Here is a 70120-nt window from a genome sequence, read left to right on the forward strand (position 1 = left end):
TCTGCTTCATTGTTAGACGCGTTTGGGAACGTCATCCGCAAGACATATTTCAGCTTGTCGCCTTCAGGTGATACCAATATCACGCCTGCTCCAGCGCCTTCTAGCCTTTTGGACCCGTCGAAGTTCATAGTCCAGGTTCTCGACAAATCTGGAGGTCCCGTGTTTTGTAGCTCCATCCACTCTGCGATAAAATCCGGTAGGACCTGCGATTTTATTGCCTTTCTTTTTTCATATGTGATGTCCCGAGGGGAAAGTTCTATTCCCCAAAGGGAGACACGACCTGTAGCTTCTGGGTTGTTTAATATATTTGACAGAGGAGCTTCATTGACCACTATTATCGGGTACGCCGAAAAATAGTGTCGCAATTTTCTTGCTGTCGTAAATACTCCATACGCTAGTTTACGAGTACTGAGGGTACCGTTGTTTTGAAGGCGATAGTACTTCACTGATGAAATATACTGGCCTCTGAACTCCATGGAGCTTTCCTTCTTCCTCTCTTTCGACTACCAAAGCCGTGCTGACCACTTGGGGTGTGGCTGCAATATATAGTAGTAGAGGTTCTTTCTCTTTAGGCGCTACCAAAATTGGTGGTGTCGAAATGGTGCGCTTGAGGTTCTCGAAGGCCCTATCTGTTTCCTCGTTCCATTGAAATTTCTCCCCTTGTTTGATCAATGCGTAGAATGGCAGCGCCTTTTCTCCTAGCCTGGCGACGAATCTTCTTAAAGCTGCGACTCGCCCTGTCAGCTGTTGTATTTCATTCAACTTTGTTGGCTTCCTCATAGTTACGATGGCCTGTATTTTTTCGGGATAGCTTCGATCCCTCTTGCTGATACTAAGAATCCAAGAAGTTCTCCCGCAGGAACGCCAAAGGAGCACTTTGTCGGGTTCAATTTGAGGCAAAACTTGTCAAGGTTGTCGAAGGTTTCCTTCAAATCTTCGATCAGTGTTGACCCCTTTTTTGATGTTATCACGACATCGTCGATGTAGACTTGTACATTTTTCCCAATCTGTGTTGCAAGGCACTTCTGCATCATCCGCTGATATGTTGCTCCCGCGTTTTTCAAACCAAAGGGCATTGTTTTGTAGCAGAACACGCCGTAAGGTGTTATGAACGCTGTTTTGGCCTCATCATCTTCTTTTAGTCTGATCTGGTTATAACCAGAGTATGCGTCCAAGAAGGAAAGACGTTCACATCCTGCCGTGGAGTCGATGATTTGATCGATCCTTGGGAGGGGAAAGTGATCCTTAGGACAGTGTTTGTTGAGACATGTAAAGTCGACGCACATGCGAAGGACTTTCGTGTGTTTCTTCGGCACCATCACTGGGTTAGCTACCCATGTGGCTTCTGTAGATATCTCTTTGATAAAACTAGCATCCTTGAGTCGATCTATTTCTGATAGCATAGCTTTGCGGTTTGGTTCCGAAAAACGCCGCAAGGGTTGTTTGATTGGTCTCGCGAGAGGATCCAAGTTGAGGTGGTGCTCGGAAAGTTCCCTGGGTACTCCTGGCATGTCAGCTGGACACCATGCAAAGATTTTCCAGTGCTCACGGAGGAACTCGACGAGCGCGCTTTCCTATGCGAGATCCATATTTGTTGCAATGGACGTCGTTTTCTTCGGGTCCGTCGGGTGGATTTGCACTTCTTTTGAATCCTTCGTTGTGTTAATGGCTGGTTCCCTGAGCGGCCTCCCTGTGTCTGGCAAAACATCATAGTCAGTTTGCCTTGGCGCCATATATTCTGCTTGCATCCCGAAGGTTTCTGACAGTTGATGAAAGTCTCTGTCGCATTTGTCAGCTAACGCAAAGCTTCCTTTGACTGTGATTGGTCCTTTGGGTCCAGGCAACCTCCACAATAAATACGTATAATGAGGTTCCGCCATAAACCTAGCATACGCTGGTCGTCCGAACAAAGCATGATATTGCGACGGGAAATCCACAACTTCAAACTCCAATTTCTCTATCCTGTAATTTTCTCGGGTCCCAAACTGAACGTCCAGATTAATCTTGCCCAACGGATAACTTGGTTTCTCTGGCGTGATCCCGTGAAAACGTGTGTCAGTTGGCGCTAGATTTTCTAAGGATATGTTCATCTTCCTTAGTGTATCTGCGTACATAAGGTTTAAGCTGCTGCCGCCATCTATGAAAACTCTCGATACGTCGAAGCCAGCAATTACTGCGGGTAAAATAAGTGCGGATTGCCCAGGTCGAGGAACCTGCTGCGGATGATCTGCAATTGTGAAGCCGATATCCTGTCCCGACCAATTTAGGTACTCGACTGTTGGTGGAGGCATCTTTTCTGCCATGAATACTTGCCGCGAAATTACTTTCTGCGCCCTGTTAGATGGCCTAGCTTTCTGAATCATCAAGACTGCGCCATTAGAATTAGGATCAACATACGGAGGTGGTTGTGGTGCTGCCGCTATTCTGAGCTGGTGCCGATTCTCGTCTGTAACCGCGGGAGGAGGTGGGAGATGTATCTCGCTCCTGGGTCCCTGGTGATTTCTATTCATTGCTTGGGCATTTGCAATTCCTGCGGCTCGCAACATTGCCTGAAAGTTGCGGCAGTCTTTTTGGAGATGTCCTGACTGTCTCTTTCCGTTGCTATCGAGAAAAAGTGCATCTGACACGGTCCGTTCATCATCTCCTCGGGGGACACATAGGGTCTTTGAAACCTTGGTCCATTATTTTGCCTGAGACCGCGAGAATCACTTCTATTGTCGCCTTGTTGTTCATTACTTCTTTGGTAGTTATCTCGACTATTTCCTCCAGGATTTCCTCGGAAGCCAGCTGATATGTGGCCGGGAGCGTCATTGTTGTAGAACTGGCGGGAAAATCGCCTTCTATTTTGAAAATTTCGACTGCGGTCCTCTTCTGGCGACCTGTGTCGCTTGTTATATATTGGGTCTTCTCCATCTGCCCACTTGTTGGCTATCTCCATCAGTGCTGATATTGTCTTGGGGTTGGTTCTCCCTAAATCCTCGACGAAATCTCCCCGTCGGATTCCTGCCACGAACGCATCTATTGCTCTCTCGTCAGATATATCTTCTGCCGAGTTTTTAATAATGTTCCACCTCTGTATATATTTTCTCATCGACTCGTCGTGTTTCTGTCGGCACGCCCTCAACTCTTCCAATGACGCAGGTTTCTTGCAGGTGGATCGGAAGTTTTTTACGAAAATATCTTCAAAACTATCCCAGCTGTCGATGGAACCTGGGGAAGTTTCTTTATCCAAGATCTCACCGCACCACTCGGGTGGACTTGGATGCTTTGCATGGCTGTTGCTCTGGTTCCTCCTACCAGCTTCACCATCTCGAGATAATCAACGAGCCAATCCTCGGGATCCTGCAAACCGTCGAATTTTTTGAAATTCTCGGGTAACTTAAACCCTTTTGGTACTCGGGTTTTTCGGACTCGTCTCGTAAAGCACGGAAGCCCGCACAGGTCTTCATCGACAACTTCTGGTGAATGCCGATGTTCTCTTCTTTCTTGCCGCGCTCTGTCTACCCTTGCTTGAGCCGCCGTATCTCTTGCTTCACTTGTTCTTGGTGGATCTTGCACTGCAGCAGTATGTCTTGGACTATTTTGTCTTGCAGTTCCTTCGGGAGGTGTACCTGTGAATGTTGTTCCCATGACTCCAACTCCAGTCATTGCCATATTGAATGATGCTTCTCTCGGGTCTCCGGGGGGTGGTATGGACGCGAGGATGTAAGCTTGCATTGCCATGTATCCTGCTTCTGGCGTTTTCGGGATGATATTTCCCCTTGTATCAATCGACATGAAAGACATGTCGAGATTTTGAATTATGTTGCCTCTCTCTGCTTCAGGTATATTTTGCAGCCGATATATTGCCCTTCTCCGAGCCTCTCTGTGACTATCTCCCGAAGTTCCTGATTGTTGACTGAGCTCTGCTCGACGCCTGCTTGACGCGGATGCTGCCTCTTTCCTTCTATTTAAGGATGTTGTTTCTTTTTCCAACTCCCTACTCACACGAGCAAGTTTATATTGATAGGCTTGTAATTCCTGGGCAGTAGCGGTTGTGGTCATTGGTTCTGAACCGTCTATGGCTTTTGCAGCCCTATCCCACGCTGCTTGCGGGAGTTGGACTCTTACGCGAGGTGAGGTACCGACATATTTGGTGCCTAAGCCTCTTCTGAGATCAGCGGGATCGACGTATGGGTTTCCCAAATCATCGAAAGCCTCTGACGTCTCTGGTTCTGCTCGGCTTGCCTCTTCAATTGCGTACACTTGATGATATTTTAAGTATTGGTTTTTGTCGGGATTGGTGACACCATCATCAAGATTGGTGAGGACCTTTCCGATGGCAGCAGATTTGTCGATGAAGTTGAAGTTGTTGATGCTGTCGGAATCGCTGCTTATAACGGAGTCCGCAGACGACTCGAAAGATGTGTTGCTGATGATCTTGGTGAGCTTTCCGCTTGCCTTGGTGTCGATGAAGCGTGTCGATGAAAACTTCTCGTTACTCGACGAAAAGTCAGAATCGTCCGCTGAAAATTCCGACGAGATCGGAACTTCGAGACGGTAGGATCCTTCCTTATTGACGCCAAATCGGAATTCTCCAAACATCATGACGATGGGCTCCTCCGGATAGGCACATGCATCCATACGGGAGGGCGGGTGAGGAATAAAATCGACTAGATCAGTTTTTTCCTGTTTACCTCGATCCATTGCATTGCTAGCCACCGACGAAGTCGACGATTCTGGACGTGCCATCGAGATCAGCTCCTTGCAACCTCTAAATCCCACAGATGGCGCCAATTGAAAAGGGATTAACTTGTCAATGCCTACGGATTGTAGACTAGGGTTTTGTTAGATGTAGAGGGCAAGTAGATCTCGAAGGTTTCAGCTGAAAAGTACTCGACGATGTAAAAACTAGGGTTTGAGAAACAATGATTCGATGATCTCTTTGTCCCTCGACCCCCCCCTTATATAGGAGATGGTGTCGAGGGATTCATATCGTACAGGTTACAGAGTTCGGGTAGGTTTCTAACTCCTCCCGCAAGATTACAAATATTACTTCCCATTACAACTCTAGCTTTCCTTAACAATATCTTGGGCTTCCGAATCTTCTTATTCTTCGAGTAGCGGGCCTTCAGTAAACCCCGGGTACTATCTTCGGCAGGCCCATTAGGGATGCCTATGTCAACAGGCGCGCACACGAGCAGGTACATGCGCGCACACGAGCGAGTACAGGTATAGTAGCGCAGACGAGACAGGTACAGTTGCGCACACGAGTAAGTACATTCGTGTACACGAGCGAGTGCAGCTACAGTCGCGCACACGAAGAAGTACTAGTACAAAAGCACAGGTACAGTAGCGCACACGAGTAAGTACAGTTACTGAGTAAAGGGAAAAACTGCATCAAATACAGTAAAAACAGAAGTACTTATCAGTTGAAGCACGAGTACAGTTAGGTACACACCACGAGTACAATCATACTGGTATTGGAAGTACGAAAAAAAAGTATCTCAAAACCTATCAACATGGGATCTAGTTTTGAAGATCTTGACGCGAGGATCTCAAAAGTGAAAACGGTTCGTAATTTGGACTTACGGTTCGCAAGATATTTCATTTTGAAAAAACGAATCTACAAAAATAAAGGGAAAACTGGACCATCCCCTATCCTTCTCTCTCCTCTCCTATCCCACTTTGCTTCCCCTTGCGACACTTGGCGAGCAGGGAGACCACTTCCCACCAAAATTCTGGCACCACAACGCGCCACATGTCACATGCAGAGAGACTTTTGGACCTTCGCGAAGACCGGCCTTTTTTTTAGAGTTTTCGAAAGTGAGTCCCACTAGTGATCTGCAAATGGACCGTCCCCCATGGACAGGTCTGTTTCGGCGCAGTTCCAGCCCAACTTTGGGCTGACTTTGCAGTTTGACGGATATGGCATGGATGGTTCGCGTGTCCTTCCATGGCCCGCAAGTCAGTGGTGCTATGGAAGTTAATTTCATTTTCTTGATAGGCAATGCATGGTAAATACAATTAAGCTAAACCTAAACTGCACGCCACCTCCGGCATAGCTAGTCTGGCCCTTGTTGGGTTGAGGAACCGCTAGAGCTTACCGTCCCTCGTCGTCGTTGCTCCTTGCACGCCATGACGCGATGGCTTCGTTGGCCAGCCGCATCATCTAGGTGGTGATCCCCTTCCGCCTCATGATGCGAGCGACGGTGATGGCTCCCCGTTGCATCACCCGCATCAAGGCTGCTGCTTTCGCCTTATCAGACGCTTCAATTTTGGCGGTTCTAGCCGCCTGCCGCCCCTCCAACGCCACCGTGTTCTCCCGCAACCGCTCTCCCTCCCCTGCATTCGCCTGCATGACAATGAAGGTAGCACGTTGGTGGGTGGCGGCGGTCTCTTCTGCCTCCATAGAGGACTCGAGGGCATCATGCTGGCGAGCTTCCTCTTCTACCGCTTGGCGAACCTATAGATCTGGCTAGGCGCGCCGCCTTCCTCCATGAACTGGCGGGTGTTTTCCTGCATGGGCCACAGTTTGGCGGGACATCTTGACAGTGCACCTGTTGATGTCCTCCTTGGTTGCCTCCTAGGTGGGCTGGCGTGAAGCGACCTGCAAGGACTCTAGGAGGGCAGCGTGCTCACTGCTCATCGGTGCCCGAACGGCGTCCTTCTCGCCCCCTTCAATATCCCAGTACTCTGTGCCCTGGTTGCCACTTGTCGTCGGGTTGAGAGGGTAACGCTCAACCGCGGCTTAGCTAATCTCGGCCCAGGTGAGATGGCGGCGAGTCATGGTTGTGGTTGTGTTGCTTGGGTGAGACCACGACATCTCAGTTTATAGTTGTGGTGGCCTGGATGGAAAAGATGGGCACAGGAGGGAAATAGGGCACACGGGCGGGAGAACGCGCCAGGATGATGTACCATGGGCGAGAAACGGTGGAGGCCACCATTAAATGACGGTTAGCAATGTTGTACACCATTAACCCACTTTTGAAGTTGTATGGCGGACCACTAGCCCCACAAATGATGCGGCTTGTTGGGTGTGCTGCCACCGTAAACGAACACGAGCCTACGGGGGGTCCACGGTCCACCATAAAGACCGAAACAAAACTATTCGGTGTCTGAAGTGCAGGCTACCGTTGAAGATTCCCTTATTTTGAGTGTTTCGCCTCCGCGACATCTAACGACATCTCAAGTGGCCGAATCATTGACACCATTTGTGTCCGTTTCGGTCCGTTTGGTTTGGGCCACAGAAAAAACAAAAATGGTTGTCTGGTGATGTCTACGGGAGCTTCTATTCTTGTAGACAGTGTTGGGCCTCCAAGAGCAGAGGTTTGTAGAACAACAGCAAGTTTCCCTTAAGTGGATCACCCAAGGTTTATCGAACTCAGGGAGGAAGAGGTCAAAGATATCCCTCTCATGCAACCCTGCAACCACAAAGCAAGAAGTCTCTTGTGTCCCCAACACACCTAATAGGTGCACTAGTTCGGCGAAGAGATAGTGAAATACAAGTGGTATGAATGAATATGAGCGAGTAGTAACGGCGCCAGAAAAGTGCTTGCTGGCGTGCGGTTGATGGTAGTAATATTGCGAGAAGTAAAGATGCGGTAAAACAAGTAAACAAGCGAGCGATAGCGATATTTAGGAACAAGGCCTAGGGATCGGACTTTCACTAGTGGACACTCTCAACATTGATCAGATAACAGAATAAATAAATAGATGCTAGACTCTACACCCTCTTGTTGGATGATGAACACCACTAACTGTGTAGGATTACACGAACCCTCAATGCCGGAGTTAACAAGCTCCACAAAATTCAATGTTCATGTTTAAATAACCTTAGAGTGCATAACAGATCAACATAACCAAACCAAGTACTAACATAGCATGCACACTTGTCACCTTCACACTACGAAAGGAGGAATAGATCACATCAATACTATCATAGCAATAGTTAACTTCATAATCTACAAGAGATCACAATCATAGCCTACGCCAAGTACTACACGATGCACACACTGTCACCATTACACCGTGCAGGAGGAATAAACTACTTTAATAACATCACTAGAGTAGCACACAGATAAATTGTGATACAAAACACATTGCAATCATAAAGAGATATAAATAAGCACTTCACTATGCCATTCATAACAGTAAATAAGTATTCTGTGAAATATAGCCTAAGAGACCCACACGGTGCACACACTGTCACCTTTACACACGTGGGACAAGGAGTCTCCGGAGATCACATAAGTAAAACCCACTTGACTAGCACAATGACATCTAGATTACAAGCATCATCATATGAATCTCAATCATGTAGGGCAGCTCATGAGATTATTGTATTGAAGTACATAGGAGAGAGATTAACCACATAGCTACTGGTACAACCCCGAGCCTCGATGGAGAACTACTCCCTCCTCATGGGAGACAGCAGCGTTGATGAAGATGGCGGTGGTGTCGATGGAGGAGCCTTCCGGGGCACTTCCCCGTCCCGGCGGCGTGCCGGAACAGAGACTCATGTCCCCTAGATCTTGGCTTCGCGATGGCGGCGGCTCTGGAAGGTTTCTCGTACCGTGGCTTTTCCGTATCGAAGTTTTAGGTCAGGGACCTTTTTATAGGCGAAGAGGCGGAGTCGGAGGGGCGACGAGGCGGTGACACACTAGGGGCGCGCCCCCTAGGCCGCGCCGCCCTATCATCCGGGGGCCAGTGGCCCCCCTCGGCGACTCTCGGGTGTTCGGAAGCTTCGTGGAAAAATAGGATGCTCGGGCCTTGATTTCGTCCGATTCCGAGAATATTTCCTTACTAGGATTTCGGAACCAAAAACAGCAGAAAACAGGAACTGGCCCTTCGGCATCTCGTCAATAGGTTAGTTCCGGAAAACGCATAATAATGACATAAAGTATGCATAAAACATGTAGATATCATCGATAATGTGGCATGGAACATAAGAAATTATCGATACGTCGGAGACGTATCAGCATCCCCAAGCTTAGTTTACGCTCGTCCCGAGCAGGTAAACGATAACAAAGATAATTTACGGAGTGACATGCCATCATAACCTTGATCATACTATTGTAAACACATGTAATGAATGCAGCGATCAAAACAATGGTAATGACATGAGTAAACAACTGAATCATAAAGCAAAGACTTTTCATGAATAGTACTTTCAAGACAAGCATCAATAAGTCTTGCATAAGAGTTAACTCATAAAGCAATAAATCAAAGTAAAGGTATTGAAGCAACACAAAGGAAGATTAAGTTTCAGCGGTTGCTTTCAACTTGTAACATGTATATCTCATGGATAATTGTCAACATAGAGTAATATAACAAGTGCAATATGCAAGTATGTAGGAATCAATGCACAGTTCACAAGTGTTTGCTTCTTGAGGTGGAGAGAGATAGGTGAACTGACTCAACATTAAAAGTAAAAGAAAGGCCCTTCGCAGAGGGAAGCATTGATTGCTATATTTGTGCTAGAACTTTGGTTTTGAAAACATAAAGAGAGCATAAAAGTAAAATTTTGAGAGGTGTTTGTTGTTGTCAACGAATGGTAGTGGGCACTCTAACTACCTCATCAACCAGACTTTCAAGAGCGGCTCCCATGAAGGACGTTATCTCTACCAGCAAGGTAGATCATCCCTCTTCTCTTTTGTTTACACATGTACTTTAGTTTAGTCTGTCTTTATTTATGGATGACACTCCTCCCAACCTTTTGCTTACACAAGCCATGGCTAACCGAATCCTCGGGTGCCTTCCAACAATCACATACCATGAAGGAGTATCTATTTGCAAAATTAAGTTGCTTACTGATGAATCAGAGCAAAACATGTGAAGAGAATTATTAATGCAAGTTAATTAATCGGGGTTGGGAACCCCATTGCCAGCTCTTTTTGCAAAATTATTGGATAAGCGGATGAAGCCACTAGTCCATTATGAAAGTCTCGTCGAAGTAAATGACAAGATCGAAAGATAAAACACCACATACTTCCTCATGAGCTATAAAACATTGACACAAATCAGAGGTGATAAATTTTGAATTATTTAAAGGTAGCACTCAAGCAATTTACTTTGGAATGGCGGAGAAATACCATGTAGTAGGTAGGTATGGTGGACACAAATGGCATAGTGGTTGGCTCAAGGATTTTGGATGCATGAGAAGTATTCCCTCTCGATACAAGATTTAGGCTAGCAAGCTTATTTGAAACAAACACAAGGATGAACCGGTGCAGCAAAACTCACATAAAATACATATTGTAAACATTATAAGACTCTACACCGTCTTCCTTGTTGTTCAAAACTCAATACTAGAAATTATCTAGACTTTAGAGAGACCAAATATGCAAACCAAATTTTAGCAAGCTCTAGGTGTTTCTTCATTAATAGGTGCAAAGTATATGATGCAAGAGCTTAAACATGAGCACAACAATTGCCAAGTATCAAATTATTCAAGACATTTTAAAATTACTACATGTAGCATTTCCCGATTCCAACCATATAACAATTTAACGAAGAAGATTCAACCTTCGCCATGAATACTATGAGTAAAGCCTAAGGACATACTTGTCCATATGCAACAGCGGAGCGTGTCTCTCTCCCACACAAGCATTTATTCAAACAAAAACTCAAACAAAAGCACACAGACGCTCCAAGTAAAGTACATAAGATGTGATGGAATAAAAATATAGTTTCAGGGGAGGAACCTGATAATGTTGTCGATGAAGAAGGGGATGCCTTGGGCATCCCCAAGCTTAGACGCTTGAGTCTTCTTAAAATATGCAGGGGTGAACCATCGGGGCATCCCCAAGCTTAGAGCTTTCACTCTTCTTGATCATGGTATATCATCCTCCTCTCTTGACCCTTGAAAACTTCCTCCACACCAAACTCAAAACAAACTCATTAGAGGGTTAGTGAATAATCAAAAACTCACATGTTCAGAGGTGGCACAATCATTCTTAACACTCCTGGACATTGCTCAAAGCTACTGGAAGGTAATGGAACAAAGAAATCCACCCAACACAGCGAAAGAAGCAATGCGAAATAAAAGGCAGAATCTGTCAAAACAGAACAGTCCGTAAAGACGAATTTTATTGAGGCACCAGAATTGCTCAGATGAAAATGCCCAAATTTAATGAAAGTTGCGTACATATCTGAGGATCACTCACGTAAATTGGCATAATTTTCTGAGTTACCTACAGAGAATTAGACCCAGATTCGTGACAACAAGAAATCTGTTTCTGCGCAGTAATCCAAATCTAGTATGAACCTTACTATTAAAGACTTTACTTGGCACAACAATGCAACAAAATTAAGATAAGGAGAGGTTGCTACAGTAGTAACAACTTCCAAGACACAAATATAAAATAGAGGTACTGTAGCAAAATAAACACATGGTTTATCTCCCAAGAAGTTCTTTCTTTATAGCCATTAAGATGGGCTCAACAGTTTTAATGATGCACTCGCAAGAAATAGTAGTTGAAGCAAAAGATAGCATCAAGAAGCAAATTCAAAACACATTTAAGACTAACATGCTTCCTATGAAAAGGAATCTTGTAAATAAACAAGTTCATGAAGAGCAAAGTAACAAGTATAGGAAGATAGAACAAGTGTAGCTTCAAAAATTTCAGCACATAGAGAGGCATTTTAGTAACATGAAAATTTCTACAACCATATTTTCCTCTCTCATAATAACTTTCAGTAGTATCATGAGCAAACTCAACAATATAACTATCACATAAAGCATTCTTATCATGAGTCTCATGCATAAAATTATTACTCTCCACATAAGCATTATCAATTTTATTAGTTGTAGTGGGAGGAAATTCAACAAAGTAGCTATCATTATTATTCTTATAATCAAATATAAGAGGCATATTGTAATCATAATCAAATTTATCCTCCATAACAGGCGGTACTAAAAGACCAATATCATTATAATCATCATAAATAGGAGGCAAAGTATCATCAAAGTAAATTTCCTCCTCAATGCTTGGTGGACTAAAAATATCAAGCTCATCAAAGCCAGCTTCCCCAAGCTTAGAATTTTCCATATCATTAGCAACAATGGTGTTCAAAGCGTTCATACTAATATGTTCCATAGGTTTTTTAATTTTCGCATCAAACCATCCATGTCTTAAATCAGGAAATAGAATAAGAAGCTCATTGTTGTCCATTATGCCAAACTAGTGTAAACAAGAAACAAAAAGATGCAATTGCAGGATCTAAAGGAAATAGCTTCGAGCACACACACAACGGCGCCAGAAAAATACTTTACCTGGGACCGGAGTATGAGAGCCTTTTACCTTTCCTCCCCGGCAACGGCGCCAGAAAATAGCTTAGTTGCCGGGGTCCGGTGTGTGTGTGTCGTTTACCTTTCCTCTCCGGCAACGGCGCCAGAAAATAGCTTGATGTCTACGGGAGCTTCTATTCTTGTAGACAGTGTTGGGCCTCCAAGAGCGGAGGTTTGTAGAACAGCAGCAAGTTTCCCTTAAGTGGATCACCCAAGGTTTATCGAACTCGGGGAGGAAGAGGTCAAAGATATCCCTCTCATGCAACCCTGCAACCACAAAGCAAGAAGTCTCTTGTGTCCCCAACACACCTAATAGGTGCACTAGTTCGGCGAAGAGATAGTGAAATACAAGTGGTATGAATGAATATGAGCGAGTAGTAACGGCGCCGTAAAAGTGCTTGTCTGGCGTGCGATTGATGGTAGTAATATTGCAGGAAGTAAAGATGCGGTAAAACAAGTAAACAAGCGACGATAGCGATATTTAGGAACAAGGCCTAGGGATCAGACTTTCACTAGTGGACACTCTCAACATTGATCAGATAACAGAATAAATAAATAGATGCTAGACTCTAAACCCTCTTGTTGGATGATGAACACCACTAACTGTGTAGGATTACACGAACCCTCAATGCCGGAGTTAACAAGCTCCACAAAATTCAATGTTCATGTTTAAATAACCTTAGAGTGCATAACAGATCAACATAACCAAACCAAGTACTAACATAGCATGCACACTCGTCACCTTCACACTACGAAAGGAGGAATAGATCACATCAATACTATCATAGCAATAGTTAACTTCATAATCTACAAGAGATCACAATCATAGCCTACGCCAAGTACTACACGATGCACACACTTGTCACCATTACACCGTGCGGGAGGAATAAACTACTTTAATAACATCACTAGAGTAGCACACAGATAAATTGTGATACAAAACACATTGCAATCATAAAGAGATATAAATAAGCACTTCACTATGCCATTCATAACAGTAAATAAGTATTCAGTGAAATATAGCCTAAGAGACCCACACGGTGCACACATCGTCACCTTTACACACGTGGGACAAGGAGTCTCCGGAGATCACATAAGTAAAACCCACTTGACTAGCACAATGACATCTAGATTACAAGCATCATCATATGAATCTCAATCATGTAGGGCAGCTCATGAGATTATTGTATTGAAGTACATAGGAGAGAGATTAACCACATAGCTACCGGTACAGCCCCGAGCCTCGATGGAGAACTACTCCCTCCTCATGGGAGACAGCAGCGTTGATGAAGATGGCGGTGGTGTCGATGGAGGAGCCTTCCGGGGCACTTCCCCGTCCCGGCGGCGTGCCGGAACGGACTCCTGTCCCCGGATCTTGGCTTCGCGATGGCGGCGGCTCGGAAGGTTTCTCGTACCGTGGCTTTTCCGTATCGAAGTTTTAGGTCGGGGACCTTTTTATAGGCGAAGAGGCGGAGTCGGAGGGGCGACGAGGCGGTGACACACTAGGGGCGCCCCCTAGGCCGCGCCGCCCTATCATCCGGGGGCCCGAGTGGCCCCCTCCGGCGACTCTCGGGTGTTCCGGAAGCTTCGTGGAAAAATAGGATGCTCGGGCCTTGATTTCGTCCGATTCCGAGAATATTTCCTTACTAGGATTTCTGGAACCAAAAACAGCAGAAAACATGAACTGGCCCTTCGGCATCTCGTCAATAGGTTAGTTCCGGAAAACGCATAATAATGACATAAAGTATGCATAAAACATGTAGATATCATCAATAATGTGGCATTGAACATAAGAAATTATCGATACGTCGGAGACGTATCATCTGGCCACATGTGTCCATTTAGGTTGGGGTTCTGCCCCGACGGCCTGACGCATTTAGTCCACTTGGTTGGTATGTATTTTTTTCATATTTCATCTAAATATGCAATATATGAGGTAAATAGGTGATGCATGTAAAATGCATACATGAACTTTATCCTTTATCATATTGAATTCCCACATATTTGCAATATATATGATGATAATACCATGCTTTACATTGATTTGTGGGGATTTATTAATGATCCCCTTTATTTCGTTTATAACCCTACAGAGCAGGAAAACCCTGTTTTGCGTATTTTTCACTTTCAGAGACCTATACGGAGTCAAATTGATCTGAGATTTTTGGAGCATCATTTTTTCATCGGGAGGAACATCACGGGCCCTGGAAGCTCACCTGGAGAGGCCCGAGGGCCAAAAGAGACTAGGTGTCACGACCAAGAAACCTGGCCGCGTCACCCACCCTCTTTCAGCCGTTGATCGCTTGATTGCCCTGATTTTTTCGCGAACCGACGTATTTTGCCCTAAAAACCACTATATATGACCCCGAAGAGTTCTCGGGAGTAGAGCACCGCAAAAAGATAGAAAAACCAAAACGGAGGATGCTACAGAGAAGATTGGAGAGGGAAACTCTGCCGGCATCACCGCCGGATTGATCTCTACCTTCTCCAACGTCTTCATCATCATCACCATGACCAAGAGGGAGTAGTCCACCTCTGGACTACGGATTTGTGGCAGTAGCTTGAGCTATTTCTCTCATGTTCTTCATAGTACTTAGTGACATATGAGCTTCCTATCATGATTATGGTCATATTTATAATACATATGTGGTGGATCCTTGTTCTATGATATTGTTTTATGACATCTGATCTTATTATATTGTGATATGTATTGATAGATGCATATTATGTACCCCGTTCTTAAGTTTATGTTCTGATCCAACATCTATGCAAGAGCGTGTGTGGGGTGATGTGTGTGTCAGATGGAGTAGCATGGTTTTAGTGATTGGATAGTGAGAATATGTTCAGGATCTATTATGACTTTGCATTTTTTCTCCACCTCACTAGGGATAAAGTGAATGCATGTGCTATGTTCATCATGTGACAACAATGATGACCTTGTTTGTTCAAGGTAGTATATTTGATATTCAAACTTCATGTAAAAGTACTTATTGCTATGCTTTGTTAATTCTTAATACAAGATTGATGAAGTTTCTTTCTTGCGGAGTATAAGAGAGATGTGTTGCATCATCTCTATGTTAGGACATGATGCCTATATTAATTTTGTTCTTACATATAATATCATTTGTACCTTCATATCTCATTGATGAATTGTTTTTTGTCCACCACAACTTTAAGAGAGAATAGTTAATTGAACCCATGAACTCCGGTTCACTTTTTATCATCAGAAACACCTTTATATTGCGTTTACATTATTTTCTATTTGCTGCACTATTTTAATCCGAAAATACAAAATATTTACTTTTCTTATTTGCATCCAAAACATCAAAAACAATCAATCTCTTTATAGTTTTTACTTAGTTATTTTATCTAGTTTAGTTTCTATTTATTTTATTACTACTTGTGTTATTTACTTACGCGAAAACTTGTGCTTGATAACCACACGGTGGAGTTGGAGACACAAGGCATTTACTTTACTTGCAGGGTTGCTTGAAGAAGAGAGAAGAGTACACTCTTACATCTAGTTCCCCGAAAGTTCGATATAAACCCTCGAGTCACCCTTGTGGGAAGATACTCCCTTGATATAACACTCTGCACTTGGAGTGCCAAGGTATCAAGATCTTTTTAACGTTACTAGTATCCATCATCAATAGGCAATAGAAACTAATTAAGAGTATACCCAAAAAATGCCACTTTAGGGGATTAAGTTGTTCACACAAATAGTGCCGAATCCATGTGCAAAAGGATGCAAGTTCCAATGCCAATATGAAAAGTACGATTGAGATAGATATGCGCGATCAAGCATCGCGTTGGAGGATGATGGCTTGCTTCTTATCGAACCAAGCCCTTTGGTCCGCATCCATGACGCTCAAGTCGGTGAGCATGATCCGACTCTCCTTCGCGAGCAACTTTGCCTTGACGGCAAGCTTTTGGAGTTGTAAAGCTTGGTTGGTGAGGTTGATGACGGTGGCACATGTGTGGACTTTTTTTTCTCTCGGCACCGCTTCTCCCCCTCTTGACAACAACCTCCTCCTTCTTAGCCATCATTGTCTTCAACGTCTCACTCAATGCAAGCGCCGACGCATCGTGCTTGAGATCGGCCTAGGTGGCCTTGTAGCCAGTAGCGGTGCCAGACCATCAAGCTTGTGATGTCATTTTGAATATGTGATGTCTAATACATGTGTGTTTGCTGATTTTTTTTTTGCATAATTTATACTTGTATACAAAAGCTTTGCCAAAAACATGTGCGGTCAATTGATCACACAACTCTCTATGTGACTTCGCCACTGCTTGTGGCCCCTTGGTCGAGACGAAATGGCATTGTTTCCCGGGCTTCCTCCTCCCCATCTAGGGCCACCACCAAATGGCATTGTTTTATCATTCTTGATGCTCATATTGTAGGCCTTGTAGCCAAGCCTCCACTTTGGAGCATTCTTGACCGTCCTCCAACAATGGACCATGTGGTAGCCTTTCTTCCAAGTGGCCTAGAAGTAGTTCAAGACACGAGGCACCTACAAAAATATGCAATGCAGTAGACGTTTTCGATATGCATAACCATGTACATTGTCGGAATGATAAAAGGCCAATGCCTTACCACATTACATATGCTAAGGCCGCTCACCGGGCACGATATGATGGTATCGACCGCGACGCAAAACTTGTTAGTCTCTTGTAGGATGCACGACCACCTCTCTGGATTGAAAGTTGGCAGATCTTACTATGAATTCAGAAGGGAGCATGTAGTAGGCGCTCACGAAAATCTTGGGCAACCTTCCTCCAATACACATTGCCTTTTTTGCTCGGCGCCGCATATATGATCTTGGCTAGTTTGCGGCCAAGCTTGGCACACCACGAGGTCCTCCTTGCCGGTGTACTCGGTGGTCCTTTGGCTCACTTCATTCTTCTTTCCATCGCCAGCGCACTCGTCCTCGATCTCACCTTCCTCGAAGAAAAAGCCCCCCGCCCTCGCCATCATCAAGCACGTCTACGTCTTAGTCTATTGGTTGGCCAAATTGGGAAAACAGTGGCGCCCTTCGATGTCGTACACCTGCATCCTTTCCTCTGTTCCAGGGCCATCATTCGGGATGAAGGCGCCACCATTGAGCATGGCTTGCACGTAGGTCTTGTGTCCTCGACAAGGTAGGTCTAGTGACATTGGTCGTCGCAAGGCAATGTGAATGATAATAGACATGCGTGCGCGGGAACGCGCGGATGCGCTTGGTGCTGCACCGGCGATTTGGATCACAAATGCGCTAAAATGGATAGACCGATCACTTTACGCCGGTTCGCTAAAAGGATGACACAAATACGCTAAAAGGGATGGACCGGTCACTTTACACCGGTCCGCTAAAAGGTTGAAATTAAGTTACCCATTTTCTATACAGACGGACCGGCATGTTTGATTCTTTCTTGGAGATCGGAAATTCAATTCGGCTCCCGGGTGCGTATGCTCCCTCTACCAAAAAATCATATTTTGAAATATCGAAAAATTTGGACAAAAAATTCTACATGTACATCTCCATAATATACGTGCGTTCGTCAAGTTTCATGAAAAACCAATATTTTGTGTGGTCTATATAAAAAGGAGAAAGTTTATCTTGTGAAAAGCATTATTTTTAGCACTGAATTTTGTCTTTTTTTACACACGTCACATGATAAGTCAATTTTTTATGAAACGACTTTGTGAGCATGTAGCACGTGAAGATGTACGTGCGAACTTTTAATTTTAATTTTTTAATTTTTTTAGAATATATATAAAATGCATTTCAAAATATAGGGAGCATACGCACCCATATTCCAAAACACCGCTCCCCTTGAGATGCCCTAACTTTTTGGGAGGGAGCCGGCGAGCATGTGTGGTGGTGTACATTTTATTTCTTTGGAGCAACTTGCAGCATTCGGCGGCGCTTCTTCTGCTTCCAAAAACCCCAACCCCCGAGTCCCGTCCCCCAGGCGGAGACAAAGCCGGCGGTGGTACGAGGCGGTGGTAGGGCGGCCGAGCCCGTCGCCGGCGGCCATGGACAACTCGGACTTCAGAGTCCGGCTCAGCTCCGAAAGATATCTTCGGTCCGCGCTTCCGTACGGCGGGCTTCCAGGCAAGGACTCGCCGCAGATGGCCTTCTTCGACGCGGCCTCCGAGGGCGACCTTCCCCGCCTCAGAGGTAAGCGAGCTCTCCATCGCTCCCATTCCGCGCGCCGTCCCCCTCCCTCCCTCCTTCCGATGCGGCCCTGCATTTTCTAGGGTTTTGGTTTGGGGGAATAGTGGGGGTCTGCGCGTGCGTGTCTACGCTCTTTCCGCTCGTAATAATGTCGAGCCGTGCCTGTGTCTCACTCTCACTTCCGAGTTTCTCGGTGCTGCGCTGAAGAGTTGGCCAGCGGCAGGGACGCGGAGGGGAAGGCGTGGCTTGCCGATGTGTGTCTCGCAGGTGGGGGCCCGTTTCAGACGGCGGCGCGCTTGGGGAAGCTGGATGCTGTCAAATGCATGGTGGAGGAGCTAGGCTTCGACGTCGATGCTGGTAGCCAAGACGGTATGTATGTGTGCGGTTTCTCTGTCAAGAGGCTATATTTTGCAATATGTGTTTGTTACCCCTTCTGCACCATCTTCCAACTTGTGCATATTTCAGTAGATTCAGTAAACCAATTTCATATATACTTTGAGCGGTGCAGCATGCCATGATTCAACTTTTGATGCCCACTTACCAGGGTATTTGTTGACCCTGATTTGTGGTCTTCTCACTAGTCACTACCTTGGTTATCCATAATATAAGTAGTACAAACTTGTCGCTATGGACTACGCAGATGAGATATGAGTATATTGGTAGCGTTTTCATGTAAATTCGTTATCTTAGATGAGAGAGATATGCCAGTGATTGCACACTAGTTACTTATTTTCAATGTTACTGGCAGGTATAACTGCTTTGGTTGCTGCTACAATGGATGAAAGGACGGAAGTTATGAGGTATCTTCTCGACCATGGGGCTGATCCGAATAAGCAATACAGTGCAGGCTTCGCTGCTCTTCACTGTGCTGCAACAAAAGGTCTCTTTTCCGCATTAACCAAGCTTTCTGTCTGTGGACTTGCCTTTGCTAAGTGGCTGCACATTGCGTTCAAAGCCCTCATTGAGATCATGTTCAGTCTGGTTCAGATAATTAGCAATCTAGTATTCCTGCTATTTTTAATTCCATTTTTGTGGCATATTAAACGAATTCTCAATCACGTAAATCTGTAGCTTGCGGTCATCTAGCATATGCTGGCATCTACATTGTTTCAGTTCTGTTTGGTTTCCCTATTAATAGTCAGTTCTTACTATGTTTGTGTCTCCTTTATAACAAAATGATAACAAATTATGTGCTGTTGATATGTCTCTTAAATAGTTTCACTAAAATAATTATGACACAATTGATTCATGCTTCGCCTCTAGCTCAGCCAGGCAAGTGGTGCTTCTCAATAACCTTTAACAATATCTTCTTTTGTTGTGTGAGAAATGCGTATTTTTCATGGTAGCATTATCTTCTGCTTTTTGTGCACCTTGTCCAGGACGCGCTGAAGCAGCCCAACTTTTGCTATCATCTGGAGCTAGTGTTGATATAGCTTCTTGTGATGGGACACCACTACATTTTGCTGCTGCTCGTGGGAAGATTGGTGTCATGAAAGTTCTACTGGAACACCATGCAGATGTAATAACTAAATTCCATGCTTTTGTATCCGAGTTTTATATGCTAGTATGCTACTCCCTCCGTCTAAAAATAGGTGTCTCACTTTTGTCTAGGTATGGATGTATCTAGATGTATTTTAGTTTAAGATACATCCGTATCTAGATAAAGTTGAGACACCTATTTTTAGACTGAGGGAATACCTTAATAGAATGCAAATCATCAACATTTAGTATGTTGGATTGCTGTTCCACGCCCTGGTCTCAGCCCTTCATTGTGGCTGTAGATATTTATCTCCTATATTTCTAATTTATATATCGTTCAAAATCATATGCAGAGTAGTTAGCTGGAATGGGCAATTCAAATGGCTTGTCAGCAGGCCATAGTGCCATACATCATTCTTTTCTACTATGTACCATTGCTTATTTTTTTCCTTGCCGTGTGATCTTCAGTTCTTCGTTATGTCCTAAAAGATATTGATGTCAAATTTACAGCTTTAGGATACCCTTGTCCTCATGCAGAGGCAGGATAGATTCCTGCTTTAACGTATGTGTTTCTTATTTGATTTGTCACTCGACAGCATAATGTTATTCTGTCTCGTCCTATTAGTGTCATAAGTACTTAAGTAGTGGTTGGCTTGAAAGAATTGTCTTTGCAGCAGAGGCTTAGCAATATTTACAAAATACGTGTTGCCAACCGTCATGAGCCTGTCCTATAATAGTTCTATCTTCCCACCTCCAAGTAAAAGGAGAATCATGAGAACAGAAACATTTTGTGTCTTTGTGTTATAATTTCTCTCCGTATTTTGTTTGAGCATTTAATTTCTTCATATATCAAAAGTCAATATTTTCACTGAGAATATTCTGTCATAAAAAATGTAGCCAAACAAGGTTTCAGAAATTGGAGGTACTCCTCTCTCTGAAACACTTTGTGCCACTGACAAAGGACTACCTGAATCCATTTCATTGAAGTGTGTGAAGCTGCTTGTGGAGGTCTGGTAACTATCCACCTTGACTTCATCTTACTGCACATAATTTTCTTATGATATTAATCAATTGCATTAATTTTATAGTCCATAAGTTTTTGTATCATGCATATCTACAGGCAGGCGCAGATGTAAATCCTACTAAGACCGCAACTCCTTTGGTGATAGCAGCCACTTATGGCTTAACTGACTGTGTCAAGTACCTGCTGAAGGCTGGTGCTGACCCAAATATCCCACGGAGTTGTGTGAGTTTCTCTTGATTTTGTCTTCCAGTGCTTGTAATTTTGTTAGCCACTGGTATTATCTAGGGGACTAGGGACATATCTTCCATGAACACCTATTTCCTACTTCGGTTCTAACATGCAAATCTATCCCCGAGGTATCCAATATACAGTCAAGGAATAATTTACTGTCCCATGATCAAATGAACGATAGTCCTCCCAGATTTTTATTTGTCACTGAGCAAGATCGTGCCATTCCCTCCAGTCCTTGACTGTTGAACATTTGGTCTGGTATACTTCAATTTTTTTGTTTATACTGCATAGTGCTTAAGGCTACTAGTATCAGGCACTGAAAGTTGACATGATATAGAGTTTAGATGATCATCTCACTTTACGCAATTATTTCTTAACAAAAATGTTTTTGACTTTTGATTGAGCGAAGCTGAATTTTTGAGACACAACAACTCAAATGAAATTTTGAGGTGGGTGTTAGTATAACTTCATCAATTTATGTGCCCAATTTCATTTTTCTATTTATTTCCTTTATATATAATTTTGATTTTGTTAATACTACGGAAATTCTTTACTAGGTTTAAATTCGTTTTTTAATCCCTGATAGCTACAGTATATAATAACTTCTGTTGCTGAATCATGTGGTTGCTATTTGTTTCTTCTGTTACATGGCAGTGTGGTACCAAGCCAATACAACTCGCTGCAATCAGTGGAAGCCGGAAGCTTGTGGAGTTACTGTTTCCTTTAACTTCTCCCATTCGATCTTTACCAAACTGGACTGTTGAAGATATCATGGCCCACACCGACTCAAAGCCCTTGAAGCCCACGGTATGAATCAAACTCTTAGAATTTGAATAACCCTATATTGAGTTATTTTTGTCCTTCAACTCTTCAACTGTGATGGCATAAACTTTTGCATCTCTAATCATGTGAATCTTTGTACATGAGAGTATGTGACTAGGAGTGAAGGGCCTACTTTTAAGGATATGGTGTAGCAATTTTATGGTTTTTGTCACTATGCAGATTTTTTATTTTGTTTTTTGGGGTTCTTGGTCCTTAAGCCACAGTTCAGTCACACAGCCCTCACAATGGAAGCAAAAACATTGCTTACAAAATCCAGTAGCATTATTGTCCCTATATTATGAAAATACATAATACACTAGAAAATATGATCTCCTGGATCCAAATATCTTGACCTCAACCAAGTTACGAAAAGAGAGGAAATTAGATTCCGCTTCAGCCACTTATTCCATCTTGGAGGAAGGTCTGACCTTTAACCATTCTAAGTAAAAAATAAACAGCATTCTCTTCAATCTATTGTTTATTAGGGTGGATTTGTTATTTGGGAAATGCGTGTGTCCATGTTTTTGAGCAACCCTAAATTAATTAAGTCCTCGGAGAAAATTTGTGAGACCACCTTGAATTTCTTGACAAACATGTTCTGTTCTAGCCATATTTTTACCTGCAATCACAAGATATAAGACAATGTATGAGGTTGCTTATTACCTGCAAAGCTGCTCACGTTTGTGGAATTGCATGCTCTAGCCAGTTCAACCATAAGACCGATCTGATGGAAGCGACTAAGCAATTATATTCAATACCTCCTCTCGCGTCTAGGCTGGTGGGCCTTTTTTTAGAACTCTCATGGGCCTTAGACGTGAATTGTTTGATTTTTTTAGAGAGGCCGCAATTTTTTTTATATTGCGTTGGCTAGGATTTGAACCCAGGACATTGTAGGTCTGATACCATGTGGAATTGCATCTACAGCATCAATTATATATGTGTAGTACTTTACGATATTGCACCATGTATTTTCCGATATTGCATTTTGGAACAAATAACAGAAACATGTCATTTCAATTATCTGCAACTTGGTTAATTTTAAACAAACAGTACATCCTTATGAGATATTCCATTGTTATATAAATTTTAACCATCGAACTCCATCTCTCTTTTGGCAAAAAAGTTCTATTATCTTCAGTGACTATTGTACATTTTGTGTCAGTAATTTTACTTGGCTTAACTTGTCTCTGCGATTTAGGTTAAACCTGTTAAAAATACAAAACTTCAGTTGAAAAAGTATGGTGAGGAAGCTGTCAAGAGAAAGGACTATCATGGCGCGTCAATGTTCTACACCGAGGTTAGTGGTGATGTGAGGAATATTGTACTAGTTATGATACTCTTAAGGTCTTTACAAGATGCATATGCATGGAACTTTACAGTGCACCTTTCCTTGTCGCTATACAGAAATAGGCATCTGCTTAAAAAGTGTCTGGAATTGGAGTTTCTCTTTCAAATAATATGTCCATTGATGGAATCAAGAGTAGTTGTTTCACCGTTTCAGGCAGTGACAGAGATTAGTTAGGACCAATATGGGGCACCCCCCCCCCCCCCAGCCAAAAAAAACTTTAGATTGACACCTGATATTTAACACTATTTGGATAAAATTTGACAAGGTTAGCCCCTCAACTCTGTTTAAAGCTTATTTAGCCCCCTCTCATACTTTGTTGAAGCTCCACCACTGTTTCCAAGCAAACATATTTCTGGTTATAAGCCAAATAACTATGAAGTGTGAAGTACTGAAGTGCAATTATAGTTGGATCCACCAAGTATCATGGAAACCTGCAACAGCCGTGACTGCTGGGAACGTTTAAAATCAGGTTCATTAGCCCTCTAGAAAAAAAAGCGTATAATGATTTGAGAAACCATGGTGAACAGTCTCATTGTCATTGCTGGTAAAGAGTTGACAGGCATCGACATATGGAACCAGTGATGTCTTGTTAACTTTGGTAAATGTTTCTCTTGTCAGGCATATATAAGCAGCCTTTACAAGTTATCTAAGATTATACAGTCTTGCTCTTTTGCCAAAAACTTGTCTGCTTATGATTTGTCAATCACCATTTTGATGTAGGCAATTGAGCTAGATCCTAGTGACGCGACGCTGTATTCAAATAGGAGTCTTTGCCATCTGGAAATGAGTAAAGCAGAGAAGGCTCTGCATGATGCTAACACTTGCATAAGATTGCGCCCTGAATGGATAAAAGGATACTACAGGAAAGGAGCTGCTCTCATGTTGCTCAAGGTCAGCTAAATTGCAGCTTACTCACCTTGCAATTGGTTACATGACACCTTCCCTAATATGTACTGTGTTCTGCCTAACTTTCCATCTATAGGACTACAAAAAAGCTTGTGATGCATTCATGGCTGGACTGCAGCTGGATCCTGGAAGTGCCGAGATGGAGAAAGCGTTCCGGTAAGCTATCCTAAATCATGCTTCATTTTTTATGAACTCCAGCAATGGAACTTTTCTGTGTTTCGTTGTCACTTGTATTTGTAGCGTTTGGTTTATTTACTTTTTACAGTAAGATGCATTCAGGGGCGAAAAAGACGGAACAAATGATGCTCCACGTTTGTTCATGCATATTTGCAGTCTGTTCAAACAGGGCACTAATAATTCTGTTCACGTTTGCAGGGGGGCAGTTGAGGCTATGAAGGCAGATCACTTTGCTAGAAAAGGCTTCAAGCCATCCGGTTAGAGGAAATCTGTTGATTGCACTAACCGTTTTGTATACATCCTGATGCTAGGAATCTGGGGATTAGCCTATATCCTCTCTGGAACCGTACTAGTAAAATGGCCAATGCGCATCACTATGGGTCTATGGCTCTTGTTTGCCTGTCAATGGCCTGGCATTGCAGAACGCCGGATTTCCTTGTAAACCCTACGTGTAGCGGAAGTGGATGTTTCCTTTCCTGCGACCAGTAAAAGATGACCACCATGTTTTTCATCTGGATCTGGATGAGTATTATTCCTGTGTCTGTGCGACCTGTTTTTGGATCCATTCTTTGGGACAAGATTCTATTCTCCATTGTTACCCTGGGTGTCAGTGAACTGATTCTGCTCCGTGGCAATGGTAGTCACAGAGCTTCTCATAGCGAGGCGGTGCTCTTTGCATTGCTGGGAATGGTAAAACAGTTGACCTCAATCGTTCCCCAGATTTAGTCTGGCATCATCAGAAAAAATGACCTGGATTTAGACCTCAATCGTACCAGAGTACTTTAAGTATAATTTGTGAAAACTGGGGACAAGGTCTGGTGCTTTGTGCAAACTATAGACTGGTATCATCAACAAAAATGACTTTTAACCATAATACCATATAGCTGAGGAAGTATGCTCCAGGAAAGCAAGATAACATGGTCCAGTTGTGCTGAATTTCAGTGCAAATCTTTATCACCATTCACCAGTTACCAGGTTTGTTTGCTGGTGATGGTGCCAGCCAAACTACAGATAATCTAGTGACGAATTAGTAAGCGTGCCAATTCCCATAAAGCCATTAACCAGTTTCTCCAACCGGGCTCACACCCCTTTCCATGAATTGCTCAACAGAAATAATTGTGTTACAAAGCAAGTTCAGAAGAAGGAAAATGAACGGGACAAAAACATGCTACCACCTAGTAAGAGCATGTCTAACAGATCCCTTAAAAGGGGCAAATCCGTATAATAACCGCCGATATACGGGGTATAGCTCTACCCGGCCGTCTAGCACGCCCCGTAAAAACGGCCCCCGCATCGATTTTTGCTGTTTTCGATTACGGGGCGGGTCGTCGCCCCCTACTTGTGCGGGGTGGAAGCGGGGATAGAGGGCCAAACCGGTATCGCCCACTCCACTGCGCGCGAAGGGTTTCGCTGAAGCCAACCGCCGCCGCCGCCGCCCGATCTCCTCCGCCGCGCCCTTCCCGGCCGGATCCCGCTGCCATGGATCGTCCGCAAGAGCCGCCTACCGCCGGCGATGCATCTCCTTCGGCCGCGGTGGTCGATGTCCCCGTCGGAGGTCCGCCGAACGCGGCGTCGTGTCGGCCATGATCTCCGCCACCATCCCGTCGAAGAGGAAGAGGATTCTGAAGCAATTCTTCGAAGCTCCTGCGGCGGCCGCAGCTTCGCCGGCCGAAGCCCCGCCGGCTGCCAAGAAGGCGGGCAGGATGAAGACCAAGGCGGCCGGGCCGAGGGGCGCCGCGCCGGCCAAGGTGCGGACAAAGGCAATCGGCCGCATCGGCCTCGCGCCTCCACCGCCCTCCAAGGCCACACCCTCTCCTCCCTCCGTTCCGTCCGATGCGCCGCCCGCGCCGCCGCCACCCACCATGGACGTAGACAAGGTGTTCGATCTTGAGTCCACAACATCCTACATGGACATGCTCAACAATTCCGCGGTGAATTTGGACACCGGTATCGATGCATTCGCGGGAGTGCAACGTCGAAGAGATTGATGACGAGGAGGAGGACGAGGGTGACGAGGAGGAGGTGGTTGAGGTTGATCCGGCTGCCGCCGGTTCTTCGTCGACGCCGAAGCCACGCACGGCGAACTACAGCGAGATCGAAGACGCCATCTTGGCCCGTGCTTGGAGCAAGGTGGGGATGGATGCGTGCACCGGAGTGGACCAAGGTGGCAAGCGCTATTGGCAGCGCATTGAGGATCTGTACCACCAGCTGAAGCCTCGCACGAAGAGCATGGCGGACTGATCCTACCGCTCCCTTGAAGGCCGATGGAACATCATCAAACCGGCTTGTTCTCGTTGGAGTGCTGCCATGGATCAAGTGGCCGACAACCCCCTAGTGGATGCGTGCCGGAGGACTATGTAAGTTTTCCTTGTGTTGATGATGTGGAAACATCACATGCTATCCATATTATGTGTTGATGATGTGGAAACATCACATACTATTGTTGTGCAGCCCAAGTATGCTCAAGCACGGTACAAGGACATGGCCGGCTCCAAGAACAAGGAATTTCAATTTCATCATTGCTTTTCCATCCTTCAACATCTTCCTAAGTGGAAGTTGAGGGACAACGAGCCAAAGTGCAAGAAGGAGGCACTGCTCACCATGGATGATGAAGCGGAGGACATGAGTGGGAGAAACGCCGGCAAGCCCAAGGGCAACAAGAAGGCCAAGGAGAGGGTCAAGGTAGAAGACGAAGCAGCTAGCTTCCGGGAGAAGTTGGATCAAGTCATGAAGTCCAAGGAGGCATTGACGATGAAGACGTTGGAGACCAAGCTCCTCATCACCGAGAAGAAGGAGGTGAAGCTTGCCAAGGTGCAAGCAAGGCGGGAAGATGCCAAGTTGAAGGCCGAGCTTGACATGAAGATGATCGCACTCAAAGAAGCCAAGGCCATGAAGGAGCTCTTGTCGAGGAGAGGGATATCATGATGGTGCGCACCGACGGCATGGACGAGGATCTGCTGGCGTGGTGGAACGAGACCAAGGCGGACATCATTGCGAGGAAGAAGGCTGCGCGTCAAGCTCGTGCTCAAGGTGAGTCTCCGGCGAGTGGTGGCGCCGGTGGCGATGGACTCGTTGATGGTTGATCACATTTGGGAACTTCCGTAGCTTGAACATTGCCTATGATCGCGTTGTGATGTCATAATCACATATTTTGGATGTGCTATGTTTGATCTGAAATTGTTGTGCAAATTGCTGTCTAAAACCCTGTTTTGAGGGGCCGAAAACTCGGACGAGCTAGCAGAACCCGTATCCCCACCCCGTAAAACAGAATATTCTGTTTTACGGACGGATTCCGCTAGCTCGTCCAAGTGGGTTCTGCTAGCTCGTCCGAGTTTTCGGCCTGTGAAAACATGATTTGATACAGGGCCCTCTACTCGTGTTTTAAGGGGCGAAAAAATACGGGGCCTGTTAGACATGCTCTAACCCGACTTAGTTCAAAGTTCAACAGTACAAGAACTGGCTTCAGCAAAACAAACATAACAGCTAAAGCAAGCAAGTAGCCTTCAAACGATCTTTGAATCATCCACCAGTGAGGACACCGGGTCGAGGGGCTGAAGCTCTAGTAGCATCACTTCTCACCAGATCTCTCGTCGCCTGCATCAGCTGGTCAGATCCAGCAAGTATAGCCTCTTTCTCATCTTCTTGTACAACCCTGCCCAATATTTAAGGAAAGCATCAATTGTAAAGATGATAGACACATGAGATTTCAACTTCTACTTTTCGAAAGTCACTCTGTTTCTTGTACTCCAAATAGACAAGCACACTGCTCATAGCAGCAGGGTATAGAATCTCCCCCCCCCCCCCCCGCGGGCCAGAAAGCAAAAAATCAAGACATAGTTTGCGTCTTAAGAACAACTCCAATTACCCCAGACCACTTTGTCTGAAGCACAATGAAAAAAAAAATGGTCCCTAGTTTCCAATTGATCACAAAAAGAACATTTCGGGTTACCCGGCCAACTCCTCTTTCTCATATTGTCCCTAGTTAGAATTGCATTTTGCATCATTTTCCATTAAAAAATCTGAATCTTAAGAGGGATCTTTGCTTTCCAGATCCACTTATAATTTGGACCAAACGAATCACTCTGTAGGATATATATCCTTTACTTGCATAATTGCTTTCCAACAAGGAGAATCACTAAACCTTGTTTAAACCAAAGGCAATCGTTTTATTTCTTAAATATTTCGCTTTCACAATTCTTTGCCACAACCTTTCTTGAGTATCCCACTTCCACCACCTTTTAATTAATAAGCTCAGGTTTTGTTTTCTTAAATCCCTGACCCCAAGCCACCTTTCTTTTTTGATTTACAAATCCTTTTCCATTTCACCATATTATTTACAAAGCCATTAAGCAGCTATTCTTCCAGCATCTTAAACAGTTTGACTGACCTCACATCACATGTTGTAAATCTTCAGAACAAAAATAAGGATTCATCAAATAGCGCGCCCTAGTGATACACTGATACTTGAACTGAATCGGCATCACACCAATTAATAAGCTCGTCAATCGCCCTAACTGTTCGTCCAGCATCCTAAACAGTTTGAACCTTGCATCACATCGCATGCTGTAAAATCTTCAGAATGAAAAAAAAAGGATTCGTCAAATAGCCGCCTTAGTGACGTGATGCACTGATACTTGAACTTAATTGGCATCACAGACTAATTGATACTCTCACTCAAGCTCCAACAAAAAGAGCTAGCTGTTGTTCCAGCATCCTAAACAGTTTGGCTGTACCTCACAATAGTTGTTGTAAAATCTTCAGAAGGAAAAAAAGGATTCATCAAATAAGGCGTCCTAGTAATACAACTGATACTTGAACTAAATCGGCGTCGCAGACTTACTGATAGGGGGCAGAGCCCAATGGACCGGCTCTGATGCACAGGAATGACCTTCAGCAATCAGATCGAGAATGTATGCTTCGGTAAAGTACGATAACACGGTCCAGCTGGTCTGAATTTCAGTCCGAATTTCTACATCATCAGTTACCAGGTCAGTTTGTTGGTAGTGCTGTTAAGCCGAACTAGAGATATTCTAGCACCAATCAATAAGCCTTTCAATTGCCAGATGCCATTAGCTAGCTGTTCGTCCAGCATCCTAAACAATTTGACTGAACCCTTATTTTTTTGCGAATAAGAGCTTTATAGATTGATCGACAATATTATAATCATTCCGATAGAACTAGTTTTACTGAACCTCGCATCACATCACATGCTGTAAGATCTTCAGAAGAGAGAAAAAAGGGAATTCATCAAATAGGGCGCCCTACTGACATGGTGCACTGATACTTGAACTGAATTGGCATCGCAGACTAACTGATACTCTTACTCAAGCTCCAACAAAAAGAGGAAGGCTGTTCTTCCAGCACCCTAAACAGTTTTTGCCTGAACCTCACACTTGTTGTTGTAAAATCTTGAGAAGGAAAAAAGGATTCATCAAATAAGGCGTCCTAGTAATACAACAGATACTTGAACTGAATCGGCATCGCAGACTAACTGATACTCTCACTCGAGCTCTGACAAAAAGAGCTTCTCTTGCTAACTATAACAGGAACATGGGCAGTCCCATGAAGACCAGACCAAAAAACACTTACTACCAGCGAAACCAGTTCATGTCTCTGACGGTGGAGGGTTCGTGCGCTGGGGAGAGCCGGCGATAACCCTTGGGACTCTTCCTTGATAGGTGTTTGCTAAGAAGACGGCGCGCCACCGTAGTCCCTGGAATCCTGGGAGAACTCGTCGTTGTACATCTCCTCGATCATGGGCTTCCACAGCCGGACCCGTGCGTTGATGAACCAGTTGGATATCTGCAAGTACGTTGATCGTGATTCAGAAGAGAAAAAGAGAATAACAATGTATAGTACTGTACAATATTAGGCCATTAGCACGGTCTTCAGTTTGTAAGCATAAGAGTGCGGCGCTCACCTGTCTTCTGCTTAAGCCTGTGCTCACGGCCAGCCTGAGCTTCTCGTTGTCGCTGGGGTACCTGCTTCACGTTACAGACTTGAGTGTTAAGTGTTTTAGTCATCCAGGTTGAAGACGGAAGCAGGTCACCACTCGCTCCAGCATTATTGCAGCACAGTTAAAAAAGACAATGTTTTAGACATTAGCACAGTCTTCAGTTTCAGCATGTAACTCTTTTTTGGAGAATGCAATTTCAGCATGTAACTCTGACCACTAATTTTCTACCGTGATATATGTATAAAACCAAGTACAACATTCTTTTGAGACTAATCAAGTAAAAACATTCTTCTGTTTCAGTGTGTAACTCTGACCAATCAAGTAAAAACATTCTTTTGAGACAAATCTAATTACATCATTTGAAGTGTCCAATCTGAATGATATTAGTGGTCAGTTTCAGAAGCTGAATATCGTAAGCAAGAAGTCATGGAGAGCATCGCAGTGGAAGGCACGGATCGGCTAGTGTTGAACAGCGAGTACTTACGGATCTAGGAAGTGGTCGAAGAGCCAGGCCCGGAGCACGGCCACGGACTCCTCCGGCAGGCCCCTGAGCGGCCTGCAGACCTGCTCCGCCGCCCGCGTCGCCGCGGCCTGCTTGGTGCGCCTGGCCAGCCTGCTCACCACGTCCTCCTGGCAGACACGCCGCGCGGGGTCGTAGTCGCAGTCGTCCTCGTCCTCCTCCTCCTCGCTGTCCGGGTCCACCCACAGCGTCGGCGGCGCCGGCGGCATACTAACCGCGGCGAGCTTGCGGAGTATGGAGCGGCGCAGGTTGCCGAAGTGGCGCGACATGGCCTGCGACATGAGGGACGTGTACCCTTCTGTCGCGGCGGGGCCCATCGCCGGCTCGAACGACGCCGCCACGCGGCTGAGCTCCTGGAAGTAGTGCTCCTGCCGGCTCTCCAGCTGCGACAAGCAGAGAACGCCATGGATTAATACAGGGAAGAAGAACAGGGTAGCTGTGGTTTTGCAATGGAATAGTACGGACCTCGCTGAGAAGACCGAGGAGCTTGGCCTGCACGCCGTCGCCGTTCTTGCCGTGGAGCCGGCGGGTCGTCGCAAGCATTTCCTGGTAAGCATCATCGCCAGCATCCTCGCTCTCGTCGTTGACGGCCACGTCTCTTCCCATGGACACCGTGTCACGCAGCAGCTCCTGCGCCGGCCTCAGGTAGCGCGAGCGGCGCAGTACCTCCGGCAACATCGCCGGCACCGGAGCCGGGGCATCGTCGCCCGTGCTGCAGCGCCGGCAGGCGTCACCAGTTGCCGCTGGGGCCCCGAGGGTCAGCGCGAGCGGGCCAAGGGCGTTCTCCCCATCCGCCATCGCCGGAAGGTGGCAGCCGTGGCCGCACTGCTCCTGGAAACGCAGCAGCGGGCCGTTGGTGCTGTCGGCGGCGACAGGGGCTTGCTTCGGCGGGGAGCTGCTTTCTTGGAGGCGATTGGCCACCATGTCAGCTCGTGTACGTTCTACCGATGGCCACCACCACTACCTATTAAATGAGGATGTGCTTGCTGTCCTGGAAACACTTTTCAGCAACCAGATAAAAGCATTTAGAATCTAGGATCAGCAAGAAGATTAATCGATCAAGTACACCGATGATACAAAGCAAGAGATCGATGATGAACACAGCTAGATAAGATGGGCATACCTTGTTCCTTGATTGAATCTGACGGTGGCAGTAATAGTGGAGGTAATCCTTACATGCAGACATATATATAGAGTAGTGCTGGTCAGTGGTCACAGTCCATGCATACACACAAGTACTCTACTGTGGAACCCAAGCAATATATACTGTACTCCACTGTGTATGTGTATAGAGGAGCTTGGACATGTTTGCATTGAAACAACCCCAACCATAGGAAGGAGCTGGATTCAAACTCTGCAACTTTGGTGCAAGGTAGCTATCTTTTGGCACTGTTGCTTGTCCTCCTGTCTCCTCATCTATACTAGTACTACTATCTCTCTCTCTCTCCCTATCTATCTACTACCACCACAGAGAGGCCAGAGCTGCGTGCTCATGCTGGTCCTGGTGCTGCTGGGTAGCTAGCCCAGCTTTTCTTGGGGAGTGCAACCTCAGGCAATGCTGGCTTGCTGGCTAGCTCTGTTTCTATGACTATATATGTGTATGTGTGTTGGTTGTCTAGCTAGCTCTGTGTATGTGTGCTGGCTGGCTGCAAACGTATACACATACACATGCTAGGGGGCTGGCCTGGGTAGAGAGAGGCCGGTGTGCAGTGTGCTGTAGTGCTGCTTTGTGTAGCTGTCCTAATCTATGGAAAGACCAGTGACTTTTTCTGGGTGCCTGCAACTTCTGGTGTTGGTGCTTGGAGGGCCTCTGTGTGTGTGTGTGTTGTGTGCACATGACAAGACATGGTGTGGAACCAAGCAGCAATTGATCCTGCCTACAACCTGCGTACTTGCACCATGCATGATAGATAAAGGTAACAAACCTGACAGGTGTGTGATGCACATAAATGGATAGATACATCATACATCAACAAGTGCTCAATTCAGTCACACAGACGCTGGAGGAGAGACAGAGAAGATGCTGAGAGAGAAAGCGAGAGAGAGAGAGCTTTCAAGAGATTTCAGAGAGAGAAAAGGGAGAGAGAGAGAGATTCTGGAGAGAGGAAGAGGGAAAGGAGGAGGTCAAAATACAGTTTTGAGAGGTGTCAATGTCATCGGCCGGGGAGTAGTCGGAGTGATTGATTGGACAGATCCTAAGCTGGCCGGGCTGGGGTGGCGACCCTGTTTGTTTTTTTGGGGCAGAGGCGCCTTTGTTTGTTCAGGCAGGCGATCCCTACAGTGCTGTTCAAACTGAGCTGATTTGAGCTGTGAACTGACCACGTTTGACCAATCAATGCACGCCTTTGATCACCTTCCAGTGTGTTGTACTCAATTGCTGCTTGGTTCCACACTTCGTCACATAATGAGGAGGAATCTACATAGGCCAAGGGGAAATCCGATTGCTACCAGAAATGGTAGCATGCCTGGAACTTTTGAATGGTGAAACATTGTTGTATCGGACTACTTCAAAATTTTAAAACTCGGACGGGAAACTCAAAATTTTTAGGGTAAAAACCTAACCTTGGTGGTACCGGCTGGACTATAAAACCTATGAAAACGGACATAACCCGAAAGTACTAGGAAGGAGCACTCAAAGGTTCTAAGTTCTAACAGCTAGTTTTTCTCCTGGAAAAGTGTATGCTAGGTAGTTCTGACAAAAGATGAACTAGGAGGTTCCGAAACTAGCAGAACAACCTCTAGAAACAGTTGAATAGAACGGACTTAGAAAACATGGGAGTTCTCAAAGCATACCAACTCGTTACTACCGAAGTAAAAAACTTTGACAAAGGGAAGACCCCCGAAGCTTGGGGGTTTGCATCCGATAGGCCTAATCGGTCTTTGATTGTACACAAAATGTAGAAGAAAAGCGGCATTTGAAGAAGAGATGTGCCACCGACTCCAACTATCTTTTGCATAGTTGATAGAGGGCACAATTTGGCAACCTCGATTGTGAAGGCGTACGGCGGTTCACGTCCTATTCTGAATGATGAGGCATACAAAGAAATAGCATTTTGGCGGCGGCAGGTTCTCCGTCAAGTTTGTAGTTAACTTGGGCTTTCAACACATATGACAAATGTAACGTCTGGAATAGTGTTGAACTCTATTAGATTTGCTATATCCACAAATACTCTACCACGTTGTTGGATTGCCGTGTCTTGGCAGCTAAATCACCCCCTCAAAAATCAATATAATGTGAAACTTAACGATTGGATCAAAGACTTGTGTGTTCCACTAGTGTGCAGCACATACGCACAGATGGCCGTGTTCTACATATTCGAGGCAACTTCCATAAGGCCAGACAAGAACAAAATTGGATATCGGCGGATGTGTTGTACGTTCAGCACTATTCGACGATCGTCAGATTGGATCGGATCGAGACTGCACTGCTATGACGCCCTTCATCAAGTTTTCGCACCTGCGTGTCTAATGGTAATAGTCATGGTTTTGTACCTCAGCTAGATCTTAGAAGAACCGCGTAAGAAAATTGTTTTTGTTTATCTCTACGTAGCATCACAGTTGTAAAGAAAGAGAGAAGAACAAAACTGAAAGGACCGAGGTGTGTTCCAGTGTCATTCTTTCCAAACAAAGCAGTACACACAGAGCATACTACATTGGACCAATGTATAGTTGATTAATTCTTCGTTTATAATGACAACTAGCAAATCCAAGCTCTGAATGTCTACGTAAACCTGATTCTTGAACTTACCTGAGTAAAAATTCAAAGCTTTAACAGAAGCTTTCCGAAATGCACGTATAGCAAAAAGCATGATATGAGTAATAAAGAGTGTCACATCCCTAGGTGGGATCACATTCCTAGAGGGTTGGCCCAATGATAGCTAAAAGGGAAGATTTAAGACATGATATCAATGAATTTATTGAGTAATACATGATTGTCGAGGAGTTCGAAAGCAAATGGGTAGAGATGTTACTGAAGCATGATTTAGTTGACAATGAACAATTCCTTGACATCTATGACCTTAGAGAGTTCTTTGTTCCGTTTTATTTGAAGGACCGCTTCTTCCCGTTCCTACAGACTAAAACCCGGAGTGAGGCGTTTAATGTCGTGCTGAAAATATGCGTGCATCCTCATGATAGTCTGCTCAGTTTTTTCAAGGAGTACATGAAGTTGCAAGAAAAGACGGACACGAGTTTGGGGGTGAGGACAAAGTTGTCGAAGTATGGAGTGATTACCCCATGGGGCAGCAGATCTTGGAAACTTACACAATGACGTTGTACAACTGATTTCACATAGAAATGAGCAATCATCCTATACCTATCCTGATTTTGGTGGTGGCACATATGACAATTTTCCAGTACATGCATGGGTCTATGCATGGCTATGGAAGGAGCAGTTACATGGTTGATGTTGATTTTTAAAATGAGTTTAATTTACGTATGCCCGTGCAAAAAATTCAATAAGGATGGAATCCTTTGCTAACACGTGAAGAGGATACCAGATAATTATATCTTACCTCAGCGGTCACTTACTCACTTGCACCTCCTGATAACCACTCCCAAAGCCAACTACGTACTAAAATATCGAGGAAAGACATGCGTGATGCATTATGGAAATCTTTGCACTGACTTTGCTAAGCATGTTGTGGTGTTAGGCTTCAGACAAAACTAAAGAGATTGTTGTAAGGCACATGCAATGGATAAAGAACTTGTTGAACCAAAGAAAGGTGTCGTGGAAGCGTTGAAGGAGAAAAAGAGAAAGAAAAGTGCTGCAAGTTCTGAACCTACAACTGATGAAGTAGGTAACGCATCTGCTTTGCAAGAACAAGAAGCTTGACCCATGGAGAAAGAAGTTGACTTAAACACAAACAAATTAGCAAAAAAGCATGTGACCACGACTAAAGGAATGCCATGTTCAAAAAGGAAGAAGAGTGGGCTTCATGCCTTCATCTGAACAAGCCAAATTCGACTGCCATATACCGTTTGTAATGAGAAATATCATGATGCTAGAAATTGTAATGTTAGACTAGATGACCCGAAGAAGTAACATTTGATGTCATTGTTCCAGTGATTTATTTTTAGTGTGCCTCATCTTGACAAGTTATGTGTTGTGCTTAACGTGGAGTGGGCTTCATCTGAACAAGTACCCTGTTAGACTAAGTTAGTTCTCAGTCAAGTGACATCAGCCATGTCAACATGGAGTTATTTGTCTCTAACCGAAAATTTTGGATCGATCGGTTCGCCTGACCGTAGGCTAATCATGATGGTGAAAGTATAACATGCTTGATGATGGAGGCATATGTGTTGGGCCGAGCTGTCCTACTTCATAAATATTCCTATCCTATTTAGCTTGTTGGCCCTTTTCAGTTTATGGCCTAATGGCTTTATATATGATGGATCACTATGGAATGAGAGACACTTCTAAGAATAGGAAAAAAATAGTTGAAAATAGGTTGCAATCGAGTTTTTTTTCTCCAGTTGCAGATAGGGTTGCAACTGAGATTTTCTAATTACAAATGGGGTTGCAACTAAGATTTTGCAGTTAAAAGTAAAGTTGCAACCGATGTTTTCTAGTTGCAAGTGTAGTTGCTACTAAAAGTATGTTGGTTGCAAGTGGGATTGTAACTGAGATTTTTTCGGTTAGAAGTAGGGTTGCAACTGGGATTTTTCAGTTACAAGTGGGGTTGCAATTAATAATTCATAGTTGCAAGTGAGGTTGCAACCTTTTTGGTTGCAAGTAAAGTTGCAACAAATATTTCCTTTAGTTGCAAGTGTGGTTGCAACTGAGATTTTACCGGTTACAAATTGGATTGTCTGAGATTTTTTTTTTGGTTTCATGTGGGGTTGCAACTAAGATTTTTTTACAATTGCAAGTGAAATTGCAACCAAGGTTTTCTCTAGTTGAAAGTGCAGTTGCAATTAAGATTTTGCCGGTTGCGAGTGGAGTTGTTTGGGATTTTTTTGGAGTTGCACGTGGGGTGTAATTGAGATTTCTCAGTGTGCAAGTGGGGTTGCACCTAAATTTTTATAGTTGTAATTCGAATTTTTGGGTTGCAAATGGGGTTGCCACTGAAAATTTTAGTCAAAATCATAAAATAAAAATATCAAAAAATTATTTTGTGATAAAATATCAAAAGAATTGAGTTGTACAATTTCTGTGATGAAAAAAGACAATGTAATTGCTTTAAGACACACAAATTAAAAAAGAAACTATCGAAAAATGGAATATACATTCCATAAAAAAACTTTGAAAGAAAAGTTATGTATAGAAAAGCCCACGGCTATAGGCAGAAAAGCGAGGGAAAGATACTATCCGAAATGGCCCAACTCGTAGTGGGGAACACCAGCCGTAAAAGAAAAAGAAAGGAAAATAGATGCAGCCGTACAGTTCACCCATTGCCCAAAAATAACATAAAAAATAGAAAAACGCAGAGCCATGTATGTGCACAACTCCGCACGGTGCATTCAACAGTCATGAAATTGACTGAGAACAATTCGCAAAAAATGAAATTGACTGAGAACTAAGTTAAGTTCTGATCTAGCTGAAAAATTAGCAAATTCCTTTTCAAAAATATATATAAATAAGTCCCCTCAGTGAGCGGTGACATGGAAATACAAATACAAGTCGGTTATTCTTAGGCGACTCGATCGATTTTTGTCACAGTATTTTTTTGACGTGCAACTCGATGGATTGAGTTGCCAGCGAGCGGCGTACATGGAGTCATGGACATGGAAAGCTAAGACCAGGAAATCTCAAAAAAAAAGGAAAGGAAATTAGGGCTTTTCCGAGTCGAAAACGAAGTGGGCTTTTCCGAGTCCAACACGATCCACCAAGTGGACGGGGTTCATGTTAAATAGCCAGCGCCCTCCGTCCGTCTGTTTCCAAAATCGCATCCACCGTTCGCCGATTCAGACACCGTCGTGACAGTCGCCGGCCGGCCGATCTCGAGAACGAGACCCCAGCTCACTCTGATCGATCCCGTGCCATGAAGCTTGTCAACAAAAGCCTCGAACGCAACGGGCCCGGCTCCGTCAAGCTTGTGCCGCAGATTGACGACGACATGTGGGACGCGTACAACCTCATCGCCGCCGGCGACACCGTGGAGGCCATCACGGTCCGGAAGATCGGAGGGCGCGACACGGAGCGCGTGAAGATGACGCTGGAGATCAGGGTGCAGTCCGTGGAGTACGACAAGGAAGCGTCCCGCCTGCGCGTCCGCGGCAAGAACATGACCAAGAACGAGTACGTCCAGGTCGGCCAGTACCACACCCTGGAGCTGGAGCCGAAGAGGCCCTTCGTCCTACGGAAGGAGCTCTGGGACTGGCCGGCGCTCGAGCGGATCGAGCAGTCGTGCGACGAGACGGCCGCCGGCGCCGACCTGGCGGTGCTCCTCATGCAGGAAGGGCTCGCCCACCTGTTCCTCGTCGGGAGGAGCGTGACGGCCACCAGGGCCCGCGTCGAGGTGGCCATCCCCCGGAAGCACGGCTGCGCCATGGCCGCCTACGACACCGCCCTCAGGGACTTCTTCGACCGCGTGCTCGACGCCTTCCTCATGCACGTCGACTTCGGGCTCGTCCAGTGCGTGGTGATCGCCAGCCCGGGCTTCACCAACGACCAGTTCCGCAGGTACATGTTCCACCAGACCGGCCTCCGAGGGGGCATGCGAGACATCACAGAGAACAAGGAGCGCATCGTGCTCGCCAGCGCGGCCTCTGGGTACCCGCACAGCCTCAACGCCGTCCTCGCCGAGAAGAGCGTCATGGCGCAGATCAAGGACACCAGGGCCGCGCAGGAGGTCCCGGCGCTGCAGGAGTTCTTCGCCATGATGATCAAGGACTCGGACCGGGCTTGCTACGGCCCCAAGCACGTGGAGGTGGCGCATGAGCGGCTGGCCATCAAGACTCTCTTGCTCACCGACACTTGGTTCCGGAGCCCCGACGTTGCTGCCAGACGGAAGTGCGTCGACCTTGCTGAGTCGGTGAAGAAACTCGGTGGCACCGTGCGCGTCTTCTCGTCGCTGAGTGTCTCCGGCAATCAGCTGGACCAGGTGACGGGAATAGCTGCCATTCTTCGCTTTCCCCTGCCTGATTTAGATGACATCGAGATGTGATGTCATTACTACTACTACTGTTGTCATGATTACCTATAACATTTCCGGTATGTTTATCAAAACAAAGTTCTATATGGCCAACTTCGAGTGCCCTAATGGCCTAATGCCAATTCACGGAATTTGGTCTTGAAGTTTACATTTCATATCTGTTTAAATTTCATTCATTCATATACATTTGGTTCCATAAGATATTTCCCTAGATTATAAAGTGTACAATGTTTTTTGGAAAAGAGAAAGCCTTACATGAATTATTTCCTTGGTACACTCCACTATAAATTAGTCCTAAGGGAAAATAAATATAATGCTAATTTTGGCCCCTTCTCTTGAAGTCACGGGGCTATTTTGCCAAGTTTCTTAGACATTGTAGATTGATTCTACACTAAGGGGCGTGGATTCTCTAAGAGCATCCCCAACGGATCCTATAAAAGGATCTATCGTAAAAAAAATGTTTAAGCTGAATTGTAAATTGTTTTTTGGTCAGAAAAAACCCTAAGAGCTCGTTTGGATCTCATCATTTGGGGCTGAAATTAAGGAATTTTCTGTGATTCCAAGAATCAACTTGTTTGACTACCATATAATTGGTTAATGGATTTATTTGGGAATTCCATGGTTTTTATTCCATGCCTAACTTTAGTTTCTTTTGGTATCCTGTCATTTTTGTGGATTTGTTATTTCATTTCTACCAAATGAAATGAAATGATGGGCCCCAAACTAGCTCTAAAAAGGAACATTCTCCTTTCTTTCCCGCGGACACGCGAGCACCTGCCCACTCCGCCAACTGCTTGTGGTCGTGCCCTGGCTGGCCACCTGTTCCGCCGCGACTTCGGCATGACTGTTGTGGCCCTATCCACATACCCCACCCTACCCGTGCATGCTCGATGTTGGTTGTGCTTCGGCCAAGTGCACGCATGCGGCTCCATCTAGCCGCTTGCTCCGGCGCTGGCGTACCCCACGTTGCTCATGGGCACTAGCCACTGCAGAGCTCTGCACGGGTTAGAGGCATGCACCGAAACTAAAGGATTTTTTTCTCCCATTCTCTTAGATCAAGACTTTCAATAATCACATTAAAACCAAAAGTCCAACACGCAATGAAATTATCATTACTCTTGTCCTCTTTCCTCCCATTGATATTCAAGTCCCCACCTACCAACATCGGTAGCGACTCCGACTCACACCACTAGTAGAGAACATGCCTATAGCACCGGTTCGTAAATGGCATTTGCACCGATTGTGCAACCGGTGCAAAGCAATCGGCATTAAAGGCTCCCCTTTAGCACCGGTTGTACCAAGTGGTGGTGGCTGAGCGCCCGAGCGGGAGCACGAATCGGTGCTAAAGGGTCTGCCGCGGTAGGAAAAATGCCCCAAAACGCTGCCGCGACACCGGTGCAATTTTTTATCCATTTTTTCTAATTATTTTCCATTCCCTCTTTTTTCTATTTTTTCAGAATTTCTAGAATTTTTGTTATTTGAAAAGCTTAGTCTTCAACTACACTTAATCTCTAGTCAAATTACTTACTTGTGGTCAAACTTCCCGCTCGGTCACCCATACACTCGCTACTCCAGCACTAGCACGCTTAACATTCGATTTCCTTCCCATCCCGCTTTCAAGTGCTTCGCACGCATGTTATTGATACTAGTATTGCAAAAACCTATAAATTTGAAAATCTAAAAATTGGCTTGTTAAGTATTATTAATCTTTATGCAAGAAGGAATTATAAATTTAAATTTTTCAAAAAATAAAAAATCCTAAATTTCTAGCAAAAATTAAAATCTCCCTGCTTTGATATTTCCATTTGGAATTTTGAGAATCTAATTTTTTTGAGAATTCTCAGTTGTAACTCTCTCTCACGATCATTTTGATATATTATACATTTTTTCCGACGGTGTATGCAAACGTTAATGCCATTTTACCTGTTTCTTAACTTTTTTTAGCGAAGAAAAGTTAAAATTCAAATTTGTTAATTTCTCCTAATAGTAGGTTATGTAACGTACATGAATCTCAAAAGATTTTATTTTTTGAATTTTCTATCATTTTTTGTATTTTATAAAGCAAAAAAGGCGATCCACGGCGAGGGAGGAGGGGAAGGGGGATGCGTGGGGAGAAAAAAAAGCCTAGAAAGCCTTTTACACCAGTTCGTGCCATGAACCGGTGCTAAAGGGTAGATCTTCTACACCGGTTTGTGCCACGCGGCTGACGTCAACCCTTTAGCACCGGTTCGTGGCACGAACCGGTGCTAAAGGTCCCACATGAACCGGTGCTAAAGCCCTGCGGGTTTCCTACGGGTTCCCTGCGACGTCCTAGCTGCTCAAACCGGTGCTAATGCAGCCTTTAGTCTGGGTTGATAGCCCAATCGGTGCTAAAGCTCCGGGCAGCTCCAAACATAAGCCATTTCTACTAGTACACATGCGTACAATCTTAGACAAAAAAAGGTTTACGTGAGTTTTGGGCAGCACCATAAACTGGAACCAAGACTCAGTCAAAACCGTCTTTTTTACATCTCACACGAGTTTAACACAAAAATCCCCCATATAAACTTTTATGCTGTTCTTGTATTATCTCCTACTAGAATACATCCCGATGAACCACGAGGGGGTAAACAAAACCATGCAAAATCTATGCCAACAGCTAAATGTATCAAGAAAGGAACAATACAATTACACCTTATTTAGGTGGTGCTAGGGACATACGACTCAAACTAGCAATGCGGTCATGTGCTTTCCATCTTGGCACAAGCTTGAGAGAAATGTGTGGGCCACACACCTGTTTTCTCTCGGTTGTTATACATAAATTGTTTGTCCAATGAGGTTTGCTCTGGGATTTTTAGACCTAGAGATTTTTTTAAAGATTTCGGTAATTTGGGGATTTATATTAGTTGTATCGCGTTGCAATGTTGGGATGAGTTAATTTGTTCTGTTGCACAAGTACATTTCTTATGTCTTTACTACAATTAATGTTGTAAACTAGACATGATGCATATTATAATTTTGATGTTTCATCTTGTAGTAAATCCATGGTGTATGATGAAGTTTGTGCGTAAATCCATGTTGCGCTAACGTACTTTGGGTATTGCATCAAGCAATGGTGTATGTTTGTGATCAATTGATGCCTCGCGGCAAAAGAAATATGCCTGTACAGAAGATGTTAATTTCACTTGCACTGTTGTTCTTATTTCTGTGGGCGAAGGAGAAAATCATGAAGGCAAGAAGGAGAGAGAGATCCCTATTGTATAATCGTTCATGTTGATCTCGTGGAGTATATGACACTAATATCTAAAGCTGAGAAAGAACGTTTCCAAATGAAATATGTCACAAAGACAATAGAAAACTGATTGCCCCTTAAAAACAAGAAACATATCAGAGTATGTTCCGGGCCCACAGGGCAGCAGCAGCAGGGCGCATTTAGTCGTACGAATACAGATATTGCCCGGTCCCCGGCTGCCCACTGACGCTGCCTACAAAAAAACAATTGCCATGAAAATGACCAGGTTGCCTGACAAGCCATTTTCACATGTAGACAGAGCAGCATGCTTGAAGTCATGTTGACTGCAAGTGAATTGTTAAGAAAAATAAAAGCTACAAGTCAAACAACAGCTGGTACTCAACACAGTAACATAAAGCCTGCAGAAAATTTGGACTACAACTTCTACAAGCGCCAAAGAAAAAAAACGGTCCCCAACTGAAGTAATATAACCAAAATAAAAAGACCGAAGACTTGTAATACATTTGAAGTTTACCTGATTTCTGTTTTGGTAAACCGGCTGAACAATATTGAACTGATCAGAAGCACTTTCCCCCTTATCCTCTCTCAAGGAGTTGCAGTACTCGACCGTTTCCTCCAGAAGGTCGGGCCAATCTTCTGGCCCCTTCGCCGGAATAGCCGTCCGGAGTTGGTTCAGGAGCGGTGCCAGAGTAGTTAGGTGTAGGACCTGTAGTTGTAGGTGTTGTGGTTTCGGCTGTATGCCAAGTTTGGGCTCCATGCACATAGCTTGGAACGGATCTGTGGTTAGGGTTTCTTCTCTTCGTCGTCTTGCTCCACTTGTCGGAGTGGATGGCGTTGGAGAGCGGCGCCGCTCCTTTGAATAAGATTGTATTCTGGTGGGTCACTGTTATGACCGGCCTGACATATTCCAGGAGGGGGCCCAACCCTGGGCCCAATTAGGGGCTTAGCCCATTTAGTTTATCTAGTTTTCAGCTCATAAATACTAGTTGTAATCGTACGAGAAGGATCAAACAATAATCACAATATTATTGCCGACTCCCAAAGGAGTCGGTCTCCCCAAACCCTAGCCGCCGCGCCGCCCTTGGCCGCCGCCACGGCTCCCTGCCGCCGCCGCCCTCTTCCTCGGCCGCGACAGCCTCCCTCCTTCCCCTACAATCTACGCCCTAGACACGGCAGGACCCGAGCTCCTACCAACTTGGTATCAGATAGCTCTTGTTCGATCATGTCGTCGCCACCGCCCGCGTCTACTTCGCCGGCCGGCCAGCTGGCCGCTTCCACGACCGCCACCACCTCCGTCACCGCCATCACGTCGCCATCCGCCCCGCCACCGACTCCCGTCGCCTACACTCCCGAGCAGATGAGCGGGGTCATCAACGACCTCGTCACCGCCGTCCAGGGGATCCGGCTGTACCTGATCGGCTCCCAGGGGCCGGCCGCGCCGATGCAGCCGCCCGCCGCCACCACCGCGGCGCCCGCACCCTGGCTGCCCGCGCTCCCCGGCGTGACGATGCTGCCACCCCCGCCCCCGGCCCTGCCCTGGCCGGCATGGCCGCCGCCCCAACCCACCGGGCCGGCCCCCACCTCCACGAGCGGCGTCCCTATCCAGCAGGTTCGCTTTCCCCCGTCGCCATCACCGCTGCCGACGTGGATCACCGCGTCATCGTCACCCTCGCCAGTCTACTCCGTGTCCGGGGACCCGCCTATGCCCACACTTCCGGACGCCGCAGCCGCAGGGTACGCGGAACCCTCCGCCGGCCGTGTAGCGCCAAACGTCCCGGGCGTCGCTGCACCGACACCGCCCCGCTTCGCCAAGCTCGACTTCGCCACCTTCGACGGCTCGGAGGACCCCCTCAACTGGCTCAACCAGTGCGAGCAGTTCTTCCGGGGACAGCGCACCCTCGCGTCCGACCGCACTTGGCTGGCCTCTTACCACCTCCGGGGCGCCGCACAGACGTGGTACTACTCCCTCGAGCAGGACGAGGGCGGCATGCCCCCATGGGACCGCTTCAGGGAGCTCTGTCTCCTCCGCTTTGGGCCACCAATTCGCGGGAGCCGATTGGCGGAGCTTGGGCGACTGCCCTTCACGACCACGGTCCAGGACTTCGCGGAGCGCTTCCAGGCTCTCGCTTGCCACGCCCCGGGCGTGACGGGCCAGCAACGCGCGGAGCTCTTCATCGGTGGCCTTCCGGACCATATTCGCGTGGACGTGGAGCTTCAGGCTCCCCAAGACCTCCAAACGGCGATGCATTACGCCCGCGCCTACGAGCGTCGCGCCCAGGCAATGCCGCGGCGGCCGCCCGACCGCTCGACCACCACCGCCGGCCGCACGGCCAGACCGGCTGAACCCGACCGTGCCACCGACCCCCGCCCCGGCTGCGACACGGACGTTCAGGCGGCTCACCCCGGCTGAGCAGCTTGAGCGCCGCCGCCTCGGCCTGTGCTTCAACTGCGACGAGCCCTATGCGCCCGGCCACATCTGCCCCCGCCTCTTCTATTTGGAGACGGTCGACGACTTCGAGGCAGACACACTCGCCGAGCCATCGGTGCCGCCCGAGCCAGCCACCACGACCGCGCCGGCCACCGCCTTCGTGGTCTCTCTCCACGCCCTGGCGGGTATCCGTCACGAGCGCACTATCCTCCTGCCGGTGACGATCCGCGGCGAGCACCTGGTGGCTCTCTTGGACACGGGCTCCACGCATAACTTCCTGCCAGCGACTACCATGCGCCGCTTAGCCCTCCAGCCATCGGGCGGTGCTCATTTACGCGTCATAGTGGCTAACGGTGACCGCCTACAGTGCCACGGCCTGGCGCAGCACGTGCCTCTCACCATCAGCGACGAGCACTTCACCATCACATGCGCCGGCATCGACTTGGGCTGCTTCGACTTCATCCTCGGCGTCGACTTCCTCCGGACCCTCGGCCCCATCCTACGGGACTTCGACACCCTCACGATGACCTTCTGGCGCCAGGGCCGCCGCGTCCAGTGGGAGGGTATTGGGGGCTCCGCTCCGGCCCCGCAACTTCAGCTCGCCACGACCGACGCCGAGGCCGAGCATCCCCTCTTGACACACCTCCTGCAGCAGCATGGCGCCCTCTTTGACGAGCCGCAGGGGCTCCCACCGGTTCGGGTGTACGATCATCGTATCCACCTCCTCCCGAACACGGCACCGGTCGCGGTGCGGCCCTATCGCTATCCCCAGCTGCAGAAGGACGAGTTGGAGCGGCAGTGCGCACTCATGCTAGCCGCCGGTATCATTCGGATCTCCACGTCACCGTTTTCGGCGCCGGTCCTTCTCGTCCGGAAGTCGGACGGTACGTGGCGCTTCTGCATCGACTACCGCGCCCTCAACGCGCTGACGCTGAAGGATAAGTTCCCCATTCCGGTGGTGGACGAGCTCTTCGACGAGCTCCACGGGGCGCGCTTCTTCACCAAGCTCGACTTGCGTTCGGGCTACCATCAGGTGCGCATGCACCCTGAGGACATCGCCAAGACGGCGTTCCGGACTCACCACGGCCACTTCGAGTTCTTGGTGATGCCTTTCGGCCTCACCAACGCCCCCGCGACATTCCAGGCTCTCATGAACGATGTCCTTCGCCCCTACTTACGCCGGTTTGTGCTTGTTTTTTTTGATGACATCCTCATCTACAGCACCTCTTGGGCGGAGCACCTGCAGCACGTCGCCATCGTCTTCAACGAGCTTCGAGCGCACCATCTTCACCTTAAGCGCTCGAAGTGCTCGTTCGGGACGTCATCGGTCGCCTACCTCGGCCACGTCATCTCCGCCGAGGGGGTGGCCATGGATGCGGACAAGGTGGCCGCCGTCGCGGCCCGGCCGGTGCCGCACTCGCCGCGCGCCTTGCGCGGCTTTCTGGGCCTCGCCGGCTACTACCGGAAGTTCATCCGGGACTACGGCCTCATCGCGGCACCGCTCACGCGCCTGCTGTGTCGCGACGGTTTCGCTTGGGACGACGAGGCTACGGCGGCGTTCGAGGCCCTGAAGGGGGCCCTCACGACGGGCCCCGTTCTGCAGATGCCGGACTTCACCCGCCCCTTCATCCTGGACTGCGACGCCTCCGGGGTTGGATTCGGCGCTGTGCTACACCAGGGCGATGGGACTCTCGCCTACTTCAGCCGCCCCTTCGCCGCGCGCCATCTCAAGCTCGCCGCTTACGAGCAGGAGCTCATCGGTTTGGTGCAGGCTGTGCGCCACTGGCGTCCATATCTTTGGGGGCGTGATACGTCTCCGACGTATCGATAATTTCTTATGTTCCATGCCACATTATTGATGATATCTACATGTTTTATGCACACTTTATGTCATATTCGTGCATTTTCTGGAACTAACCTATTAACAAGATGCCGAAGAGCCGATTCTTTGTTTTCTGCTGTTTTTGGTTTCGAAATCCTAGTAACGAAATATTCTCGGAATTGGACGAAATCAACGCCCGGGGTCCTATTTTGCCACGAAGCTTCCAGAAGACCGAAGGAGAGTCGAAGTGGGGCCACGAGGTGGCGACACACCAGGGCGGCGCGGCCCAGGCCCTGGCCGCGCCGACCTATGGTGTGGGCCCCTCGTGCCGCCTCTTTACCTGCCCTTTCGCCTACAAATAGCCTCCGTCCCGAAACCCCCAGTACCGAGAGCCACGATACGGAAAACCTTACTGAGACGCCGCTGCCAATCCCATCTCGGGGGATTCTGGAGATCTCCTCCGGCACCCTGCCGGAGAGGGGATTCATCTCCCGGAGGACTCTTCACCGCCATGGTCGCCTCCGGAGTGATGAGTGAGTAGTTCACCCCTGGACTATGGGTCCATAGCAGTAGCTAGATGGTTGTCTTCTCCTCATTGTGCTTCATTGTTGGATCTTGTGAGCTGCCTAACATGATCAAGATCATCTATCCGTAATTCTATATGTTGTGTTTGTCGGGATCCGATGGATAGAGAATACTATGTTATGTTAATTATCAAGTTATTACCTATGTGTTGTTTATGATCTTGCATGCTCTCCGTTATTAGTAGAGGCTCTGGCCAAGTTTTTGCTCTTAACTCCAAGAGGGAGTATTTATGCTCGATAGTGGGTTCATGCCTCCATTAAATTTGGGACAGTGACAGAAAGTTCTAAGGTTGTGGATGTGCTGTTGCCACTAGGGATAAAATATTGATGCTATGTCTAAGGATGTAGTTATTGATTACATTACGCACCATATATACTTAATGCAATTGTCTGTTGTTTTGCAACTTAATACTGGAAGGGGTTCAGATGATAACCTGAAGGTGGACTTTTTAGGCATAGATGCATGCTGGATAGCGGTCTATGTACTTTGTCGTAATGCCCAATTAAATCTCACTATATTTATCATGTCATGTATGTGCATTGTTATGCCCTCTCTATTTGTCAATTGCCCGACTGTAATTTGTTCACCCAACATGCTTTTATCTTATGGGAGAGACACCTCTAGTGAACTGTGGACCCCGGTCCTATTCTTTACATCTGAAATACAATCTGCTGCTATTGTTCTTTACTGTTCTTGCAAACAATCATCATCCACACTATACATCTAATCCTTTGTTACAGCAAGCCGGTGAGATTGACAACCTCGCTGTTTCGTTGGGGCAAAGTACTTTGGTTGTGTTGTGCAGGTTCCACGTTGGCGCCGGAATCTCCGGTGTTGCGCCACACTACATCCCGCCGCCATCAACCTTCAACGTGCTTCTTGACTCCTACTGGTTCGATTAAACCTTGGTTTCTTACTGAGGGAAACTTGCCGCTGTGCGCATCACACCTTCCTCTTGGGGTTCCCAACGGACGTGTCAATTACACGCATCAGGGCGGTCGTTCCGGATTCGAACGGATCACTACAGCCTCAAGTTCCTATGGGACCAGCGACTCTCGACGGTGCCGCAACATCAGTGGATCAGCAAGCTCTTCGGCTTCGACTTTACCGTCGAGTACCGGCCTGGCCGCCTCAATACGGTGGCGGATGCCCTGTCCCGGCGCGACACGGACCAGGATGAGGCGGACGGCGTCTCCGAGGGGGCGGTGATGTGCCTCCGCTCGGGGCCCTCCTTCGCCCTCTTCGACGCCATTCGTCGGGCGACTGAGGTGGCGGCCGACGCCCAGCTCCTGCGGCAGCAGTTGGAGACGGGCGAGTTGGCCGCACCATGGCGCGTGGCCGACGGCCTGCTTGTGCATGGGCGCCGCATATTCGTGCCCGACCACGATGACCTCCGCCATCAGGTGTTGTTGATGGCCCATTCTGCAGGCCACGAGGGCATTCAGAAGACTCTCCATCGTCTCTGCGCCGACTTCTATATCCCCGGTGATCGTACCTTGGTCCGGGATTGGGTGCGTGCTTGTGTCACGTGTCAGCGCAACAAGACTGAGACCCTGCGGCCGGCTGGGATGTTACAGCCGCTGGAGGTGCCTTCACAGGTGTGGTCCGATATCTCCATGGACTTCATTGAGGGTCTCCCCAAGGTGGGCGGCAAGTCGGTGATTCTCACGGTGGTTGACCGCTTCTCCAAGTATGCCCACTTCATTGCGCTTGGGCACCCATACACTGCGGCGTCCGTGGCTCGTGCCTTCTTCGACGGCATCGTCCGCCTCCACGGATTCCCAGCGTCGATTTTCAGTGATCGCGACCCGGTGTTCACAGGACATGTGTGGCGCGACCTCTTTCGGATGGCAGGGGTGAAGCTTCGGTTTAGCACCGCCTTCCACCCTCAGACGGACGGCCAGTCGGAGGTGGTCAACAAGGTCATCGCCATGTACCTTCGCTGTGTCACCGGGGACCGTCCGCGCGCGTGGGTGGACTGGCTGTCCTGGGCGGAGTACTGCTACACCACCTCTTTTCACTCCGCCCTGCGCGCCACGCCATTCGAGGTGGTCTATGGCCGTCCAGCGCCGCCCATTATACCGGTGGATTCAGCGACAGCCCGGACGGAGATAGCGGGTGAGCTCATTCGCACCCGCGACGAGGTTTTGGCCGAGGTGCGGCAACGCCTCGTGCAGGCCCAGCAGTTGGCCAAGCACTACTACGATGGACATCATCGCGAGGTGGAGTATGCGGTTGGTGATTGGGTGTGGCTGCGTCTCCGCATCGCTCCACTCGGTCCTTGGACCCGCGCGCGAGCGCAGGCCGGGTCCCCGCTACGCTGGGCCCTTCGTCGTATTGGAGCGCGTGGGGACGCTCGCGTATCGTCTTCAGCTTCCGGCCGAGTCCCGCATCCACGACGTCTTCCATGTGGGGCTGTTGAAGCCTTACCGCGGTGATCCTCCTGCCGCGACACCAGCACTTCCTCCTATTGCGGATGGCCGCCTTCTTCCGAGTCCTGCAAAGGTGTTGCGGGCTCAGCTACGTCGAGGTGTTTGGTACTTGCTGGTTCAGTGGGAGGGACTACCAGTGGAGGAGGCCACGTGGGAGCAACGCGATGACTTCTCCCTCCACTATCCAGACTACCAGCTCGAGGACGAGCTGTTTGCGCAGGCGGGGAGAGATGTTATGACCGGCCTGACATATTCCAGGAGGGGGCCCAACCCTGGGCCCAATTAGGGGCTTAGCCCATTTAGTTTATCTAGTTTTCAGCTCATAAATACTAGTTGTAATCGTACGAGAAGGATCAAGCAATAATCATAATATTATTGCCGACTCCCAAAGGAGTCGGTCTCCCCAAACCCTAGCCGCCGCGCCGCCCTTGGCTGCCGCCACGGCTCCCTGCCGCCGCCGCCCTCTTCCTCGGCCGTGACAGCCTCCCTCCTTCCACTACAATCTACTCCCTAGACACGGCAGGACCCGAGCTCCTACCAGTCACCTTCGTCTACAACGGCGCCACGAGGTTAAGGTGCTCTCGTCCGGCCGTGGAGGCAAGGCGAGGTGTTCTTCCGTTTGTCTCCCGGCCGGCCTTGGTGGCGAGGGGAGAGAAGCTGCAGCACGTCGCCCTAGCTCCGGTCAGGAGGTCTTGTTCGTCGATCTGGTCGGAGCAAAGAAGTTCTGAGATGCAGTTTTTCCTAGCCTGATGTGGTGGCGAGGAGGAGGATTGTGCCGATGTTGCTTCATGCTGCTTGAATCGTCATTGGCTTCTGCCCAGAGGTGCTTAGGACGTGGGTTTGCCAGATTCTCACGAGCGGAACACACAGCGACCGATGTCGGCGCCGTGATCGTTGGCCGAAATGGCGTCCCTTCTTCAACCTCCATCGTGGAGGCCTCTTCTTGGATCGCCGCCTCTAGGAAGCCAAGTGGTTGATCCCTAGAATCCTAGAAGTGGCAGACGAATGGGTTTCTTCGTCGGGAGAGAGCCATCGAGCAATCTGCTCTCTGATCTTGGTGGAAACGCCTGGAGATCGCCAGCGACTGGTGATCGATTGATTTTTGCTTTTTTCTGCTAAGGTGCTTTTTTGTAAAGGTGAAGGTCTTATCTTCAAATACTAGGTTCTTTAGGGCCTCCTTGCAATTTGTACCTGCCACGTGTTTTATGAATGAAGCTCCACCAGGATCTTCTTGACCCCTCTTACTGTTCAAAAAAAATATAGAACTGACCAGAAGTATTCGTTGCAGATTTTTTTTTACAAGATGGTTCTTCTTCAGTCATAATCTTTTACACGTATAAATGTATAATGCATTCCATTCATCTTTACAAGATCATTTACCCCCACCACCTAAAACTTTATATTACATTTCATGCTATACCCCCCTCTTTTGTACGGAATGTGACTACAGCTATAATTTCCATGTTTTTTCAGGCATCTTAACATGACCCTACAGATTACAGATGCTCCTCCACCCAATCTTTACCGATGAGCATTTAATTTAGGCCACAAAATCATGCAGTAGAGGCGGCGGTTCAAATTGTTGCCGTTGATCTAATTGGTTCATCGACTCATAGTCTGAGGAGGCAGCGGTGATACTGGGAGGAGCTGTGGTGTTGTACATGTCCTCTTCCACAGCGGTGAAACCTGGCTGATGAGTGTTTGGAGCTGAAAGGCTGTTCTCGGTGTGCTGCAATCCTAGCGTCAATGACACGTTGCTGTTCCGGTATCCTCCAAGCTCTGCCAAATGGTAGGCCATGAACCGGGCGCTCTCATCGGCATGATGTGCAGTCGCATCATGGAGGAGGTCGCCATCTGCCTCACCCGGTCTTTGGTCCTTCAACAGCAGGTTCATGAAGCCATCATCGGAGTTCGCCTCATTGTGGAAGCTGGCCGGGGCTCCAGTGAAACCCACCATCCCAATGTTGGCTTTGGATTCGCTGGTTTGGTAAGCCTGACTCATGGAGCATTTCAGATCTTCCTTTTCTTCACAAGATACCACTTTGTCCTTACTTCTTGGTTTATTGTCAGAGGAGGAGTTGGACTCCAGCTCTGCCTCCCCAGTCTCTTCTTTATACATGTCTTCGATCATCGGCTTCCAGAGGCGGACACGGGCATTTATGAACCAGTTCGAAATCTAGGACAATGCAGAATATTAAGTAAGTTCAGCAAACTAGTTTCATTTAACAGAATGCAAAGTCCTTCAGAAATCATTTGCACACACACAGACTCAAAACCAAATATCCAATATTCTTCAGTGCATGGTCTGTTTACAAGTTATTACTGATAGAGCAGAACTTGGTAAATTTAAGATTGCCTATTTGCAGGGTATGGAGATAGACTAACAGAGCAACAATCTTGTGGTATGGTTTAACATTTGCACGGATATACAGATGATCAGTAACAAAGTTAATTGTGATAAATGTAACACATATCTTGGTAAGATAATAAAATACCTGACTTCTTGTTAAACCAGTTTGCCTAGCTAGCATTAGCTTTTCTGAATCTTTTGGATACCTGAAAAAATGATCATGTCGTCAAAAAAAGATCAAAAAGGGGCAAGTGGAGATAAGAAAATAAGAAATAAGAAACATACGGGTGAAGGAAGTGTTCAAACAACCAAGCACGGAGAATTGAAACTGAGTTTTCAGGCAGTCCCCTCTGTGGCCTCCAAGCATTTTGCTGTAACACACCATACTGCTGGAAAGCTCGCTGTTGCCTTAACTGCTGATCAATGTAACGGAGGCGAGTTAATTTGCCTTCTTTGCCAGATGAATTTTCCTCCTCGCCAAGTTTCTTCCGGATAACATTGACCTGGTCGTTGATAGCATCCTTCAGACATCGGAAATGCCGTGATATTGTCTGAAGGGCAACTGCAGTGTAAGGTTTGGCAGCTCCAGGCCCAGCAACCATATCAAAAGATGAGACTACCATTTGCATTTGATGGAAATAATGCTTGTACTTTCGGTCCACCTGAAAAAAAAAATTTGATGTTCAAAACAATTGATTGAACATATGATATACCAATTACTAATTGACAAATAAGAACACCACGCTCAAGCTGCCAGTACAGCTGAGCCTGAGTTAAGAATATTTTTTCTTGCTGACGGACAGTTTGGAAGTGGAGTATTTCTCAACAAGGTTTCTGTATTTAGTTCAAATTTTAAAATTTATTAGGTACCAAAATTTTACCAAGAAACACCATTCTAGTTTCTGTATTTAGTTCAATTTAAAATTTGATTTAGATACAAAAACTTTACCAGGGAATGCTTCTCTTCTAAACAGCCCTGAGAGAGAACCTTTTAAGCTCCTGCCACTTGACATTTTGATAGGTTTGTTAACACGACTACAAACTTCACCATCATGATTTAATTGATCACAATAGTAATTAGATATATGCGGAAGTACCAACTCCAAATAAAAGAGGCTCTTAGTAATTCATTGGAGGCCCTCAAGGTAAAAACATGTATGCACAGGCTTAAGCCTTGTTAAATGTTGGTATATAGGCAGCTAAGCTTTCTCAACGAATGAAAAGACACATAGAAACCTTTGACCCATCTCTCCTAACTTCTCCAAGGAGCCCGAGGCATAAATTTCTAGTTAGAAACCAAACCATTCAGAACAAACTCGGGATGACCATCTATGTTACTCTAGTCAATATTAAGCCCGCGCCTCCTTATTGGGTGGGAATTCCAATCCCAACCACCACTTTTTCTAACGAAAACAAAGATAGGACAATGCAATTGACTTCTGAGTTATGAGAAACTCTGAGCTTTTTGGCGATGGACGGCTGATAGCCAGTATACCTCCCATTCCTGCTATGAGGCCCTCTTTCAGGGAGCCATCACCTCAGCATCCTGGGAGCTAAACTGGAAGTCCTGGGCGCCTCCGAGGGTGAAGTTCTTCATTTGGCTGGCCTGTCTGGACAGGTGTTGGACGGGTGAGAGGCTGGCGCGTCGGGGCCTTCCGCATGCGCCCAGATGCCCACTCTGCGACCAGGCTGAGGAGACCATGACGCACCTTCTCACAGGATGCTCATTCTCCAAGACGATCTGGTTTGAGGTCCTCTCGTGGATTCGATCCACCTCGGGACCGCCTTCGGAGGGCGACTTTGCGGAGTGGTGGTCGCTGGCTGTGCGTACTACCCCTCGCCAGCTGCGCAAAGGTACCTCGTCGATCATCATGCTCACGGCGTGGTGGATCTGGAAGCATCGGAACGCTGTGATCTTCGACAATGCACAGCCCTCGATGCCATCCTTATTCGACGACATCAGGACTGAGGCGCGGCAATGGGCGGACGCAGGAGCCCGGGGTGTTCGCCTTCTTCTCCCCTAGAATAGGGTCTCTTTTTCTTGGGTTGAGTTGTAGTGCAGAGTGCTGGCCCCCCACGGGGGGCATGTACATATAAACCTTCTTTTCTATCAATGCATCGAAACGCAAGTCTTTTGCGTTTTCGCGAAAAGAGAAACTCTGAGCTTTCGTTTCTTGAGATACTAAAAACTCTGAGCTGCAACTGCCACCAAACAAAGCATTTATTTGTCCATGGAACTTCAAATTGGAGTAACTAAAACTAAGTTTGCTCATATTGATGTATTTTTATAAGTAAATTCAATCTTTTAGGAAACATTCTGTGGATAGCAAGTAGTCAAGCAAAAGTAAATTGTCGTGGAAATTCAGTTTAATTTCAACAGCAAACTATGGAGGTAGAGACTCACAAACCTCATCCAACATGGCCAAAAGTTTAGCCATCTTATTCTGGAGCTCTTGTTTCTCAGCCGCAGAAATCTCAGCTTCCGCATTGGCAGTAGACTCCAGCGGATTGGAAGCCTCACTTTTTGACACCCCATCGGCCTCTTTACCATCCACTTTTTCTGGTTCAACCTTGTTTTTCTGTGCATTCTGCTTTATATTCTTCCAAACACTAACTATCTCATCGAGTAATTCTTGTGCTGCCTTCAGATACTTCGAATTCCTGATTGCCTGTGAGGCCTCTGACTGCATATTCTTCATTCTGTTGTCATCACCCTGGTAAGATTGGGTTGCCAGTAAGTCTTGCTTTGGGGACCAGTATGGGTATGAAGGTGCCAGGATATGTGTGTTAAGGCTCAGAGACAATCCTTGGCCTGGTGCTGATGGAACACTTGCCGAATCGTGGTTGTTCAGCAAGCCAAACTCTAGCTGCGCACTGCTATGAGCATCATTGTGGATGACATCGCCACCACCACTGTGTGCAGCAGCAGCATCCATGAAATGCATTAACATCTCATTTCTCATATCTTTAATAGGACCAAAGGAGCGTTGCTCTGTAAGCGAAGTAGATGAATGTTGTGGAATTTCCGAAGGATGGCCAGCCAGCTCCATAAAATTCTGCTGGGACTGCATAATACCACTGAACTCGGTGTATGGTCCAGAAGATGCATTGTTTGAATAGAGCAAGTTCCCTAGGGATGATGACACAGGATATGATGCATTTCCCGTGTCTGGTGAGTACATGGTTTGCGAGTCATCGCCCGGGCTCGAATAATAATTAGACATGTCACAACTTTGACTGCTCACTTATGAAGATAACTGCAAAGGCATGAGTATGGATGTCGAAGCAACTGGAGATGGTACATGGAGCAACTGCATGTCACTTATGAAGTTCACCAAATCAAAATTAAGATTGACCTGCCTGCAAAAGGGGAAACAGAATGAGTTCAACATAACACTGAAGAAAAAATAACTAACTGGACAAGGAATTAATTTTATCCAAGAACAGTAAGAGTGGAAGAAATTATACGACTAATGCAATTGACAGTTATTTCTTGTCTTTTTCATTTTTACTCCAGAAAAACTAAGGCTCTGTTTCTTCTGCAAGGGCACAAGATACACACAATGGCCATCACGAGTGATTAAAGCCCAGATCCTCGGATCCTCTTTTTTGGCAGCAGTTACCACCAGTTTGCTCATTCTGTTTTTCACATTTGTACGGAGTATGGAAGAAACACTCTGTTCAAGAAACAGGACAATATAAAGTGACAAGACAAGATGCTTGTTTGCAGGCTAAAGGTACAGGTGGTCCGTCATCTATGAGCTCAGCTAGGTTCTTGGCTTTTTGCACCTTCCTAACCAAGATGATGAGAATGTGGAAGAAAATTCCTTATGTTTCACCAAAATAACACAACCATCCAAAGGCACCGGACGAGATAATGGACTCTATACCACACAAACACAAGAGAAACTACAAAAGCACAGATTTTTCTGTGTTTCGAAAACTCTATTGTTATATTGCTTTGACAGTTAACTGTTCTTGAATGAAATAGGATTATATGTTGTTGGCCGGCAATACCTTGTCCGATCAATTATTGGTAGCCGAGGCGTGCGCAAGACTCCTCAGAGCTCCTCCACCAGCTCAGCAACAACCACCAAAGATATGAGCGTCTGCTGATTCAGGATGATTCTGAAAAAAGAAGAAGATGAAATGGCATTAAGATGGCTAGCCAGATAAAAATGACTGTCCTACCACTTGTTTGCAGCTCAAATTTTAAGCAATTTTTAATGATACGAAAGAGGTGGGAGTGGAAGCAGGAGAAATGTCCAAGGCGAAAACCTTGTTGTCAGTTGTCACACGCAATAGAATAATTTAAATTCTGATGAGAAGACCTAAGAGTTCAGATAATACAAGATAGCAATCCAGGAGAAGGAAGAAAAAAAAAGTAACAGGGCTTTACAGCATGGGTTTCAAGAAGGCATCCAAGGAAAGAAAGATTCAAGAATCAGCAAACGAAAACGAAAGGGTTCCTCCCCACTAACTGTAATTAAGCTCAGAAGCCAGCAGTGCTGGTGGTAGCTGGGGGAGCAACTAGAAACTCGGAATTCCCCTCCAAGAATACCAAACGATAATTGAGCTACCAGTACCGCCGTGAAACACGGAATTCAAGAGGGTAACCGAGAATTCCGCACCAAAGTGGCGAAGAATGGATAAATTCTCGATGCATCAACACCAGAAAACCAAGAATTTGAGGTGCGGAGGTAAAGGAGGACCATCAATCAAGCTGCCAAAAACCCCAATAGTACCTTTAGTTCCCCCCAAGAAACCCAACTCCAGCACCACCACGGACTCCACCAAAATCAGCAGCCGAGGCTCTCAATCCCTCCTAGCTCCAGAAGCCCTAAGCATCGACTGAGCAGGCCGGCCAGAAACAGCAAGAAACCTCACAATTGAGAGAGCCCTACCTATGGCCGCCCCCCGAAACCAAGAAAACCCACCAACCAATCATTGGAGCTCTCATAACAGCGCAAGGATCGGTTGCACCCACTCATCAGATCAGACAAGTCGATTTCTTTTCGCAAAGCAAAGAAGAAGCAGAGCAACCAAATCATACATGCGTCAAGGGAATATGCGAGAACGCGCCACAGAATTTGTGTTCCTGGTGCTGGGGTCAATGATGCAGAGAGGGGTGGATAGAATATTGAGGAAGGGAGAGAGAGAGACCTGATGGCGGTGCGCTCCTCTTGGGAGGCAGGCAGGCTGGGAGAGCGAGCGAGCGAGCAGGCAGGGATTGCTGTCAGCTGATCTTGCGGAGAGCGGAGAGAGATAGGAGGGTGTGGAGAGGGGAGAGGAGAGGAGAAAGAAAATGGATGAATCCCTCGCTCCTCTGTCCAGCATGGGGACAAAATCAGATCCCAAGACTACAATAAGATGGAAAAATCAGCAAAAGGAGGGGAGAGAGAAGAGCTCCAACCAAGCCTCTACTATTTGCTTCTTCTTCCTCCTTCTTCTCGCCTCTGAAATGATAGATAAATGAATAAACAAAACAAGCACCAACCACTAACAACTGTTACCAATAAATAATGGTGCGAGGGGCCTCCCCTCCCGGAGAAAATTTCCATCTTTTCTTCGTCTTTATTATTGTGGCTGTTAGGGGTGGATTATTGGGTGGGGTTGGGGAGGTTTGGAGGGCTTGGATTTTAAAGTTTAAACCAAATCAAAGAGCTGTTGGAAGTTTGGCGGTGCGTCTACCACCACCACCACCACAGCTTCTGGTTGCTTCTTGTTCCACGATTGCGCGTGTTGATTTCAAAATGTTGCCCAGTGTAGTTACGTTGTGCTCGGTCCAGTTAGTATTATTGTTGGAAAAATGAGACATGACCCTAATAAGTCTAAAGCATATGTGATAGGCTTTTATACTCTATCATGAGAATAAAGTGAAATTGAGTTTAGCAAATTACTTTACGCGGTGACATGTATAGTATCTCCTCGTTAAGGCGGCGTTTCACATTGGAGTGAAGTACCCTAAACCAATTTGTCGGACCGCATTTGTCTACTTTTATACTAACTAGGATAAAGCCCGTGCTTTGCTACGGACACTTCGTGCTAGACCACTACTATAGGCAAATATCTTTTCTATAGGTTATGAGAAATAAAATAAAAGAAATAGGCTTTTCAGTGTGAGTCAGAGCAGCCCAAGACACAGAGAGGCTCAGCCTAATTATCCAGCAACCCAAGCATTCCCTTTGGTCGTTTTCTATTTCGTCCCCACCTCCATCCTATTCTCCATCTCTTGTCTCGGACGTGAGCTCCGTCTTTTTCATTTTTTTTCCCGGCAACAATGACATGTCGCCTTGTGGCGAACCCGTCAGTTGGCGTTTGTGCCTATTATGGTTTCTCATCCATGGAGTTGCAGGTGTCATGGCATGAACTCATCAAAAGCCTTGTGCCACTTTATGTCTGACTATATTCGGTTATATTTCCATGGCAGAAACACAAATTTTAAGTTCGTCATTCAACACAAGATTTAAAAAATTGCAAGGTGCTTTGATGCCCCTTGTCATCCCAGAAGTACAAAAAAAGAGAATTTATTTAAAACAATTGGCCAAACTGCAAAGTTCTACTACAACTAAAAGCTAAACTTTATAATATGGACAGTATGACTGAATTAGGAGGATAAGGGTGTGTACGGTGAACTATGGAGAAACAGAAAGGTGTCTAAACAGCATTTGTTCTGCCAGATCCATCAACCGTAGAGACATCAAATTGATTAGATCATTACTTCAATTGATTGGAGTATATATTCTTTTACTGAAAATGAAAGCATGTGCAGCTAACACACTGAACCAATAAAGCATCAAGATTTCCCTGGATCCATATACACAAGAACACACGGAAATAATTTTTCTATTGAAAGGGTGAACACAAAAAAAAAAAAACTTAACCCAACCGTTCACCTCTTTCTTCACCGGAGAACATCATGTGAAGCAAAAATAAAGATAAACCGAGTCCTCACCTAATCCCATCTTCCTAACCTGAAAAATCCTGCATCCCCATAGCACAGCACAGGCCATGGAGCTGCTGACCACAGCGTGCTTCTGGTGCTCAAAGTCATCGGAGATGTGGGTGAAACGGACCTTTTCTCTTCCAGACTTCTCTCTGCCACCCATCGATTTGGCTGAAGGACGGACGGACGGTGGATTCCGATATATTCCTCATCGCCGAGCGCCTCCATGTGGTAACTTTGTGGAACTGATGGCATGTAGGATGATCTCTTGATTTCTCGCCGTGATGGCTCATCCATGTGTCGTCCGCCCTCGATTTCTTCTGCCGCCGCGGCTGGATGGTAGCAAGTTCAGCCCACTTAGGCGACGCACGGGAGGCGGGAGGGTCCGACAGCGAGAAGGCGCATCGGGGCTGCGGGAGGCCGGTCTCCGCCCGACGGCGAGCAAGAGCACCGCGCTGGGGGACCCGGGTGAGTGTAGGCGTCGGCGGGGCACGACCTGGGGGATTGGACTGCGAGGGGATTTTTCGGGGTCAGAGGAAAATAGTAGTACTGAACACGGTGGCAATTGATTGTATTATGCGATTCGGTCGGAGGGTAAAATGTTGGACGGAAATTTTGGCAGAAATCTTAGGGCATCTCCACCGGCGCAACGCAAACGGACGTTGAGCGAGTTTGTGTCCGCTGTGACCGGAAATGCGTCTGGCACCACCTCCAGCGGGGCGACGCAAAGTGACCGGATCGTCCGCGAAGATGCAAACCTGGCCCAAATATGCGCCAGGTTTGCGTCTCGGCGGACGCTGCGCGGACGCGCAAAGTGTCCGCTCGGTCCTCGCGCGGGCCCGCCTGGCAGCGACACAACTGCTTCGTCTTCCGCGGGATTACTTCTGGGCGGTGCGCTGCAGCCTTTGCAGGGGCCGCGTTAATGGCGTGCCTCGGCTTCCGCGAGCGTGCGCGACTAGTAGGCGTTGCACCGGCGAGCCATTGAAGGCGAGATGGCGTCGGAGCCTCTTAAAGGGACACCGTCGGCGCCCATTTCCCCGACCAAAACCATTGCCAAAATCCCACAGTATCCACCACACCGACGCCATGGGGAAGAAATGCCGGCCGTTCCGAAGACGAAGAACGACCAGGAGGCTAGCGGCTCGCGTTCCGGCAAGAAGGCACGGGTCGGCCGGTACGTCCGCGTTGACCTCACGCGGCGGCTATGGGAGGAAAACCGGTCGGTACCATGGCCGGACAAGAACTTGCCGGGAGGGGGCTGGTACCTGAACTCGCGGCGCGTGCCGGTCCCCGCCCCCCGTGCCGCGCGAGGGCCGAGAGCGGCGGGACGAGGTGCGCCGCCGCCGAGCGATCTTGCCGCCGAATCTGCGGGAGAATCCGGCGTACGCGCTAAACTCCTACAACTGGATTTCCTTCGGGACGTGGGAGTTCGACGCGCGGCGCCGCGCTGCCTACCACGCCGACGTAGACTACTTCGAGCGCGAGATCGCCGCCGAAGAAGAAGAGAACGACCACGAGGACGCGGACGAGGATGGCGACGAGGACGAGGACGGCGACGTGACCATGCCGCAGTACGACAACGACGACGGTGGACCGGCGTGGGATCCGGAGACCCAGCCGCCGGACATTTCAGAGGAGGAGGCCATTGCCATGGCACTGGCCAACAGCGAGCAGGACAAGCTCAACGAGCTCGCTTTGTGGGACGGGCTCGCAATCCAGGCTCCGCGAGTCGGCCGCTCGCGCGAGGGAGGCCGGCGACTCCTCCGGCCACGCCGACGCGTTCCAACGTCCGCGCTCCGCCCGCCGCTCCGGCCGTGGGATCCCCGGCCACGGCCTCCTGCCCGTGCGGCGGTACCTCCTCCACCGCCGGCGTACGAGCTTCCATGGCCGACGCCGCGGCTGATTGACCTCGTCAGCGACGACGACCAGTAGACAGCGCGTATTTTAGCACGCCTTTCTGGCTTTTTTATGTCCTTTTTATCATGTAAATTATGGCGTATGAATGAAAAAAATTATGCGTCGTGCCGCTGGAGCCACCCCCGACGCAAACGGACGCCCGGACGGTTTCGACCATTTGGCCCGACGCAAACGGAGACGACGCGTCCGTTTGGACGTCCGAAATGTGTCGCGCCGCTGGAGATGCCCTTAGCTCCTTTATTATTATAGTTATAGATTATAGATTATTATAGATTATAGATTGGACCGCTTTCACTTACTTTAGTGGTTATTTTTTAGCAACGGAGTATTAAATAAGCACAACACTGTCAGAAAATCGCAAGTTGAGGGCCTAAAAACATACTCCAAAATTGGCTCTTTGTTTGTTTTAGTATTGTAGCCATATAGTTATAAAGTGAGGTCATAACTTCTCGAGAAAAAAGAGAGGAAAAAGAGCACCAACAACAACAACAACAACAAAAAAGTAAGACACTGAGGCAATTGTATCGCTTATTTGGTGGGGTTGAATGGAGAGACGATGGAGGATAGGAAGGTGGCGGTGGGCGATGATTGCAGGAAATTTTATTTATAGTTGAACTCTCAATAGTATATCCATTCAAAAGCGCGGGGGGGGGGGGGGGTAGTGCAAATCTCCTTATTTTCTCACATGTCAGAACACCATCGCTTTCTAACCATGGTTGCAGAGGGAGGCTGGCAGCGAGGTAGTGGTATTTTTAATCTTAGGACATTCTCAATGCTCCACCATGGCGTCGACTCTTAACTGCGCCCCATTATTTGTTTTGTCTATGTGATGCATAATTAATAAGAAGGGATGACGTAGTCATATCTAGTTTGAAATATGGTATTATCAACAACCATATGACAGGTTACTAAATTGAATATTATCATTCAATTAAACTCATCATATCAAACACCATCGAAGATACAATGCAGTGTGATAGTTATCTCTAAAGACCATCATGTCAAGAGGTACATTCAGAGTGACTTTACGCACAAAATTAGACAGGTCCAGTCCTTCAATTTCTAAGCTCACCAATTGGACATGGGCGAACCTACATATAGCTGAGTGGGGCCTAGGTCCCCACTCAAAATTTTGAAATCCCTTTGTATTTGTATATATTTTGAATGGAAATTATTCAAATTTTGCAAATTTATAGAAGAAGTACCCCCACTCAAAGGATAGGCCCCCAGTCAGAATTTTTTCTAGGTCCACCCATGCAATTGGACATATCGTTTATGCCAACATATATTTTTAATAAAAAATATCTCATTTCACAAACCTTACATGATGGGACCAACTGAAACCCAATCTTCAATTAATGACATTCAAAAGTCCAAACCGAATTTCAGGGTTACCCTGTTTGTATCTGCTACATTTCGTACCATCCTAGTGGTGTCAGTATCACAACAGAAGAAAAATAACACTCATTTTCGGAGAATTACACATACATCTTTAATTGTAGGGTAGAAGATGCGATGTCAACTAACACACACATACGCAGATCCTCAAATCATTTCCAGACAAAGACATGGGTAGAGATTTATGACATGTGACATCGTAGTCACGATGAGAGAAAAATCCACTCGTAGGGGACCTCTACCTCAACCATAAAATGGTACGCGCACACAGAGAACAAAGGGCAACCCTTATTCCACACCTTTGTTAACAGTTAGAGCGTTCGGGCTCCCGGGGCTGAAATCCGTCGCTAAATAGCGCCGGATGGATGTAAAACTTGGCCTGGGGATGCCCATTTTTCCAGCGGCGAGCCCGGGGGAAAGACCGAATGTATTTGAATTTAAACATAAATAGATGAAAATTGTTCAAACTTAGGCGAAATTTAGAGATATTTAATATACATAGGCGAGTTTTTACATATATAGGCCGAATTCCCAATATATTTGAATTCGGCCAGAGGTAAACATAAACTAAAATAAAAATATGTCGTTCTACATGCCAAAATGGTGGTAGAACGTCGTGTAGTCACTGTCGTCGTCGTCGCTATCCTGCGTTGGCGGTGCTTGCTCGCTGCTCTGGCTAGGAGCCCAACGGCTGGACCCATGCCCAGGGTCGCCGAGTCGTGGCGGCGACGGCGTCGGGTCTTACCACTCATCCTCGCTGGAGTCCTCCAGCTTGATGAGCAGCGCGCCTCTGGCGGGTGCGGCAGCGGCGGCCAGGTCCAGCAGCCGCCGCTGCTGCTCCGCCTCCTCTCTCTCTTAGTCCTGCCTGGATCAGGCGAGCGCCGCGTCCATCGGCAGGGCGTTGTCGGCGGGCACGAGGTCTTGGAGGGATCTCGCGATCGCCTCGGCCATCGTCGCGTCCTCGGCCCACGCGGCCTCCTCGGCGGCGAGGTCAGATGCAGTAGCCGCCGCTGCACCCTCCTTCTTTGTCTTCCTCTTCCTCCCACGCGCCGGTGACAACGAGGCGCGCGGCCCCTCACGAATGACGAGGGCACCGCTGCTGCGCCCTCTGGTCGGTGGTGGCGAGCCGGCTCCGTCTTCACTTCCGTCTTCACCGTCGTCCTCGGCGTCGCTCCTGGAAGAGCGGATCCGCAGCTGCGCGTCGCAGACCTTGACGCCGACCCCGACGAGGACGACGACGCCATGCGTCGTAGCATCTAGGAGCTTCCGTGTCGGCGCGACACGGAAGGCGCCGCCGGCGGCATCCCCGGGACGGGGTAGTTGTCGCCCTCAATGTGCACGAGCACATTCTCGAGGGTGCGGCCCGGCGCGCTCCACTAGCGGGCAGCGGCCGACGACATTGTTGCGCGCTGGAGGAGAGGGAGGACCGTCATACCCCGCGAGTTCTCGTTCGTACCTGTGACGGAAGAACTCGTTCCAGGCGGCGTAGTTGTCGGGGAAGTAGCGCTCCTCGGCGCGCTGCTCGTCGCTGAAGGTGACGAGCACGGCGTCGATCTCGGCGTCGAGGGCGTCACCTCCCACCGGAGGCGGCGGGATCGGGACGCCCCCCGCGCTCAGGCGCCATCCTCCGGGCGCGCGAAAGTCCGGCGGCGCCGGGTAGCCCGCCATGTGCAGCAGTCGCGCCTCCCATTGGTGCAGCGACCATCGGCCGAAGCCATTGTTCGCCGCGCCGTCGTTGTAGTCTGCCATTGCTCGCTCAAGGAGGATTGGGGAGAGAAGGGGCCAGGGAGACAAGGGAGACGGCGATGGTGAATGTGGCCAGACGCGGTAGTTCCGCGATAAATAGAGGGAGCCGCACGTGAATTCGAGGCGACGGCATTAACTCGCCGCGTGGAAGTGACGCGTCCGGCGAAGACTACCGGCGGCAAGCTTTTACCATGCGATGAGGACAACGATTGGCCTTTCTCGCCGACTAGTCGGGGCCACCAGGCGCGCGGGAAGTTTCCTCGACGTTTCCCGCGCTTTTTTTTCCCTCCGGACTCCCCAAGCGCGCCGGGAGGCGGGGATGATATGGGCTCACCGGATGGATGAAAGCCCAAATCCGGATGAAAACGAGGAACAGGGGGCGCGGCTAGACCATTTTTCACCGCCCGGATGAAAAAAGGGCTGCCAGAGACCTCGTCGGGAGACAGCTGGAGATGCTCTTACTGCCATATAACCAGGTTTTGGCAACATTGTTTTTTTTTTTTTGAGATGTTTTGGCAACATTGTGACCTACAGAGAGAGGGCATGTATGGATAAGTAAACTTGTTCGCGCTTGTAGCTTCGACAAAGGCATCTAATGGGGGCAGATGAACACTTATCTGAATAAAGTAAAAGATCATGTAATTTTTTTGGACAATAAACAACCAGCATGATGATGACAAAATACTTGTTGGACGGGAATTTTCGGGGAAAATCAAAGATATATGCGCGACCAACACAACACAATTTTAATGTCATTTGTATCATTGTATGAAGGAGCAACTCATGTCGGGCCAACCTTTTGGTGAGATATAAGAGATATGCCTTTATGGATGTCTAAGGGCATCTCCAACGCGGTGATCCATCCCGCATCCGCGCGTCCCGATGGGTCGAACCGGATAAATTGGCGGCCCAACGCCGGCCACGCATCGCAAATGCGGATGGCCGCGGGTGTCCGGGATGACCCAAACCCAGTCCAAATCTGGGTCAGGTTTGCGTGGCCGCGGATGACACGCGGCGTTCTCGCGTGTCCGCCTGGTCCGCCTGGCTGGCCAGCTGTCGGTGCCGCAGTCCTATTAAATGTGGACTGGGGGAGGGGGACTGTCCTATCCAGTCCCTACTCTCCACTCCGGCCGCACGCACGCACGAGCTTCAGCGCCGCCATGGCCCCGAAGCGGGAGTTCCCGCCGTCCACCAACGACCATGAGGCCGGCAGCAGCCGGCGAATCGCGCCGCCGGCGTTCGACAAGGGGCCGCCGGCTCCTCCCATCCGCGACCAGATCTACGTCACCGTAGCGGTGGCGCAGATGTTCTGGGATGTCGGCGTCCCAATGCCGTGGTGGGACGTGCACCTCCCCCACGGCTGGCATCTGAGCCCAGATCGGGTTCCGGTGCGGCCGATCCCAGGATTCGGCCGCGCCCGCATCGCGGAGATCCGGAGGCGCCGCGTGCAGCTGCCGGTGGACCTCCGGGAGCACCCCGCCTACGGCGACGCAAGTCCCAACTGGGACTTGTGGTTCGAGGTGGAGCACGATGCGCGCCGGCGCACGTGCTTCACCTCGGCGACGGCGCGGCCTCGCGCGCAGCCGCGCACTCCTGCTAGGCGGGCTGGCCGTGGCCCCGGCGGCCTCTACATCAACGAGCCCGCGGCGGCGCCCCAGCCCCAGCCATAGCCACAACCCAGCCCCAGCCGCAGCCCGAGCCCCAGGAGGAGGACGACCCTAAGCTGCAGGCGGCGCTCGCGGCGTCCCGCGAGCTCAGCGACCTCGAGGAGCTGGCCAAATGGCCGCGCCTCGCCGAGACGTTGCGCGCCTCCGCGCTGGAGGAGATGGCCAGGAAGGCCCAGGAGGACGCCCAGGCGGAGGCGTGGGCCTTCCTCGAGAAGGCTGATACGTCTCAAACGTATCCATAATTTCTTATGCTCCATGCTACTTTTATGACAATACTCACATGTTTTATACACATTTTACATCATTATTATGCATTTTCCGGCACTAACCTATTGACGAGATGCCGAAGAGCCAGTTGTTGTTTCCTGCTGTTTTTGTTTCAGAAATCCTACAAAGGAAATATTCTCGGAATTGGACGAAATCAACGCCCAGGGTCTTATTTTTCCACGGAGCTTCCAGAAGACCGAAGAGCATACGAAGTGGGGCCACGAGGTGGCCAGACCATAAGGCGGTTAAGCCCGCCATGTTGACAAGGGTGAAGAACTCATCCAATATCCCTGCATTTGTCAGAAAATCATAACATGGGAAGGATGAGGCATTAGGAGCTCCATTGTCCTCTTCGGGCGCGAAGCTAGGCGCGATGGTGTCCTCATTGTACGACCGCCTAATTTGGGTGGCGGTCCTAGAAGGCCTCCCGGTGCTGGTTGTTCCTTTCTTGAACAATTCTCCAAATTTGAACTTCTTCATTTTCTGAAATTTTCAACAAACAATATAAAACTTGATTTGGTGACATATAATTGAGGGAAACTACCATAGGAACTTGCTAGAGTACTAATCATGCATCAAAACTAATTTCTACCACTTAGAACAAGCATGCAAGCTCACTAAACATGTTACTTACAGCAGCAAAATATTCAAGATATACTCAACCAAACAAAATTCTATTTGGATAATCGAAGGAGTCACATACCGGAGAGCAAATGTGCCAAATTTCAAACAGAAATCTGGGCTGAGCAAAGAGATCAAAAAATCCTGAGCTCTTGAGCAAAAACGCGAGTGAGAGAAAGTTGGTTCGAGTTTTTTCGGGAGAGAGAAGATGCTGGGAGAAAGAGATGATGTAGTGGGGCAAGGAGGGGCCCACACCACAGGGTGGCGCGCCCCTTTGCTGGCCGCGCCGGCCTGTGGTGTGGCACCCTGTGGTGCCCCACAGGTCATCCTCTGGTGCTCCCAGGTGCCTCGTCGAAGAATAGGACCAACAGTATAATTTTCGCGAATTTTTGAAAACTTTGAAAAATGCACATTTCTGGGTATTAAGTTTATTATTACCGCCAGAAAATTTTTTGAAATCTCAAATCAACTAAGAAACTTTGCAAATTAAAAATGCTACAGCAACTAAAGCAAGTGGAGGAAGAAAGAGATGTTGTTTACCTCCTCTATGCATATAAAAGGTATTTGTTAACAAGGTTGATCAAGTCTTGCCTCCAAATAAATTTTACATAGCATATGAAGAAATAAACCTCAAATCAATCATGTTACCTTGAATTGTATTGATATGGATCCAATCACAAGAGTTTGATATTCTTCTTTAGGCTCATATATAGGGCAATCGATAGTTCCAACTTTGATAGTTCTCACATGAGAAATAGTATTAACTCCGCACGCTTTTTCAATCCTCTTGGGGAAATAGACGGTGTGTTCCTTATCATCAACATTAAAAGTAACCTTTCCTTTATTGCAATCAATAACAGCCCCTGCGGTGTTAAGAAAAGGTCTCCCAAGAATAATAGACATATTATCATCTTCAGGCATTTCCAACACAACAAAATCAGTTAATATCAAGCGGTTATTAGTAACTTGAACAGGAACATCCTCACATATACCAACAGGAATAGCAGTAGATTTATCATCCATTTGCAAAGATATATCAGTAGGTATCAACTTATCTAAGTAAAGTCTCTTATAAAGAGAAAAAGGCATAACACTAACACCGGCGCCCAAGTCACATAGAGCAGTTTTAACATAATTATTCTTAATAGAACAAGGAATAGTAGGTATACCTGGGTCGCCCAACTTCTTTGGAACTTTGCCATTGAAAGAGTAATTGGCAAGCATAGTAGAAATTTCCTCATTGGGGATTTTCCTTTTGTTAGTAACAATATCTTTCATATACTTTGAATAAGGAGGCAATTTAATAGCATCAGTCAAAGAGATTTGCAAGAATAAAGGTTTCATCCAATCACAAAATTTATTATAGTGTTCTTCTTCCTTTGATTTTAGTTTTTTAGCAGGAAAAGGCATTTGCTTTTACACCCAAGGTTCTCTTTCATTACCATGTTTCTCAGCAATAAAATCTTCTTTAGTATACTTTTTATTTTTAGCATGCTTTTCGTGTTCTTTTTCAACCTCTTCTTTATCAAGAGTATCATTCTTATCATTATCTTTCTCATGTTCATTACCACTTTCAGTTTCAGCATCAGAAATAGAAATACTATTAGGATCATTAGCAGGTTCAGAGGATTCTACAACATTTTTATGTTTCTTTTTCTTTTTCTTAGATGGAGCTCTAGGTTCAATGTGTTGAGAATCTTGTTCAATTCTTTTGGGATGCCCTTCAGGATATAGAGGATCCTGGGTAGAGACACCACCTCTAGTTGTTACTTCATAAGCATGTTTTTCTTTAGCATTATTTCCCAACAAGTCATTTTGCACTTTAGTGAGTTGATCAATTTGAGTTTGAACCATATGAAAATGTTTAACAAGCATCTTAACATCATTGGAGGTTCTCTCCATGATATCATGCAATTCACTAATAGCTTGAGAATTTTCCATTAGATGATTCTCTACTCTCATATTAAAATTTTCTTGCTTAACAATATAATTATCAAACTCATCTAAGCATTGCGCAGGAGGTTTTGAATACGGAATATCTTCCCTAGTAAAGCGTCGAAGGGAATTTACCTCAATCATGGATGAAGGGGGAATTATCTCACATATATCTTCTATGGGAGGTAGATTCTTCACATCTTCAGATTTAATACCTTTCTCCTTGAGAGACTTCTTGGCTTCCCTCATATCTTCATCATTCAATTTAATTAAACCCCTCTTCTTCACTATTAGCGTTGGAGTTGGTTCAGGCGTAGTCCAATCATCATAATTCCGGCCTATTTTAGCCAATAATTCTTCAAGCGTCGTCTGGAGTTCTTTTCCGAAAACACAACCAAGCACAACTATCCAGGTATGCCCTAGACTCAATGGTTAGTCCACTATAAAATATATCAAGTAAATCATGCTTTTCTAAATCATGGTCAAGCAGAGCTCTAATAAGAGAGCAAAATCTTGCCCAAGCCTCAGGCAATTTCTCTTCATCTCCTTGATCAAAATTATAAACTCTCTGCAAAGCAGCATGTTGAGCACTAGCAGGAAAGTATTTCCGGAAGAAAACAGCAAGCAATTCTTTTGGACTTTTAATAGAACTAGGTGGCAAACTATTATACCAAGTTTTAGCGTCATCCTTTAATGAGAATGGAAAGATTTTAGCAACAAAGTAAGTACGCTTCTTAACATCATCAGAAAACAAGCTACTCAAAGTAGATAACTCGACCATGTGTTCAACAAGCACTTTCTTTTTCAGTACTCACAAAAGGGTGTTTTCTCAACAATAGCTATATGACATAGATCAAGAGAAAAATCATAATCTTTATCCTTAATGTTTATAGGAGATGTGGCAAATTTAGGATCAGGAGACAGCTTTATATCTAACAAGTATGTTCTCGCAAGCAACTTTTTAATTTTTCTTGCATCAGTAGTAGAATGGCATTTTTCAATAAAATCATCATCAAGTTCCACATAATCTTCATCAAGATCATCACTAGAGTATTCAAGTTCGGTGAATTAACAGGTGTAGTAACATCAGGAGTTTCAAGCATTTTCAATTTGTCTAGACCTAGCAATTTTAGCATCTAGAAAAGTTCCCAATGAACCACTATCATCAAGCACAGCAGAAATATTATCAATATTATGAGAGTTTTCAGATTCAGCAGAAGTACCAGCATTTGAAGCATGTGGCGGTGAAACAAGTTTATCAATCACAGATGGTGAATCAAGAGCAGCAGAGGTACTCAGAGTTGTACCTTTTCTTGTAGTGGATGGTAATATGGCGACCTTAGTATCGCGAGGTTTACCCATGATGGAGAATTTGCAGCGAACAATATCAATCCAAGTGAACTTCCAAATAAAGCTATGCTCCCCGGCAACGGCGCCGTGAAAATAGTCTTGATGACCCACAAGTATAGGGGATCGCAACGGTCTTCGAGGGAAGTAAAACCCAATTTATTGATTCGACACAAGGGAGACAAAGAATAATTGAAAGCCTTAACAATGGAGTTGTCAATTCAGCCGCACTGGAAACAGTACTTGCTCGCAAGAGTTTATCAGTAGTAACAGCTTTATAGCAAGTAGCAGTGAGTGAAATAACAAGCAGCAGAGTAACAAAGACAGCAGTAGTGATTTTAGTAAACAGAACAAGGATTAAAATACCGTAGGCACTGGGACGGATGACGGCGTATGGATGAGAGAAACTAGCACACGTAACTGAAACTAGCATGGCCAA

General features: G+C 47.1%; 4 protein-coding genes across 5 annotated transcripts; 2 read left to right on the top strand and 2 right to left on the bottom strand.

Annotated features, from left to right (window-relative positions):
• The first annotated feature begins 18308 nt into the window (after positions 1-18308).
• LOC124700000 (ankyrin repeat and SOCS box protein 14-like) lies at positions 18309-25014 on the top strand. The gene is made up of 11 exons (XM_047232205.1): positions 18309-18432; positions 18637-18798; positions 19178-19309; positions 19809-19948; positions 20806-20916; positions 21029-21154; positions 21818-21970; positions 23184-23282; positions 24054-24224; positions 24316-24395; positions 24615-25014. The coding sequence occupies exons 1-11, from the start codon at positions 18384-18386 to the stop codon at positions 24676-24678; spliced, it is 1287 nt and encodes a 428-aa protein (XP_047088161.1). The 5' UTR covers positions 18309-18383; the 3' UTR covers positions 24679-25014.
• Positions 25015-30101: 5087 nt separating this feature from the next.
• LOC124697000 (BEL1-like homeodomain protein 11) lies at positions 30102-31816 on the bottom strand. Its single transcript, XM_047229649.1, has 4 exons — positions 31358-31816; positions 30857-31275; positions 30337-30397; positions 30102-30218 (listed from the first exon to the last, which is right to left on the bottom strand). Exons 1-4 carry the CDS (start codon positions 31814-31816, stop codon positions 30102-30104), a joined length of 1056 nt encoding a protein of 351 aa, XP_047085605.1.
• Positions 31817-37875: 6059 nt separating this feature from the next.
• LOC124703839 (protein PELOTA 1-like) lies at positions 37876-39000 on the top strand. Its single transcript, XM_047236078.1, has one exon. It carries the CDS (start codon positions 37876-37878, stop codon positions 38998-39000), a length of 1125 nt encoding a protein of 374 aa, XP_047092034.1.
• Positions 39001-50765: 11765 nt separating this feature from the next.
• LOC124703838 (BEL1-like homeodomain protein 7) lies at positions 50766-57249 on the bottom strand. 2 transcript variants are annotated; one of them, XM_047236075.1, is made up of 6 exons: positions 57001-57249; positions 55855-55965; positions 54246-55197; positions 52123-52499; positions 51983-52043; positions 50766-51663 (listed from the first exon to the last, which is right to left on the bottom strand). In XM_047236075.1, the coding sequence occupies exons 3-6, from the start codon at positions 55059-55061 to the stop codon at positions 51028-51030; spliced, it is 1890 nt and encodes a 629-aa protein (XP_047092031.1). In that variant the 5' UTR covers positions 55062-55197; positions 55855-55965; positions 57001-57249; the 3' UTR covers positions 50766-51027. The 2 variants fall into 2 exon arrangements, with proteins under 2 accessions (XP_047092031.1, XP_047092033.1); XM_047236077.1 differs by lacking the exon at positions 57001-57249 and adding an exon at positions 56583-56879.
• Between the last annotated feature and the right edge of the window lie 12871 nt (positions 57250-70120).

This window comes from Lolium rigidum, chromosome 3 (assembly GCF_022539505.1).
Source record: "Lolium rigidum isolate FL_2022 chromosome 3, APGP_CSIRO_Lrig_0.1, whole genome shotgun sequence".
In the NCBI taxonomy this organism is placed as follows: Eukaryota; Viridiplantae; Streptophyta; class Magnoliopsida; order Poales; family Poaceae; genus Lolium; species Lolium rigidum.

Excerpts from the sequence above, each read along its gene's own strand:
- LOC124703838 (XM_047236075.1), bottom strand. The coding sequence starts at position 55,061 with ATGTCTAATTATTATTCGAGCCCGGGCGATGACTCGCAAACCATGTAC. Across the intron at positions 52,500-54,245 it reads TTTTGGCCATGTTGGATGAG|GTGGACCGAAAGTACAAGCA; the intron begins GTTTGTGAGTCT and ends TTTTTTTTTCAG. Across the intron at positions 52,044-52,122 it reads TTTGAACACTTCCTTCACCC|GTATCCAAAAGATTCAGAAA; the intron begins GTATGTTTCTTA and ends TCATTTTTTCAG.
- LOC124697000 (XM_047229649.1), bottom strand. The coding sequence starts at position 31,816 with ATGGTGGCCAATCGCCTCCAAGAAAGCAGCTCCCCGCCGAAGCAAGCC. Across the intron at positions 31,276-31,357 it reads TCCTCGGTCTTCTCAGCGAG|CTGGAGAGCCGGCAGGAGCA; the intron begins GTCCGTACTATT and ends TGCTTGTCGCAG. Across the intron at positions 30,219-30,336 it reads CAGGCTTAAGCAGAAGACAG|ATATCCAACTGGTTCATCAA; the intron begins GTGAGCGCCGCA and ends ACGTACTTGCAG.
- LOC124700000 (XM_047232205.1), top strand. The coding sequence starts at position 18,384 with ATGGCCTTCTTCGACGCGGCCTCCGAGGGCGACCTTCCCCGCCTCAGA. Across the intron at positions 18,799-19,177 it reads CGATGCTGGTAGCCAAGACG|GTATAACTGCTTTGGTTGCT; the intron begins GTATGTATGTGT and ends TGTTACTGGCAG. Across the intron at positions 20,917-21,028 it reads GTGTGAAGCTGCTTGTGGAG|GCAGGCGCAGATGTAAATCC; the intron begins GTCTGGTAACTA and ends GCATATCTACAG.
- LOC124703839 (XM_047236078.1), top strand. The coding sequence starts at position 37,876 with ATGAAGCTTGTCAACAAAAGCCTCGAACGCAACGGGCCCGGCTCCGTC.